Source organism: Peromyscus maniculatus, chromosome 2, assembly GCF_049852395.1.
Source record: "Peromyscus maniculatus bairdii isolate BWxNUB_F1_BW_parent chromosome 2, HU_Pman_BW_mat_3.1, whole genome shotgun sequence".
In the NCBI taxonomy this organism is placed as follows: domain Eukaryota; kingdom Metazoa; phylum Chordata; class Mammalia; order Rodentia; family Cricetidae; genus Peromyscus; species Peromyscus maniculatus.
The window spans coordinates 59033478-59105566 of record NC_134853.1 but is presented as its reverse complement, the minus strand read 5'-3'; the positions used below and the strand labels follow the sequence as shown (position 1 = coordinate 59105566).

The 72089-nt window shown below is 43.1% G+C and overlaps 1 long non-coding RNA gene and 1 other non-coding gene across 3 annotated transcripts; both read left to right on the top strand.

Annotated features, from left to right (window-relative positions):
- The first annotated feature begins 13354 nt into the window (after nucleotides 1-13354).
- On the top strand, nucleotides 13355-34689 carry LOC143271826 (uncharacterized). Of its 2 annotated transcripts, none has more exons than XR_013049047.1 (2): nucleotides 13355-13685; nucleotides 34392-34689. It is a non-coding gene; the product is annotated as an uncharacterized LOC143271826 (long non-coding RNA). The 2 variants fall into 2 exon arrangements; XR_013049048.1 differs by lacking the exon at nucleotides 13355-13685 and adding an exon at nucleotides 32621-33799.
- Nucleotides 34690-44044: 9355 nt separating this feature from the next.
- LOC121827734 (small nucleolar RNA SNORD22) lies at nucleotides 44045-44162 on the top strand. Its single transcript, XR_006070039.1, has one exon. It is a non-coding gene; the product is annotated as a small nucleolar RNA SNORD22 (small nucleolar RNA).
- Nucleotides 44163-72089: the final 27927 nt, after the last annotated feature.

Sequence of the window (72089 nt, the reverse complement as noted above, 5' to 3'; positions counted from 1 at the left end):
GTGCTCAATGGCTCATTGGTATTTAGGAAATCGTGTTGCTTGTTTCTGATGAAAAGTGAGATGTAAATATTTAGGGGAGAGAGAAGAGATAGACGGAGCAAGGGAATGGAGGGAATCGTTATCAGAGAAAAAGCCCTTTGAAAGGATCAAAGATGAAACCCCAAACCGAGTTCATGGTGCTGGATTAGAGAGAGATTCGAGAATAAACCTGAAGCCAACGACAGCTGCCTTCAGCTCGGCGGCTGTACAGCATGAAGTCAGACAGCATAAACTCAACTCAAATAGAAGACAGATGGTCCTAGAAGTCTGTAGGCATAGAGAGAAACTTGACGTGATTCATTACAGCCAAGTACAGCAAGCGTTCAGTTACCGACTTAATAAATTACTACAGCATCTTCACAGAATCAGAGGCTTGGCAAGATAGGCCTCTAATAAGTCTAGTAATTATCACAACTAAGTAAGTTATTTAATCTTCATCTTCTTCAAGCTCTATAAAAATGTTGAAATCACCATAAAAGAAATCAAAGATAAAAATCTCATAGTAATTTAGAAAGTACATATGCACATTAGGACACATGACGTTACTTGTGTGTGTGTGTGGGGGGGATCATGCTAGACAAAACTAACCTAACCAGTGCTAAAACCCACAACCTCAGTAAATGGTTGAGAGATTTAACTGGTGTTAGACCATAGATAGAGTGGAAAGCATCTTAGGTTCTCAGCCCCTCCATCTTAAAGGTTTGTAGGAAACAAGCCATTTGGATTTGGGACAAGTCAACAATGTGACATGCTGAAACTTAGTGTACCTAATGCTGGAAGTCAGCAGGAAGAGCATAAAAAGGTGATAGAAATGTTTTATCTAAGAAGAATCAAGGTGACTTTCTGTGTAGCTGACACCAGCTTTTATCCTCATCAACATTACTTTCAATATGAAATATAACATTCCTATAAAAATACACACCAACACACATGGACAGTTTAATAGATGCTCACCCTCTGCTTCCCTTCACTTCCCACTCAGAAACAACTCTCATCCTGAGTTTTATGTTCATTTTCACTGCTTAAAGCTGTTTCCTTGAGTAGCATATTTTTTAGGACAAGCTGCATATGAGGGCTCTTCTATGACTTGTATTACGGCATTGGTATTGACCAATATGTAGATTGTCACCCTTTCAGTGAGTATGAAATTAGATCCTATCAGGATTTGAATTTACAGTTACCAACTGCTATTTGGTGACGGCTCTAGGTTTTATTTGCTAATTAATTGCCTGCTGTTGCTGCTGATGTTTGAAACAAGGTACTAACATATAGGCCATGTAGGCTGGTATGTAGGAACTCACTGTGGAGCCCAGGCTATTCTAAACTTCAATTCTCATTCTTCTGCCTTCCAAGTTGAACTCAGTTATATTTTATCACACCCAGCTTCATACTAATTAACCAAAATTTACCCATTTCCTCCTATTACGATTTGAACCTGAAATGTTCCCTAAAGATTCACATGTTAGAGCCATGGTGGCCAGACGTGTGGGGAGTGGTTGGATCTTGGGTTCTTATCGAATTGATGGCTTAGTCATTTGGTGGGTTCATAATGTGGCTGAATTATTAGGAGGTGGTGGGTAAGAAATAATGAAGTCAGGTCTAATTAGGGAAGAAAGGGACAGGAGGCATAGCTTGAGAGGTTTAACTTGTCCTGTACCCTTCCCCCAACCTCTCTTGTGATCTGTTCCCATTCTTTCTTCTTCCTGGTGACCATGAGGTAAGCAGTCTCTAACACATCGTGCTCCATGACATTCTGCCTCTGCGCAGACCAGAAACAAGACAGGCCTCCGACTAGACTACAACTTCTGAAACTGAGCCAAAACAAATCTTTCCTCCGTTTAAATCGATTTTCTCAGGTGTTTTATAACAGAGAGGTGACTACCACAGCCCCTGTGGCTTCAGATTTTCTGTCTGAGCTTAGCCGGAACTCAGGTTTTATAAATGTTTCATGTGTGCTACACAGAGCATGTTGAATATGTGTTTTCAAACTGTTAAATCTATTATTTTTGAAGGCCCACTAGATCAAGCTTGATTTTTCAGTTAAAATCTTCTATAGCCTCAATAAATTTTTAATATCTGATTTATTACTATTATAGAGAATATGTAGTAGAATTATCAGTTTTCATTTGTATCTAATTTTTATTTACATATTTTTAATTATATTATTTTGTGCATAAAAGATTTGCTATATCTTTTGTACAAGTTAAAAATTATAACATGGGGTTCTCTTTATTATTGTATTATTTATTATTTTCACTTGCATCATTTAGTCCTTTTACATTTATTGTGGTTAATTATATGAAAACATCTGCTTGGTATCATTAGCTCATTCCTAAAACATCAGCAATTTTGCATGGAAAACACTAAATGGGAGATTATTTTCAGTCATATTATATGCTAACCTTATCTCATAACCAATTTTTAAACTGAATACCTAAACGTCAATAACAAAATATCATTAATATGTAAAATGCTTAAATTTTTTCCTAATTATTAAACATACAAAATCTGTGCATAAACTGTATTATTTTATAGTATGGCAAGACAGATAACAAAAATAAACACTTTTAGCCTGAACTAACCATCTTCTGTGACCAGGCAAGGCTTCCAATGGAGAGACTGGGACACCAACCCAGGCACAAAACTTTCGACCTACAATTTGTCCTGCCTGCAAGATGTGCTGGGGTAAAGGTGGCACAGATCTGTGGGAGTGGTCCAGCTTGAGATCCATGCCACGAGAGGGAATATGGTGATATTTCATTTGTACTGAAATGTGATTTTATTTGTATGTTAATAAATAAAGTTGCCTGGGGGTCAGAGCTAATAGCAAGCCATAGCAGAAGTCTGGCAGTGGTAGCACACATCCTTAATCCCGATCACATGACAGGCAGATCTCTGTGTGTACAAGGATACTGCCAGCATGGAGACACACCCCTTTAATCTCAATACCAACCATAGAAGATCTGGAGGTCTGTATAGATGGGCAGTGACAAGGAGGTCATGTGGTTGGGTTTACAACCAATGAGAAGGCAGAACAGAAAGTCTGTAAAAAGACAGAGACACAGGAAGGAGGTCTCTTGTGGAGGGAAGGACAGGAGCGGCAGTGAAGGGTAAGGTTTTTAGCGCTTAGCTATTACTCTGACCTCTTGGGCTTTCATCTCTGCATTGGCTCTGTGTTTCTTATTTAACAAGACAGTTACATCTACAAGGGAGCCCACCCCTAAGTCTGAAGACCTAGGATAGAACCAAACAGGATGAGAGAAAAAAAAACAGCCAATAATTCCTAATGATATTCTGCTACACTAGACCAGAGCCTAACATAATCGTCATCAGAGAGGTTGATGGAGGAGATGCAGAGACCCACAGACAAGCATTAGGTAGGGAATCCTGCAGAAGAGGGGGAGGAAGGATTATAGGAGGCAGAGGGATCAAGGACACCACAAAAAAAAAAAAAAAAAAAAAAAGAAAAAAAAAAAAAAAAACAGAATCAACTATGTAGGGCTCACAGGGGCTCACAGGGACTGAAACAGCAATCATGGAGCCGGTACGGGTCTGTGCTAGGTCCTTTACATCTATGATATGGTTGTGTAGCTTGTTGTTCTTGTGAGACTCCTAACAGTGGGAGTGGGGGTGTCTGACTCTTTTGCCTGCTTTTGCGACTGTTTTCTTCCTACTGGGTTGCCTCATCCAGACTTAATATGAGGTGATGGGCCTAGTCTTATTGCAACTTGATATGCCATGTTTGGTTGATATCCCTGGGAAGCCTGCCCTTTTCTGAAAGGAAACAGAGGATCTGGGGGGGGAAGGTTTGGGGGACTGAGAGTGGAGGAGGGAGGGGAAACTGGGGTCGAGATGTAATATATTTGAGAAGAATAAAAAAGAAAAAAAGGATAAATGTATTTATTAGGAAAAAATACAGTGAATTTAGGCATGGTGGGACTCACTTGTAACCCAGGTCTTGAGAGACTGAACCCATGGATTGTAAGTTCAAAGCTAGCTTGAGCTACTTAGTAGGACTCTGTCACAGGAAAGAAAAAAAGAAGAAAATACAGTGAAATTTTTCTAATAAAAATAATACAATTACCAGCAATAAAGTGTCAAAAAGTGAAGGGAAAATTGATGCTTGACAGAAACTGAGACAGGCACAGGATTGACAGGAACCAGCACATACAGAAAGCGCTAATGCGGGAGAGTGAGTTTGTAAACAGTGGTTTCAAGCAAACCATCCATGTAGAAGCTGGTAGAAGTTCTACATCCTGTCGTTGCTGAAGATGCTGCCGAACAAGAGGATGATGAGGAAGGTCCACAGGACGCCAGCAGCACAAAAAGATGAAAAGTCGTCACAAGAATTGTTTAAACTCACCTACTTGACATTTCTTTCTTTCCTTTACGTATTATTCACACTTTTCTTTGAATTTAAGTGTGTGTGTGTGTGTGTGTGTGTGTGTGTGTGTGTGTACATGTACATATTTCATCACTAGACAGACACAAGGGCTAAACAGGAAATGTGTCCAGGGGATCAACACAGAGCAAAGGATCATTCTCAGAGTATACAATTCTGTGTTTCAAAACACATCCCTGTAATTTTCACAATTTATCCATTGTATTTGGCATATAATCTGATATCTTTCCAGTGCATCATTTTGGTATTTAAAAAATGTTTTAAGCATTTGAAACATAGTTAGGTGCATATCTATTGGATGGTGAATATAATATTCAATGGGGTGTGAGTTATATTTGTTAATTAAACACAGGTGAGCCTGTACAAAGAGAAAACTCTAATATGAGTTACTTTTACATCTTTTTTAAAATACACTTTTACAAGCTTATTAGTCATATTCAGATTCATATTTTCTGGACTGGCTAGTGGCAGTGAATCATCAGGGGAAACCCAGCAAGGTGGCTCACTCCTGTGAGCCCTGCCAAGGCTGAGGCAGGAGGACCACCAAGAGTTTAAGGCCAGCCTGGTCTACATAGAGAATCCCAGGCCAATGTGGGCTACAGAACAACACCTTGTCTTTTAAAAAAGAAAAGTCAGGGGCGTGGGTGTTCTTCGGTTTTGTTTTTTGTTTTGTTGCTGGTAGTTTTGTTTTTCTCACTTTGATTGCCCTGACTTATGCATCTACAGAGGAGCCAAGCTTTGTCAGCTTCAGCTCCTCTTCCCTATGGCTGTTCCTCTGCTGAAGCCGAGCATGATGTCAGTGCTTGCCTCCCTAGGGGTCCCCCACCATATGGGGCTCTGTGGTAACTTTCTATCTCATCTCTGAAAAGACTCAAATTTTCAGGACTTTTCAACAATGAATTCAACAGTTCAATAATGAATCTGGATTTCCTTAAAGTCACTTAATGCTTAATGTATTTCCATTAAGAAGGCTACCTGAGGAGTCTAATGGCCTGGCTGCTGCCTCTACTCCTTGCTTTGTTAACACGGTGATTCCTGTGTCCAGGGGGTCAGAGGAATGTCTTCTTTGATAGTGATGCTAAATGAATCCAGAAAATAAACCAATGATTCCAGTTACCTAATGCTGTTGTGATAAATACGATGGGAAAAAAAAAAAAAAAAAAAAACCTGGGGAGGAAGGGGCTGATTACACAGTTCAGATCATCACTGAGGGAAGCCAGGCCAGGAACTGAAATCAAACAGGAACCTGGAGGCAGGAATTGAAGCAGACATGATGAGGGAACCCTGTTTCCTACGGCCTCGCTCAGCCTGCCTCCTTACAACCCCAGGACCACCAACCTAGGGTGATACCACCCACAGTGGGCTGGGCCCTCCCATATCAATCATTAATCAAGAATACCATGCTGATGGAGGAAATTCATCACTGAGGGTCCCTTCTTCCAGGTAACTCTAGTTTATGTCAAGTTGACCAAAACTAACCAGCCCACCAACAGACCGAAAATATTTTAATGTGGTGAAATGGAACCTAAATTCTAACTGTTAACATTAAATAATAGTAAAATTGAGGAGGATTGAATGCCAAACTGCCACAGGGGGCTGTGAGTTGCAGAGGCAGCTCACAGATTCAACAGGATGAAAGTTTGAACAGGACAATAACTTTTATGGATAAAGGTAAAGAAATATTGGTTTTGTTTAAAATCACATTCTAATGGGTGGGGAGTGGGAGTGAATGAAAGGAAATAGTTCTATCTTAGTGGTAGAAACTGTAACACACTGGTATCTTATTTCTGCTCCCCCCTTAAAACATATACATTAAATATGTTTTATAAAAAGAAAAATGGCAATACAGTCTTCTCGAGGCAAAAGAGTGAGGTGGAATGCAGCTTCTGGGGCCTGGAGACAGGGTCCCTTGAGGGCTCAGCTAGAGGAGACCATGCCTCTGAGCAGAAGAGACAAAAAAGATCACATGTCTCGTGGTAGTAAATGATGTGAATAAGTTCAAGTGCGACGATCATGCCAGAAAATGGGTTATAGGTTGAATACTCACAAAAGTGTGTCCCTTTAACTCTCAAAGCAGGGCATCCAGAGGCAAAATGAAAGCAATTCCTTTGAAGTCTGACAATGAAAGGAAACACTCCCTGAATATGCCTAAGATTAGAAATACATTTAAATTTTAATTAGGATGATGAATGGGCTCAATATTGCACACACCAGAAGGAACAAGGAGAAAAGCAGGCTCCTCCTGAGGGTGCCCTTACTGAGGTCCTCAGAGGAATTTCCATCGACAACCACTCACACAGTTAGTAAGTACTACTGAGTATCTACTATGTGACAGGGTGGTGTTTATTTCTCTCATTCCTATAACAAAACACCTCGCAAACCTTAATAAAGGAAAGGTTTGTTTTGGCACACAGTTCAACGGTACAATCTGTACGGTAGGGAAATCACGGTGACAGAAGTGTGGGGCAGTCGGTCACTTTACACCAACAGTCAGGAAGCAGACAGCTATGGATGCTGGGACTCGGCTGGACTTCTCCTTTTATTCAGGCTGGGATCCCAGCCCATGGAATGGTACCACCCACCTTCAGCCCAATCTAGAAACACCATCACAGGTAAGAACATAAGCTTGTCTCCTAGGTGATGCTAAGACTGGTCAGGTTCACAGTCGATATTAACCATCATAGCCATGCACTGTGGTGGAGCCTGGGATCTATCTTAACAGCCTATGGTTAATGTTGTCCTTGAAGATGTTCTTAGGAAGAAAGATTGGCATATGTGGATTATAGATGTCTGTATGTTGGGACCAAATCTCTTTATAATGGCCCCTCCACACCACAATAGAGCAGCCTCCTCTCACCAGACTAGTTTCCAATATTGTTATCTGAGTAAAGTAACTTGCTTTACTATATAGCGTTTACAGAACCAAAATGGTATGCTGTGGATGGTAGGTAAGCCAGCAATGTACCATTTCTCCCATTTTCAAAGTAGCCTGAAGACAATAGAGTAAATTAGATTGTAGTGAGACAGATCATGTATCAGCGCACAGCCGGTACTCCAGGGCCTCTTCTACAGAACCTGCCCCATCCATGGGCATTAAAAGAATGTCTTAAAGGTGACATTCTGTTGCGAAGATAAGCCAATCATATTCTCAAGAAAGGAATGTGACCCTAGAAATAGAAACTGCAGGAAAGCAGAGGTCAAGATGGAGTAGGAACTGCAGCCTTCTTGAATCAAGACACCAAGCAAAAAAAGCAGACTAGACATAAGGAAGAAAAGCAGAGGAGAGGGAAGAGAAGGGAAGAAAAAGGAAGAGGAGGGGAGGGGAAGGAAAAAGAGGGGAGGAGGACATGTTATAGCCCAGTGATACAGGCAAAGCACAGGCTCTTCCCTTTAGCTCTGAACCCATACCTATCCATGAAATGACTGTGGCGGCAGAGGTAGGGAACTCCATTCAGAGCAGCAAGATGGCTCAGTGGGTCTAGGAGCTTGCCACCAAAGTCCGGCAGCTCAAGTTCCATCCCCAGAGTCCACATGAAGATGGAGGAGCAAACCACTCCACAAAGTTGCCCTCTGCCCTCTACATGTCTCACACAGACACCACACCATGGTGCTTACATGCCACCCACACCACACAAACCATGTCTAAAATTTGCTAAGATCCCCTCTTTCTTTAGGCTACATTAGATGTGCCTGTTCCCTTTGGACTCCGAAGAGGCTTCACTGGTGCAATCAGAAGGCGGCTGAGCAGACCCACTTAATTCTTTACCATGAGTACCATTCAAATGCTTCAGTTAGTAAACAAGTTCAATTAGGGGAAATCACCAGAATGCTACAAAACAGGTTGTGAAAAGCATTCTCCTGGCTACCAAAATACACAGCATGAGAGGCCAGAGTGGATGGTATGTGACTTGGTTTCTCAGAAAACCAAGATGGACATCACAGGGGAAATTTTAAGCACCCTTCATGAATGGAAATCACAACTTAAGCACCTTGATCAACCAGTGGTCCCCCAAATATTATGAAATCAGCTGCTCCTAACAGCAGCACTACTAGTATTAATCTAGGAGTAATTTATAACTCATGACAACATGATAAGGTCCCAGAACAGGCCCTGGATTTCCCAAATAATGGTGTGGTCTGATGGACCAAGCACAAGTTTTTATCTTCCATGAGACAATGCCAGAGCAGTGTTTTGTGTCGGGGCCCTAAATGCATTTAAACCATCCTCTGATACTTACAACTCATCCATTAAATGGCAAGGATCCATCCTTCCAATAAAGACAGATCAGTTTTCCACTTAGGAGATAAACCTATAAACTGCTTTTGTGTCTACAACATTCATCCATTACAGGTTCTGCGCCTCCTGAAAGATAAATAATTACAGTCCCCGAAGAGATTTGCTATATATATTGCAGCGGTAGTCATCAGGTTGGAGGGAGGAGGGTTGATAGGTGTGGGCAACAATGATAAAACGAACGGCCCTCTTGTCTGTCAGGCAGCAGAGTAAATTGGTAAGAACAGCCCTCATTACCGTAAGTTGAGTGGGTATGTGTGGCGTCCAATTTCTGGCCGTGTATTCCTTCTCTCTGTGACAAAATAAATATGATGCCATAAAAACTTACTTATAAATCAATTCAGCTGATGAGCAAGTAAAAGGAAGATCACATGTGATTTACAGATAGATTCATTTGGGGGCCCCAATTTTGTTGTTATTGTTATTGTCCTTACAAATAGTATGTCCTTTAAAATAAAAATGGCCATATTATTTTTGCCACACCAGAAGTCTGTATTCCTTAGGGAAAATGGAAAATCAGAATATAACAAGCTGTGCATAATAATGTGTAGCATATGTTACAGCTGAGTTCATTCCTGCTGTTTGCAGGACACACATCTACCTAGAATTGCAGAAATGCTTGTTATCTTGACAACACCAGGAAGGGGTAAAGATGACATGAAGAATTCTGTATATAGCACAAGACATTGCCTCCTGGGACAATGTTAACATTCCCAGCAATAAGTCGATGGGAATAAGTGCAGTAATCACTAAGGTTTAAAATTACCATGTCCCAATTATAGATTATTTTTAGCAGCTCGAAAGGTCCTATAGATTAGTCTTATAAATTGTGTTGGTCTCTTATAATGTATATCCTTTATAAAATGCAGGCTATAAAGAACGTGGCCTCTTGCTAATTCAATACATTCTTTGGTTGATTCTGTCCTAACAATTCCTCCTGACATAGCAAATCCTCTATTTCAAAAATTCCAATTTCTTCTCTTTAAATTTTCTGCATGATTTATTACCTTATTCTTCATTCAGCAAATATTTATTGACTACCAACTATGCTTATAGCATTATGTTGGACACTAGGAGAGATGTAAAGATGTATAATACATACTCCAAGCCCTCCAGAAAATTAATCTTTCCAAGGATGATAAGACATGCACATGTGAAAAGTAAAATGTCAATAAAGAAATTAAAATCATGTAAGAATATAAAAGAGATGTCACAGGGCAGCACAGTTCAAACACCATATAACTGACACCAGCCGAATATAAAAAATGAAAATAGCGGGTGCAGTAATTTTTCAGGGTTCAGTGCTCAGCAAAAGCTTTGTAGAAAAGGAACAGATGAGGTTTGGAAGGTTTTAAAAGAGACAGTCTAGGCATGGACAAGGCCACATGTTAATATGCAGAGGTGAGCAGGCATGTCATGTTGGGAGAGAATGCATGCTCTGCAGGCTGAGGTCTGGCTGAAATGGAGTGTGAAGGGCAAGGGGGAGAGGAACTTGGAGTTATGTGCCAAACATCTGTGCTTCAGGCTTTGGCTTCACAACAGTGAGTACCCGGGGAAAGTGTTCCTATTAAAATCTTCACTGAGGTCAAACATATTCAGGCGTACACATTTTGCTGTGCCTTTCTTAATTTAATTTTTTATTGGACAACTATTCTACATCTACCATAGTGTTTTTATACTGTGTATACATTATGGAATGGCTAAATTGATATCACCGATATGTATATTACTTCACATCCTTATCATTGCTGCAGCGAGGATACTCAGAATCTGCCCTGTAGTGGTTTTTAAATGCTACTGGCTGTAGTTACCAGAACTGACTTTCTATGCATCTAATTGTGTATCCTCTGACATCCCTCCAGTCACATTCACTGACACCTACTTAAAAACTCTTGGACATATACCCAAAGGACTCTACATCTTACTACAGAGACATTTGCTTGTCTATATTCGCGGCTGCTCTATTCATAATAGCCAGATATTGGAAATAGCCTGGATGTCTCAACTGATTGATAATGAAAATGTGACGCATTTATAAATTAAATATTATTGAGCTATAAAGAAAAATGAAATTTGCAGGTAAATGGATGGAGCTAGAAACAATTTTCCTGAGAGAAGCAATCCAGACTCAAAATGATAAGTATTGCATGTTTTTTCTTATATGTGAATGTTACCTTTTAAACTTTTTGTATATGTGTTTCATTTAGAATAACCAAAGAGGTTAGATACCTAGTAAAGGACCAGGGGGAAAGAGGGAATTTTTCAAGGAAGGAACAATCGAGTATAATATTATAAAGAGATAAAGGGGAAGCCAGAACAGGAGCACTAAATGGGGAGAATGATAGCAGGGCAGGATAAAGGAGACAATATGAGGAGGGACAGCTAATACTAAAGGCCTTTTGAAAAGCCATATGGAAACCCATTATTATAGAAGCTTCCTAAAACATAAGAACACATGAAAGGAACTTAAATGGAATTACCATATAATGAGGGAAACAATGCCCCAACTAGACATCTTATGTTACCAAGTAAGAGCCACAATCTGAGGAGTGGGTTCTGTCATTGGCCAAAGGGGCCTCATAGACTTCTCAAAACATCACAGGCTATTTATTGCCTATGCTATTAGCTGCTCTCCATAACCTGATGGTAAGGCCTTGTTGCTGAAGACACCATAGAGCTGGTGTCCAACTGAAAGCTTCACCTCTACTGACTAGTTTCCATGGTGAGAAAAGTTACTGTGCACACTATTGGAAGAGAAAAGCAATCATCAGTTTCACCCATACACCAATCCTGTGACCTACAATAGTAACCTGCCTGCAGGGTATACGGCATAATAGTGGAACAAACGTTCTAGGAGTAACCAACCACTTTTTTTTTTTTTTTTTTTTTTTTTTTTGATTCAAGGGCCACTCCATGAGATGAAATTCAGACCTGACACTGATAAAGTAGCCAATAAGATGAGACTAGATAGGTTATGGACCCTAGGGGGAAAACATACCACCATTATGCTGCTAACAGAAAACAGCAATAAAATGGACTCCTAACAACATATTCCTTACCCATAGAGCAGAGCTTCATTCAGCCTTCCTGAGAGAAGCTTCCTCTTGCAACTAACACAGACATCCACAACTGGACAGTGTGCCGAGGGTTAGTGACTTCGGAGGGCTCAGCCCTGAATGGGATGTCTTTATCAAGCCCTCTCCTCCCTGGGACTTAAGTGAGAGAGGAGGGTGGAGGACTGGAAGAGCCAGCAGGGGCTGGGCGGCTCCAAGGACACATCAGGGCTGATGGATATATATCTTCTTAATTTTAAAACTAGTGAAAAGAGACCTGGAGGAAGTAAAGTGCAGAAAATGGGAAGGAATTTTCTCTTTCTAAACTAAAATACACCTAGCAAGCTAAAAGAATACGTATCGATAATAAGATAAGAATAAGATGTTTTCAAAAAAGAGTAACTAAGAATTGAAAAGTGGGAGCTGAGCGATGACTCAGCAGTTACTAACACTTGCTGCTCAAGTGTGAGGACTGAAGTTCAGATCCCAGCACCCACGGGAAAGCCAGACATGATCCTGCACACACCTGTCACCCAACACCAAGGGCAGAGGAGATGAGACGGCCACTGGGTAGTGCTGGCTGCCAGCATATTTGAAAAACACAATCTCCAGAGCCACTGAGAGACCATACCTCACAGAGAACAAGGCTGAGGGTGATAGAGAAGGCTGCTCATTGTCCTCCTCTGGCCTATGTGAATAGACATGGGTGTGCCCTCTCTGCACACACACACACACACACACACACACCTACATATCATACACACACATCACACACATACACATCATACACACACATCACGCATACATCACACACACACACACACACACACACACACACACACACACACACACACACGGGAGAGAGGGACGGGCAGGGAGAATAAGAAAATTATCTTAAAATGAAAAGAATTTAAAAAAGGGGGGCGGGCTGGAGAGATGACTCAATGGTTAAGATCACTGGTTGATTTTCCAAAGACCTGGGTTCAATTCCCAGCAACGACATGGCTGCTCAAAACCAGCTGTAACCCCAGTCCTAGGGTATCTAACTCCTTCTTCTGTCCTCCAAAGGCATCAAGCCTACACAAGATTCACAGACACACATGCATACAGACTATCTATAAACACAAAATTAAATCAAATTTTACATTTTAAAAATAGAATTAAGAAACTTTTCCAGAGGATGAAGCAAAAGGGCAAAGAAATGGGTTAGGGGAAAAACCATATTAACCATATTAAACTTTCAAACTAGGAAGTGTATCTAAGTTTCACAAAGAGAGAAAACATAAAAGGAAAAAGTTACCAAAGAAATGTTCTAAGCAAAGTATATGCATATGGCAGCCCCATAAATATCAAACATATGACTGAAAATTCCACAGCATTAAAGATTTGTTTTAAATTGGTAGTTTTAAAAGGTTCCAAGAGAAAAAAATTAAGCCACACCCATAGGCACATGAATCACAATGGCATTTGAGTTAGCCAGGAAATAATAACAGCGGTATTTTCAAACTTCACAGAGAAATAGATAACCAGGGAAACTACCTGTGAGACTAAAAGAAAGACATTTTGGGAGAGGTGAGGTCTTAAAAATTGTCTTCCTGTGTGCCCTGTCTTAGGGTAGAAATTGTCTTCCTGTGTGCCCTGTCTTAGGGAACCATGAAGAGTGTTTCCCAGGGAAGAGGGGATCTGTAGAGTAGAAGACAGAACTCAGAGAGTGTAGGAATTCAACAGGAAATTCCCAAGTTCCGTTTCCAAGGTAACGTTGAAGGGCATTCTTTGTGACAGCTGGGAAGGAAGGCAAGGAGTCCAGAGCTCCAGTGGTTCCAGGCCAGGGTCTCCAGGAAGAAAACTGACAGACCACAAGTTCTGAAGAGAACTATGGGAAGACAAAATAAGAGCAGTAAGTTCAGGCTGAATGTGTGCGGTGCAAATTAGACAGGAGATAAAACCAGCGGGTGAGAGTGCCTTTAAGTAAATACGTCTAAAATGAGCAGGGACGAGGGTTGTACAGAGTGGAGATCTGTCTGTGCACTGTGTGTAGCTGAAGTGTACTCTGGTCCTGCCCAGCCCCACGGACTCCACAGCCACTCATAAAATAATCACTCAGCAGCTTATATTAATTAAAACTGCTCAGCCATTAGCTCAGGCCTACCACTGACTGGCTCTTACACTTAAACTCAGTCCATTTCTGTTAATCTGTATGTCACCACATGTTCTGTGGCTTTACCTGTGTGCCATTACATGCTGCTCCCTGGACAGCATGCTGGCATCTTCTGACTCAGCCTTCCTCTTCCCAGAATTCTCCTTGTCTGTTTATCCCGCCTATACTTCTGCCTGGCCAATCAGCGTTTTATTTATCAACCAATCAAAGCAACACATTCACAGCATACAGAGCGGTATCCACAGCAACTGTGTGTGCATCTGCACACACTCACATGTGCCCCAGAGGAAGAAGATGTGAGGATAGAGGAAGAAGAGTTACACTGTATCCACAGGGCCTATTGCTGATAGATCTCTCACTGCTTTCTGGAAATTCAGCTCATTGCAGAATTTAGTTGTTTTTGTTTGTTCGTCCTTTGTCTGGGTAGTTAGAAGGTGAGGAATCTCTGCTAATTCTGCCAGGTAACTAGTGTGTGTTGTATCTTCCAGTGAACCACATTTCCCCAGCTTTAGTCAACCCTAGGGTTCTGAGTTGAGATCTGAGGAGTCTGATGGTGTTGAAAGTCTGTTTCCTGAGGTCCACATTATAACTAGCCTGTTGGAATTCTATTGTCACATCTACCCAGAGCTGCCCTGTGCAAAGGCGACTGGGTAGAATCTGGTTCCCATGCTGCATCCCCATGTCTCTGCATGGTGTTTCCATTCACTGTGGAAGGGCTTCAGCATGAGCTATAGGGCTTCCTGCTACCCAGGTGAGGCAGAGTCTAGCTGAAAGCCATGGTTGGAGAGCTTTTCCCTTTCTCTTGCCACTAGGTTATACGTCATGGTGATATAAGACACATACCAAAGATAAAAATCTTTAAAATAGTCTTCATTTCACAAAACTCATGGTTACTGGAGCAATAGATGACAGCAGGACAGCCGTGGGATTGCAGCCTAGCCAGAAAGAACAACCGAGGTGATGACGGCATCAGGCTGGGGAGGGCACCAAGCCAAGAGGATGCTCAAGGTTATGCCAGCTGGAGCCCGGTCTAGGAGACCTGGATTCAGGTCCTGGCTGGGAATGCAGGTAAAGGAGCTGACATGTGGATAATATTAGAGCTAATTATTCACACATTGAGATTGTTTTGAAAATATCAGTGGCCCCAGGCAGCAGTGGCGCACACCTTTAATCCCAGCACTTGGGAGGCAGAGTCAGGCAGATCTCTATGAGTTCGAGGCCAGCCTGGTCTACAATGAGAGTTCCAGGACAGGCACCAAAACACAGAGAAACCCTGTCTCAAACACACACACACACACACACACACACACACACACACACACACACACATACACACACATATATATATCGGGTATGGAAGACTGTAAATGTAAGAAATTATATCAAAGTATAATGCATTATAATCCCTATCACAATACATTATGTCATGTAAATATGATCTATGAGAGATAATTGCTACTGCAGCCAGAGTCTGTGTTGATATCTGTGGCCTGTGTCACCACTAATGGCCATGCAGATGTCCATGGTCAGTGCTGCAGCCTGAACCCAAGTTGATGTCCATGGGCTGTGCTGCCTCTGAGGGCCTTGTCTGAGTCTGTGGTCCTACTGCAGCTGGGGGGCCATGTTCGTGATGTGTGCAGCAGCCATGTGGAGGCCCACAAACAGTACTCCCACTGACGAGCATGGAGGCTACTTTTGCAGTGATATCGATAACTGCAGACACACAGTTGAAAGGGAGGGACAGGGAAGGCTTCTGTGACAACCACTCCCCCTACCCCACCTCCCCCAAATAAAAGGTAACAGCCTAGACAGGAAGCCACCGAAGAGAACTCTTAAAAAGTGTGATGGGGATGCTGAAGTGTAGCTCTCCACAATTGCTGGCTTCTGGTGAGGGTGCAGGAGGGGAAGGACTCAGATGTATTTAAGGGGCAGGCCCTTGAGAGTTTGACAATGATCCAGTGAGTATATAGATAACACAAATTAGACTCTTATTTTCTTATTTTTATTTTCACTTTTTGGGGGAGGGAGGTCACAAGGGTGGAGGGAGGGACATGGAAGGACTGGGAAATGGGTGTCACAGGGTGCATGATGGGAAATTCCCAGAGAGTCAATAAAAATTTATGTGTTTTTTTTTAAAGAAAGTATTAGGTATGGAAGGCTGTAAATGTAAGAAATTATAGCAAAGTATAACACATTGTGTCACATGAGTATGATCTATTAGAGATAATCACTATGATATATTATATCATTTTAAAATATGTAGTATTACTTTATTTTTAGATTTATTGGTTTTTGATGTGTCGATGATTAAGTTGTTGCCCATTCATAACTAGAATTACTAAGGTAACCATTGTTGTAGTTTAACCCACATTCGAAGTTAATTAAGAGGGTGGGGGACAGAAGGGACATAGAGACCAGACTCTGAAAGGAAAGTGACAGAGAGAGAGTGAGGAATGGTGGAACTTGCTTTTAAAGGGGGCTTAGCACATGTGTACAGAGGAGGCTTACTCAGCCATGCAGTGCATAGTGACATATGTCCAGAAGACCCTGGCTAAGCATTTGCTGAGTAGTGAAAATGCATGGGCAGCCATAGGACCCTGTGGCTGGCTAGGTGATGCCCAAAATGCTAACAACCATGCTTTTTTAAAAGGATTTATGTATTATTTTTATATTGATGAGTGTTTCTCTATATGTATGTATGCGTACCACACACACACTCACACACACATACACACACACAAATACACACACATACACAAATACACACACACACAGTGCCTGTGGAGGTCAGAAGAGGGTATTCTATCCCCTGGAACTGGAGTTACAGACAGTTGTGAGCTGTCATCTAGGTGCTAGGAACCAAACCCAGGTCCTCTGCAAGAGCAGCCAGTGTTCTTATCTCTGGAGCCATCTCCCCACCTCTAAGGAGAGTAATACATTTGATGCAAAGACTATACAGTAGTAAACGTCTTTGTTGTCCTTAGAATCCAGGACCAGTGCACATCTTGCTCTGCACCCTCATCGGGTCTCATTAACCTCTAACCTCATATGTACCCCACATAAGTACAGCAGAGAGGTTAGGATGATAGTCTCAGAGCTTTCCTACCTATCCAAAAATTCTGATTCTCTTACAAAGAATTTGGGTTCAGCATCCAAGTACCCAGTGGCCCTATGAGTTACCTGCTTCTGCGTGCAGCATCTACTCTCATTGCTTTTGGGTCAGAGCCCAGACTCTGCCGGGCTGACAGTCCCTGACTCAGGGACTCTTTACTGGTCTCCACCAAGCTCTCAGACAAGGCCACCACCATCACAGGATGAGCAAGGGGAGGATCTTCTAAGCTCGTGTGTGTGTGTGTGTGTGTGTGTGTGTGTGTGTGTGCGCGCGCGCACGCGTGGACTCTGAGGTAGCAAAAGAAGACTCTCGGGTCTTTATGCCCATCTACTCATTTTTTTTTCCTCAGTAAAAAGAGGACACTAACCTTCCCTGGAGCTGTTTCTCAATTCTGTGCACCTGTGAGAACTTCACACACACCATGACTCCAGTATGCTTTCCTGCTAAAAACACTAATAAGGGCGAATGAGGTGCTCGGCGGTGGATGAAGACACTCGCCACCAAGCCTAGCAACCTGAACTGAATCCCTGGAACCCACATGCTGGGAGGAGGGAACTGACTCCCTCAAGTTGTCTTCTGAATCACACACACACACACACACACACACACACACACACACACACACACACACACACACACACGGGCTGGGGGGGAAGAGAAATAATTTATTTCTGAAAAGAACTACCAATTAGACAAGCTAATTCTGATCTCTAAATACTATAGTAAAATTCGGAAACAGGGGCACTCTACAAAGATACATGTATAAATGTTGTAAGCAAGATGACATGAACAGCACACTACCTCTGCAGTCCCAAGAAGGAAGTGCTCTTGACTAAGAGTATTCTTTGAAGTCTTCCCAAAAGAAAGAAGGAATTTATGTTGGCTTTCCTTTGAAATGAATTTCTCCTGTAAAGTTTGGACAGCAGTTCCTGATGGAGAGAGGGCAACGAGATAGAAGGTAAACCCCTGTGGGACGCGCAGTGGCTAAAAACTGGAGAGAGCTGTTTATTTCCTCGGTTTTCACACCCAGAGCCTTTGGAGTTTCCTGCCTCCTTTGATCATTCTTGATGCCAAGACTCAAAGGGGCAAAAGATGTCTTCATCAAAGGCAAACTACTGTGTGCTGTGAGCCTGTCGTCAGCAATCACAAGAGGTTACGCTACAGGGCACACACATCCCCAAGTGGGTCAACGGTGTCCTCCAAAACTCCTTGCTTATTTACAAGCTCAAAATGTGACCCTATTTGGAAATAATGTCTCTGCAGATATAACCAGTTAATGATCTTATGATGTTCCTCGATTTAGGGACAGTCCTAAATCCAATGTCTAGTGCCCTTGTTTAAAAACAGAAAAAAGGGGACACAGACATAACAAAGGACACGTGGAAGCAGAGGCAAGGGTTGTGTTTGTCTACTATAAAACTGTGATTTATAGTAAGATTTATTATATGTTATATTGGCCTTTCTCTCCAGTTTCCAGCAGAAGGCTTCTAAAGTCCCTGTCCATTCCTGAGCAATAGGGACTGAGGGGGAGTATTTTTTCTAATATTTGGTCTTTGACCTTGGCTCCTAAAACAGAGTTCCCAGTCCTGGAAAATGTTCTACAACATGGAAGCATCTTTTGTCCTAGTGAAATATTCATGATAGATCCTCAGATAACAATTGTAGATTCCTAGCGGCTCTCTGGTGTTGAGCACATTCATATGCTGAGAAAATGCCACACCCCCACTCCACGGGGACAGAAACCCTGCAGTCAGACCCTGGAGACCTCATTCTGTGTATCTTTTCATGAGGCTGTAAGTCTAGGTTCTATATCATATTCCTATTGAGATAATAAACGAAGAAACAGAAAAGGTTCCCTGAGTTCTGGAGGCCTTTCTAATAAATTATTCAAATCCAAGAGGGAGTTCCTGGCAGCCTCCAATACACAGACAAGTTAGACAGAAGCTGTGAGCTATGGTTGGTGTGTGTAATTAAGAACAGTTTTATGGAATGGGAGTCATAACCTACAAGATCTGAGACTACCTTCCAAACAGAGTGAGACTAGCCACCCCACGATCATGATCACAGAGTCCTCGTATCTCTGGTCACAGAGGTTTCTGTGCTGGATGTGTTGAATACTTTGGTTTTTCCTCACAATTGCAACTTCAACAGCCAAGAAATACTGAAATCATTAGAAGCCACAAGAGGCAAAGAGAGCTCAGACCTAAGGGCCACTGAAGGATATGAGGTCCTGTGGACCAACTGGCCTCAGACCTGTGGCTTCCATAACTGTGAGAGAAGATCCTATTGTTTTGAGCCACTGAGTTGGTGGTAACTCAACAGCAAGCCAGTCCCCAGACACCCAGAACTATGTGTGAGCCCCAAACCAGCTGCATCAATAATTACATCCCCAATGTGGGTGCTTAGCCTCCAAGGCCTCCTGCACCCCAGATGATAGTTTTCTGCTTGATAAATATTGTACAGGAAGAGAAGAGAAGCACAGGAAAGTGAAGTGTGTGTGAACTGTTTGAGTTTGTAGCCCAGGAGGTCCCTGGTATTGATCGCCCTATCACTGCTCTGTCCACCAGGCTAACACACTCCAGCTATCCCAAGAATCTGAGAGAGCCGAGAGAGCCATTCCTTCACACAAATGGGAAAGCTGAAAATCCTACAGAGCAGCATCTGTTGGTGTGAAGTGGGCTCTGGCTCTTCATGTGATCACTGAGGCAGAGGGGACTAACTGTGTGCTTGAGTCAGGGTTGATGCAAGATGGGCAGCCAAGAGGCAGCTGGCTGGGGTTCTTTAGCACCAGATGGAAATGCTAGGAAGAAGGAGGAGCTCTTCAAGGGCCAGCCTGGAAGCTTTGGTTTCCCGTGTTCATCAGCAGTGAGCGGCAGCAGGAGACAAGTGGAAGCATCTGTAGTCAGAGTCCCCAAGGTTACAGGCTTTGGTATTATGGCCCTTAGAGTTACAAGGATTACAGATTACAAGGAAATTTTCACATAAGCCAGTGTTAACAGATCTTGGCTTGGGATGCTCAAGACCCTTGGCCCCAAAGACCTGACAGCTCTCTTATCTTACAGCTGACAGCCTTTTACCGATTGTCATTCTTAGAAACCTGCCATTTCCTTACTGCGGTCCTCCCCAGCCACTCCTGAACTGCTCAGCTGATGTCTCTTTAGCTGTCAAGAAGTCAAATGTCCTCCACTCTCTAAGTTTAGCCCACTGACTGCCCAGTGACCACTGCCACTCAGCTGCCTCAACCACTGCCACTCTGACAACTCTGCTTTCTTTCTTTGTGTTACCAACTTAACACACACTATGGAAAGTAGTTGTGTAAAGTAAGCTAAAGTCATCTGAGAGGAAGGAACCTCAATTAAGAAAATACCTCCATAAAATCAGATTGTTTAGGCAGGCCTGTAAAGCATTTTCATAATTAGTGATTAATGAGGGAGGACTTAGCCTATTATGGATGAGGCCATCCCTGGGCTGGTGGTCCTGGGTTCTATAAAAAAAAAAAAAAATGTAAGCTGAACAAGCCATGAGGAGCGAGTCAGTAAGCAGCTCCCCTCCATGGCCTCTGCATCAGCTCCTGCCTCCAGGATCCTGCCCTATTTGAGTTCCTGTCCTGACTTCCTTCGATGATGCACTACAATGTGGAAGTGTAAGCCAAATATACCCTTTCCTCCCCGAGTGGCTTTGGTCATGCATTTTATCACAGCAATAGTAACCATGACTAAGAAGTAAGCAAAGACTACTGGAAAGAAGTTTTTATTGGGTCTAAAGGCATGACACCAGAGGAAACAGCACAGGAGAGTCTCCCAGACTACACACCAAGCGAGCCTGAGCAGCCAAAAGGAAAGGTGTGAGGGGGTGGGGACAGTCAGTATTTACACCAATCACAGCCTTGCCTCTTTAGCACCTGTCACAGCATCGCTCTGCTAGGCCACAAGGGGAAGTGCTTCCCTTCTCACCTAGCTGCAAATAGATACAGGATGGTCTGGAGACCACCATGGCCGCTGCTCCACCAAGAGCCAGGATAATCATCTATAATCATCGCATGTTTTCCTCAAGGCATCCATGGAATGTTTGTTCCTCACAGCCAGCATTGACACAAAGATAGCCTGGCTGGCTGTTCAGTTGGCATCTTTTTGTATAAGGAAGCCAGAGCCATAAGGGAGATTCGAATAGCTGATAATTAGGGAATTAGAACAAATGCTTACAATAAGATCTTGAAAAACTGATCAACACCAGCAGTGATTTTAACTCTGTTTAATACTCATCCAACACCCCAAGGAGAAAAGTCCCCTTCCTCTGTCTCAAAGGAACAAAGGTCATGCTGTTTTAGCACCAGGATCTCGGTGCTGGGCTAGTTCCAAATGTGAACTTTTATTTTGTTTCTTGCTAGGTGACCTTGGGTGAGTCTATAGCTTTTGAATTTCCAACTGGGTTAGTTATACTAATTATGTAAGACTGTAATTCTGAAAGTTGATGCAATAATTTTCATAAAAGTGCATGATAACAAGCACTAAATTATGAATAACATATAACTTAATAATTTATTATCTCTTTAAGATGTTTATTCCAGGTATTTGTCACTGTGATGGAATTCTAGCAACTATAACCCCATTTGTTATTTTATATTAGTTCTTGAAGAGTTTCATATAATCTATATTGATGATATTTACCCCACATCCAAATTTTCCCAGATTCATCCCCCTTTTCCTACTTACCCAGCTTTTTAAAACCATCTCTCTCTCTCTCTCTCTCTCTCTTAAACCCATCAAGTCCATTTACGTTGCCCACATACTCTTGGCTATGTGGCCGTCCACTGGAGCATGGTTGACCTGTCAGGAGCGACATCATTGAAGGAAACTGACTCTCGATCTCCCAGCATCTATAAATTTCCAATGGCTCACCAGCTAGGGAGTGTCAATTCACGCCCACTCCCATGCTGGGGTTTTGTCTGGCTTGAGCAAATGCAGCACTTGCGTGTGCTGTCGTGACTGCCATGAGTTCCTCGTGTCTGGAAAGCACTTCCCTTTGTAGTTGTCCACTGCATGAGTCACTTTACTATCGCTGAAATAAGACACCATGACAAAGGCAACTTATAGAAGCGTTTATTTGTAGCTTAGAGTTTCAGAGGGTTAGAGTTCATGACCATCATGGTAAACAGCATGGCAGTGGGCAGGCATGGGTTACAGGCATAGAACTGTAACCGAGAGCTTACATCTTGAACATAAAACACAAGGCAGAGAAAGAGCTATCGGAGAATGTTTTGGAATTTGGAAATTTTGGAATGTTTTGGAATTTTGGAATTTGGAAATCTCAAAGCCCACTCCCAGGAACACACTTCCTCCAATAAGGCCACACCTTCTTATCTTTCCCAAACAATTCCAACTGAGGAACAAGTATTCTAATATGTGAAACTATGGGGTCCATTGATTCTCATCCAAACCACCACATCCACCATGGCTGGCTTTTACAATTTTCCTCTTTCTTCTATATTTACCACACTACCTCTCCCTAAGGAGTCCCCCTTTTCCCATTTGCCCAATCACATCACTTGTACAATGCTATTAGCTACTTTATTTGCACCCCAACACCCTTCCCTGGTGATGGTCCCTTTTCACTTTCCAGATCTGCAATTACTCTGGGCTGTGTAGTCACATCTGAAGTTTGGAGCTAGGAACCTCTGATGATAGAGAACATGCAGTATTTGTCTTTCTGGGTCTGAGTTACCTCACCCAATATGATATTTTCTAGTTCAATCCAGTCATCTGCAAAGTTCATTATTTCATTTTGCTTTACCACTGAATAGCATTTCATAATGTATACATGCCATATTCATATTATATATTCATCAGTTTAAAGACACTTAAGTTGTTTCCATTTCCTAGCTATTGTGAGTAGGGCAGCAATAAAAATGGTCTTTTTCACAATATTAAATCTACCAATCCATGAGCATGGGATGTCTTTCCATTTTCTAGTGTCTTCATCTCTTTCTTCAGAGCTTTAAAGTTTTTATTGTAGAATCCCTTCGCTTCCTTGGTTAGGTTTATTCCTACTAGGAAGTTGTTTTCTTTGAGGCTATTGTGAATGGAAGTATGTCCATGATCTCCTTCTCTGTATCTTTGTTGGTGGTGTCTAGAAAAACTATTGATTTGTGCAAGTTGATTCTGTATCTTGCCATATTGCTGAATTTGTTTATGTTTCTAAAAGTTTTCTGGTAGAATTTTGGATATCTCTAAAGTATAGTATCATATCACTTGCAGCTAGACATAGCTTCACTTTTTCTTTCCCTGTCTGTATGCCTTTAATTTTCTTCTCTGGACTTATTGCTCCAGCTAGTAGTTGAGAACAGTATTGACAAGACATGGACATCCTTATCAAATTCCCAACTTCAGTGAAACTGCTCCAAGCTTTTCCCCATTTAGCGTGATGTTGGCTGTGGGCTTCTCATACATAGCTTTTATTGTGTTGAGGTGTGTTCTCTCTAGCCCGACCTTCTCTTAGACTTTTTTCATGAAGTCATGTTAGAATTGTTCCATGGCTTATTCTGCCTCTCTTAAATGATCATGTGATTTTCTTTTTCTTTCTTTCTTTTTTTTTTTCTTCAAGTCCATTGATGTGGTTTATTGCACTTATTAACTTGTGTGTTGAGCCATCCTTTCAGTTCAGGGATAAAGTCAACCTAGTCAAGGTAAATAAATTTTTTTGATGTATGATTGTATTCAGTTTGCAAGCATTTTATTGAGAATTTTTGAATCTATGTTTACTAGGTAGTTTTTGTTGTTGTTGTGATTTTACTTGGTTTTGGTATAGAGTGACACTAGCTTTGTAGAAGGGGTTTGGAAGCCTTCTCTTTCTTTCATGTTTAACAGCTAAGAAGGACTGATTGTAGATTTTCTTTGAATGTGTGATGAAATCCTGCTGTGAATCTTTCTGGCTCTAAATGTTTTTTGTTTTGTTTTGTTTTGTTTTGTTTTGTTTTTCGCTGGAAGGCTTTTTATTACTATTTTAAACTCATTTGTTGTGGGTATGTTTAGGTTGCTGACTTCTTGGTTCAATTTTGGTGGTTTATGTGATCTAGAAATTAATACAACTAAATGGAGTATATTTAGTTATAATAATCTGAATTTCTTTGGTGTCTGTTGTAATGTTTCCATGTTCATTCCTGATTCTGTTAATTTAGGTACTCTATTTTTTTCTTTTAGTTAGTTGGCCCAATCAATCTTGTTTATCTTCTTAAAGAACCTACTCTTATATTCATTAAAATTTTGTATTGTTTTCTCTGTGATTCACTGATGTATACTCTGATTTATAGTATTGCTTGCTATTAGTTAGGTATGGATTTATTTTTTTCTTGTTTTTCCAACTTTTTGAGTTGCATCATTAAGCCATTTATTTGTGCTCGTTCTGACTTCTAAATGTAGGAATTCAGAGCTATACATTTCTCTTGTGAGATAGTTTTCAGTGTGTCACAAAGGTTTTGTTGTGTTGTGGTTTTTTTTTTTTTTTTTTTTCATTTGCTTTCAGGAATTTTTTTTTTCTTGATTTATCCTTGGATCTATTCATCATTCAGTAAAGAGTTCCCTAATCTCCATGAGTTCACATATTTACTAGAGTTTTATGCTGACAATTTTAAGCCAACTTTCATTGTGGTCAGATAGGATGCAAAAGGCGATTTATTATCTGGTCTATTTTAGAAAAGCTTCTTTGTATATTCTTTGAGGTTTTGTAGAATATTTTGTAGCTATCTATTAGATCTACTTAGTGTATGATGTCAGCTAACTCTGATGTTTCTCTGTTTTATTTTGATCAAATCACCTGTCTATTGGAGAAAGTGGGGTATTGAAACCATCTACTATAAATGGTTGATATTAATTTGTATCTTTAAATCCAGTAGTAATTTTTTTAATGAAATTGGTCACTGCAGAGTTTGTTTGCTGTATGTTTAGGATAGTGATGTCTTCTTGGTTAATTGTTCCCTTGATTAGAATGAAATGTCCCTCTTTAGCTCTTCTGATTAATTTTAGATTGAAATCTGTTGTATAATACTATTTTAAGATGTGTTACATTTGTTTATGTTGTGGAACATTAATGATGCAAAGATGTGTTGCATTATTTTATGTTGCATTTGTTTAACTCCATGAAGCTGTGTTACTGTGCCTGTCTAACACCTGATTGGTCTAACAAAGAGCTGAATGACTAGTAGCAAGGCAGGAGAAAGGATGGGGGGCTGGCAGGCAGAGAGAATTAATAGGAGAAGAAATCTTGGAAGAAAAGATCAAGGGGGGAGAGAAAGAGAAGGAGAGAGGACACCAGGGGCCAGCCACCCAGCTACACAGCCAGCCATGGACCAAGAAGTAAAGAAAGGTGTATGGAATAGAGAAAGATAAAAGCCCAGAGGCAAAAAGTAGATGAGGTAAAAGTTAAGAAAAACAGGCTAGAAACAAGACAAGCTAAAGCCGGGCATTCATAAATAAGAATAAGTCTCCACTTGTTTATTAGGGAGCTGGGCAGTGGGCCCCCAAAGAGCAAAGAGCCAACGAGTAAAAACGAACAACTACAGGAATCTGGTCAGACACTAGGCTAGTGATGCTGCTTACTTCCTGGTCCCCTGATTGGAACACTTCTGTCCATCCTTTTACTTTAAGGTAGCACCTGTCTTTAAAACCAGGATATGTTTCTTAAAGACAACACGCAGGTGGATCTTGTTTTTGACTCATTCTGTTACCCTGTGTCTTTTGCTATTGATATTTAAAATTATTATTGAAACGAGTGTGTTAATTGTAGCTAATTTGGAGTGTTTTTGTCTGTGTTCTCACTAATACTTTGTGTTTTAATAATTACAGCTTTGTATTCTTTTCATCCCTGTTTTCAACCTGAAATAATGATTCCTATATTTTATTTAGGTTTGGTTTGTCAAATATAAATTTTTTAGGCTGTTTAAGTCATGGAATTTCTTTTCCTCCTTCAACTATGGCAGATTTTTCTGGGTGTATTAGTCTAGGTTGACTGCCACAGTCTTTTAAAACCTGGGAAGCTCTGCTTCAGGCTGGCTATCAAATTTCCCATTGAGAAATCAGCTGTTATTCTGATGGGTTTTCCTTTTTGTGTGGCTTGCATCTGCTTTTTTCTTACAGCTTTCAATACATGTTCTTAATTGTGTATGCTTAATGTTTTGACTATGATATGCTCTGGGAGTTTTCTATTCTGGTGGTGTCTATTTGGTGTTCTGTGTGTTTCTTTTATCTGTATGGCTGTGTCTTTTCTTCATCTGGAACATTTTTTCTTCCATGATTTTGTTGAAGATTTGATATATTCCATCGACTCTGGATTCTTCTTCCTCATCTATGCCTATAATCCAAAGGTTTGGTTTCTTTTTTTTTTTTTTTTCACGGTAACCCATACATTCTATATGTGCCTTTCCTGTTTTTTTTTTTAATGTCATATTTCTTCCATATTTGGTCTAGCTCCCCAGTCGTATCTTCAAGTCCTGCTATTCTGTCCTCTGCTTGCTTTGTTCTATTTGTAATCCTTTCCTTTGACTTTCCTAGCTTAATTATTGGGTTTTTCAATTCTGTCTTCATTTCAGCTTGACTCCTCTTCAGTGTTTCTATCTCCTGTTTGAATTCTGATCTCTAGTCCTGGCCTGTCCTTGTCGATCTCACATTTGTGATTTATAAGCTTCACTGGGCATTTATTCTCCTTAAACTCTTTCTTCTTCGTTTTATTGGGGTATTTCTTTGTGCCGTCTTTAAACTCCTTGAATTCTTTGAATAAGTTCATTATTGTTCTTTTAAATTCTGTGTCCAGGGAACATTTCTACAGCACTGAAGGTTTTGGAGAGACTGCAGTGGCTTGATCTTTCATATTGTTGATATTTTTGTGCTGAGGTCTGGGTATGTGGATTTGTTTTTGTTAGTTCTAAATCTGATATGGACAGAGCAAGTTGGGGCAGAAAAGAGAAAGCATGAGCAGGTTGGTCCTAGAAGTTGGAAATGGCTTGGTTTGGATGCAGTCAAGTGGAGACGGGGGGCTGGGCTGGTGTACTGGATGTGCTTCCAGGTCCAAGCCTGGTGTTTGAGGGTAGATCTAGATGGGTGGGAAGGTTAAATGTGGTGTGGGAGGAGTCTGTGGCATGGGAAGGGAGAGGCCTGTCCAAAGCCTAGTGGATGTTCACAGTCCAGCCAGGGGAGGGTGTGGGATCAAGCCAGATCTGGTGGGTTGGGGAAGAAACATAGATCTGAGTATCAGGGAGGCTGATACTCCCTAAGCTGGACCCTTGAGAGGGGTGTGGAAAGCCTGGCTGGGCAGACAGGTTGGATGGCAATCAAAAGGGATTTATGAGTGGTAGCAGGGAGGGTGGGAGCCTAGAGGTTGGCTCCTGCTCAGGCAGCGTTGTCCAAACTAAGGCAGGGCACTGGATGTGAGGCCTGACTGGGACACTTACTTTTTTAAAATGAGTGTTAACTAGCTTATATTAGAATATAATTTCATTTTTGGATTAACAAATTTATATAAATTAAAATATACATAGAGCTCTACTGTCCAGTACACCAGCTGCTAGCCTTACAGGGTTATTGAAAACTTGAACTGAGACTCACACGAACTGAGACATAGATATAGTTACAAGGTTCATACTTCATCTTAAAGATTTATTATGAAATCTTTTAAAATGTTATTATCTCACTAATGACTTTATATTGTGTGGTGGTTTGAATGAGGATGGTTCCCATAGGTGCATATGTTTGAATACTTGATCCCCAGTTGGTGGAACTGTTTGGGAAGGGTTAGGAGGTGTGGCCTTCATGGAGAAGATGCGCCAGTGGTTTGGGCTTTGACATTTCCAAAGCCCACACCATTTCCAGTTAATTTTCTCTTTGTCTGGTGCTTATGGATCAAGATGTGATCTCCACCTGTTCCTGCTGCTGTACCTTTGCTTCACCATCATTGACTCCAGCCCTCTGAAACCACAAGTCCAAGTACATGCTTTCTTTTATAAGCTACCTTGGACATGGTATTTTGTCATAGCAGCAGAAAATTAACTAAAACACTCTTCCTTGTGGATAAAGACGTGAGCTCTCAGCTACTTCTGGCCATTTGTTGCCAAGCCTTACTTCTCCAATCAAAGACTCAAACCTTCTAGAACTATAAACCCAATCAAATTCTTTCTTTTAAAGTCACCTTAGTATAATGTTTTTGTTTGTTTGTTTTTTCACACTAATAGAAACCTGCCTAAGACATATTGACTGTGTGTTGAAATGGTATTTTTAAGATATTTAGCTGTTAATGTTAGTTATGTTTGGGTATTTTTTCCTTTTCATATGCCCTCTAGAATATTTTAAATCATGTATGTATTTGCAATGTGAAAGTATAAGTGACACTGTCTAGGGTGACGAAAGGTGCTGTGGTGGGTGGGGGAAGTGAGGAGGTGTGGGTGTGCTCAATGTATACTTACAAGAGAATTCCTTTGCGTAACTGCACCACAACCATCAATATGCACAGTGAGAATTAAGGAAGGTCCTTTTAAAAGGGAAATTTAAGTCCTAAAGGTCTTGCATTTCCCTGCATGTGCTCACTGGTCCAGCTGCACTGGGCAGTAAGAGGCAGAAGCCTCTACCCTGTGTGCATTTATGCATTAATTTATGCATTAATACAATTAAATTGTCGGCCCTTGGAATTGAGAAGGCACAGGAAAACATAACAGCCTTTCCTCCACAACAGGGCTTAGAGCTTCTTGAGTTGGAGTGAAGTGTGTGGAGAGACCATGGCTGACCAGAGTGACCCAGCCCTGCAATCCCCCCACTCCATGCCCAGAGTGACTCAGCCCTGCAATCCCCCCACTCCATGCCCAGAGTAACCCAGCCCTGCAATCCCCCCACTCCATGCCCAGAGTGACTCAGCCCTGTAATCCCCCCACTCCATGCCCAGAGTGACTCAGCCCTGCAATCCCCCCACTCCATGCCCAGAGTAACCCAGCCCTGCAATCCCCCCACTCCATGCCCAGAGTGACCCAGCCCTGCAATCCCCCCACTCCATGCCCAGAGTGACCCAGCCCTGCAATCCCCCCACTCCATGCCCAGAGCTCAGCCCTGCAATCCCCCCACTCCATGCCCAGAGTGACCCAGCCCTGCAATCCCCCCACTCCATGCCCAGAGCTCAGCCCTGCAATCCCCCCACTCCATGCCCAGAGCTCAGCCCTGCAATCCCCCCACTCCATGCCCAGAGTGACTCAGCCCTGCAATCCCCCCACTCCATGCCCAGAGTGACCCAGCCCTGTAATCCCCCCACTCCATGCCCAGAGTGACCCAGCCCTGCAATCCCCCCACTCCATGCCCAGAGCTCAGCCCTGCAATCCCCCCACTCCATGCCCAGAGCTCAGCCCTGTAATCCCCCCACTCCATGCCCAGAGTGACCCAGCCCTGCAATCCCCCCACTCCATGCCCAGAGCTCAGCCCTGCAATCCCCCCACTCCATGCCCAGAGTGACCCAGCCCTGCAATCCCCCCACTCCATGCCCAGAGCTCAGCCCTCCATCCACGCTGCTCTCTGTGCCTGGCTGCTCTTTCTGTCACAGCCATTCCTTCTTCTATCCTCCAGCCCTCTCCCTCTGCTTTCCCAGCTCCAGAAGGAACCCAGCACTCTGATCTGCACAAGCAGAAGCAAATAGAACCTTCCCTAAACCTCCTGCACAGAGCTGGTTCCCTGCGGGGAAGCCTGGGTTTCTGAATTCCTTTCTAAAGGGCAGCAGAGTCTTTGTCTTGTACTCTGAGGTTTGTTAAAAAAAAAAAAAAAAAAAAAAAAAAAAAACCTCGAACAATTTTTAGTTCTCAATAAAATTCTGCTTGCCTTTATCTCTTCCCCTCATCTCTCCCAACTTGGAAAACTCCCGGTCTATCATAGCGCAACACATGCTTGGGCCCAGCCCGTTACAGTCTAGTCCTTCTCCTTGGCTCTCACTGTGGAGAAAATCTTAACAAGTGACAGGTACTCACATAGGTTTGGCTGTGTTTGATAAAACTGCCTTTCTTTTTTCATAGCAAATGAATACATACTCTTGTGGTGCTTCCATTTGTGCTGGGTCCTGCCCCTTTGTTGTTCTGTCTAGGTTCTGAGGCAGTTAATTATTTCATGGACTCTCAGGTTCTGATTTTCTGAAGCTTGTTAATGTTTGTCTGTTTGGAGGCCTCACCTGGATGATCTTGGTGTTCCATTAAGCAAATGAAGCATCACTTTAAAGCATGAGACAAAGAACCCTTGCACACTCCTGTTCATCTTTATTTATCTTCACAAAGTATTCCTGATCAGAGGGCCAGGGCTGCCTTATTGATTCCAGTTCAGCTTGCAGCCTGTGCCCTTCTGTCACTCTTGGTTCGGTTACCCTGCAGCTTAAAATTTGCCAAAAAAAAAAAACAAAAAACAAAAAAACCCAAAAAACCTCAAAATGGTGATTTGAGGGAGTTGTAAGTGAAGTAGCATAAAACAAGAGTTCTGCCTCCCTGAGGACAAGCTTTCATGGTACCCGAAGATGCTGTGTAAGCTTCCAAAGTTTGGGAAATGACCAACAGTCCTACCTAGCTATGAACCATAAAACTGGCCAGCATGATCGTTCTAATGGTACATTAGAAGCACACATACCTTGATGTAACCAATGTCTCTCTAGTTGGACTTAAGTGCTGCTGAATAAGAGGAAAACCATGCCAAGTCTTGAAAACCTAGCCAGCTAGTGACGTCATGGACCTTAGAGGGGATCCTAAAATCTACAACCACCACTTTACTAAACTAGAATAATCCTTAACCACATTCTAAGTATTTGTCCCTCCACACATAGATAAGTGTAGTCCTCATCCCTCATCCGGAAAACGTCTTGTAGTAACAGCCACTACAGAAAACCACCCCTGATCAAAACTGGAGTTGTGGAGTCATGCCAACTGATACATCTACAACACAACTCCTGGACCTAAGGCTTAGGGATCATTGTGCAGAAAGATTGTAAGAGCCCAAGGAACAGGGCTTACTGTGAGTTTAAGACTCTGAGAAATGTCAGAAGATACACTCAGAAACACAGCTGAACATGACCTGAACAAGGATGGAACCAAGATACGCCAATGTGGAAGAGGAAAAGCTCACAAGACCTCAATCCTAGATCTACAGACAACTAAGGAATGCTGAGAGCAGGAAAGTCCTCCCCAGAGAAAAGCTGACCAATTGGTTATCAAATACTAAATGGTCAGCCCTGAAAAATATATGCATACAAGTAAGATTATACAGACTAAGTTGTATTTATATACTTAAGAATACACACACATACATACACACACACACACACACACACACACACACACACACACACACACACACGCTCGCATATGCATGCGTACACATAACAACAATAAATAGACCATGAATTTGAAAGAGAGCAAGGGGGCAGTATATGGGTGCGGATTTGGAGGGAGGAGAGAGAAGGGGGGAATGATGTAATTGTATTAATCTTAAAAAATTGGAGCACTGGTCTTTTTTATCTTTTAGCTTCTGTTATTCTCAGCAGTGAAAAATGCACCTGCTACTTAAAATCATAATGCATTTGGCAGCGGTCCCTCGGTCAGAATCAGATTTCCTTTTCCTTCCAAATAACAGATACGTCCACTGTTATTTTCTTCTGTATATTGATAGTGGGACACCACAGCATCTCCTAGCCCTGAAGATGTTTGCATCATCTAGTCCCAAAGCTTCTAGAGAACTCAGAGAGAAACATAAAAGGCTGTGAATCTGGAGTCCAGGAAAGACTTTGCATGTGTTGTTTCTATTTTTAGCTTGTCTATAAGTGGGGTTAATGTGGGGTTCACAGTATACAGTGTGTTACTGTGGCTGAAGACATAACTGATACCTAAAATAATTGTCAGTTGATAAGAGTTCTTCAGCTAAAAGCTAAAATACAGAAATATTAAAATCATACAGAAAAAGTAAGTTATTTTTTAAATGGGAAGGGAATGAAAGCCAAGGTTTTAAATAAATCTTTGGTTTGCTTTTTTTAATTTTTATTTTACATGTATGAGTGTTTTGCCTCTACATATATATGTATACCACGTGAGTGCCTGGAGCCTGTAGAGGTCAGAATGAGGTGCCAGATCCCTTGGAACTGGAGTTCCAGATGGTTGTTAGCCATCATATGGCTGCTGGGAACTGAACCCAGGTCCTGTGTAAGACCACCCACTTCTCTTAACCACCGAGCCATCTCTGCAGACCCTAGGTAAATCTTTCAGTAGTCTTTATTTGAAAGCACTGATTCTAAAAGTGAACGCATCTCTATTACAGAAAATAGGACCATGTGGGTAAGGGCATAAAGAAGAAAGGAATTAGTTTAGTTTTAATTGTATATTTTTACTTAGGAAAAATCTCTTTCTGATTGTGGGATCCTCTCACCCTTCTCACTGTCTTCCAAAGCAGTGAGATCCAGAACAAGATCTCACATCCCAAGCTGCAGTCAGGACTGTGTTCCTACAGATCCATTGAACTACACTGTGAACCTGGAGACTCCATTATTTGTCACAGAAGGTGAGGGCAGGGCCAACCTGTTTCAAAAGTCATAATTATTACCATGGCCCTCTCCCACACGATGAGCTTGTGAGGGGCCCAGAAATGTTAAAAGCTATCAGAATGCCATAAATTGAAACATGCCTGTCAGATATACTTTTTAAAATAGAAGTGTGAAATTTGACTGCTACATGAAGAAGCACACTTGAATTCAACCTCACACACTCTCTGGTCATCCTGCCCTTCTGTGTGGCACAGTTAACTGGTGCCAAAAACTCACAAGAAAATTGTCTCCTTGCCAGGTAGTCCTTTACAATTTGACCTCTAGTAGGGTTACATTAAGAACACTAAAGGTAAAGGCTCACAGTGGTGTCAACATTAAGCTCCATATCACAAAGGATTGGGAAAAAAAAAGAAATTTAAACTACACAACAAATAATTTTAGCAGAATGGCAGCAAACACCAAGATCCTGTTATTCCCTTTGAGTTAGATTTTTGTCAAACACATAAAACCATCGTGTCCTGTGGTGATATATTGTGTACCCTAAGAAAATTTGCCTGAAGATCAGGAACAGAACAAGCCACTGGATTGAACATAGAGGCCAGGCAGTGGGTGGCACACACCTTTAATCCTAGCACTAGGGAGGCAAAGATCCATCTGGATCTCTGAGTTCAAAGCCACCCTGGACTACATGAGATTGACTCAGTCTAGGAGAGAAACAAAGCCAGGCAGTGGTGGCACACACCTTTCATCCCAGTACTGGGAAGCACACAGGCCTTTAATCCCAGGAAGTGATGGCTGGGTGGAGAAAGGTATATAAGGCGTGAGGAGACAGGAACTAAAAGGTTTTTCAGGCTGAGGAGTTGGTGAAGTAAGAGGTGGTGGCTGTGGCTTGTTCCTTTGTCTCTCTGATCTTTCAGCATTTACCCCAGCATTCTGACTCCGGGTTTTTATTAAAAGACCTATGAGAGATTCATGCTGCAGTGCCCCAAACTTTCGTCAGCCCCATCTCCATACTCTCTGAAGATGGGCTGTATTATCTCACTGTGCTGCTGGCCCAATGTCCTGCTCCTCCTGAGCTCTGCTCTCATTCTGAGCTGAGCTTTGGAAGAAACTTAAAGCAAATTGTGCTTTGGTCTGGCAGATGCCAATAACAAGTTAGCAGCCCCATACGTCTGTTTTCCATTATGGATCCACCCCTTACAAACTACATCACAAAGTAAGTCACCCGGTCCGGTCTCCTTAACCCCTCAAGGAGCCCACTGTACGTGAATGATAACACTCAGTATGGAGGGCACTACCAAAGTCCCAGGACTAGGGACCTAATTAGAGTATGGTCCTCTAGTTTTTTAACTGGAGCCTTTAGAAGTCTGAAAATTCCAGAAGCTCCTTTCATGTCCAGGGCCCTGCGTGGGTCCTAAGAGGAGCACAGAACCCCCAATGGAAGCAGAATCTGCTGTGTGATCACAGCAGAACCCTGAACCACACAGAATCAAAGCCCCATAGCAGAAAAAGCACTCCTGGAGGCAGTGCTGAGGCTTAATCCCAAATCTCTGAATTCCCCAGTAGGCCTGAGAGAGTGGCTGTTTCCCTGAGCTCTGAAAGCTGTTTTAATCCCCTTCTGAAAACTATTTAAAATTGCTTCAGTCCACTGCCCAGGCTCCTCTCCCGGGCACATGAGCACTCAAGGACATCCCCTAGCTCTGAAGAGTCCAGGCTCTGGAACATGGCCAGGCAGCCTTGGCCACCAGGGATGTCACGTTACAATGAGAATCCAGGTCACCAAGGTGACATCTCACTGTTACCAACAGGAGTTTCCTACAGAAGTAACAACATCCAACCAAGTCCTAGGATTGCGGGCTTCCTCATTTTTAGTTTGACTTGCGATTTTCACTGACTATAAACCCAGCAATGTGTACCAGACTACTAAAGGAAGAGAACCAAGTACCAGGCGCAACTTAACTATGACCTTCATTAATGGCCCTTCTCCTAAGTCTCTGGCTTCAAGCAAAATTTTTGTTCAGCATCCTGTGCTATCAAACTGGGACTCTCCTACCAAGTGGAAGTTTGGTTTCAATAAATAAATAAACAAACAGGTCTCATAATTTACCTGAAGCAATATTTGAGAATTTGTCTAGATTCACACACTGAAGACAGGTGACTTCAGGGAAGTCTTCTGCTCCTCCCCTATTGTCTGGGTGAATCTGTAGGAAAGGCAAAATGAAACCCTCCCTACTGAGCTCTGAGGACCGGTCCCTGTGGTGAGACCCCTGGCAGGACTTTGTGACGTGGGCACTCTCAGATTTCCCTTCACAAAGCGTATTCATATTGTGATTACAACTCACAGCTCCCCCATCCCTCCACCCCCCAGTTTCCCTGGTCACAAAAGAACTGAAGCTATAAAGATGCAAGTGAGCAGAATCACACACCAACAGATGTTATCTGCAATGGCTTGCCTCTGCTGAGAAGGGAAGGACATCCCGTTAGTCCACAGGCCTGATGAGGCAAAGACTGGCTCCAGCACTCTAGAGACTAAAAGCAGACATGTATAATTGGAGCCTTCCTACTCACAGAAGGTATAAGCAGTAAGGTCCCAGTTTACCTGGGCAAGCATCACCAACCCCACCTCCCACCCCTTCTACCCCAGCTGCTGAGGGCCAGTGAAGAGATACAGCCCCAACTTGAGGATCTGGTCAACAGCTGTTTGCCTCCTAGAGGAAATAGATACTGCACAAATAGGAGATGGAAGGGAAACTGGGCGGGGACAAGAAACCCCAGCTGTGGGTAAACTGAGTTCAACTGATTGGTCAGATTCAGGCCTCCATGGGGGATAAGGCCTGCCAGGAGTTTTTGTGATTTCTCTCCAGATGACTAGGACTGGTGTGTTAATGGGAATATGAGTGGTTTCACATGCATACTTGTTTGGGTTTTTGTTGTTGTTGTTGTTGTTGTTTTACACATCTTGGAAACTTAAATATTTCTTTTCGTGTTCAGAACACCATTGAGATGATGAAAAGCACCCCAAACATATTCTGTGTGTGCCAACTCCCTCCCTTCCCCTGCCCCAACCTACACACCCCCAGCCATGGCAGACGCCACTTTGAGCAACCGTCCTTTAGGAATGAGGAAAGATAAGACAGGTGGCCTGTCGCCAGGCTGAAGGAACTGGCTCAGCGGCAGTGTGGAAGAGAATGCTCTTCTGCAGCTGCACCCCACCCAGGGACGCGGGAAGCACAGGCAGCCCAGAGGACAGTAGGCTCAGACATCTGTGGAGACAACAGCTACGGTGGCCGCTGGAGCACGATGGCATGAGCTTTGGCCTCCTCGCGTTCCAAGGGCGCCGATCTGCAAGTCTCTCTGCTCACAGCAGAGCTCTGATAATCTAGGCTAGCCCAAATCCCTGCTGCAGGCTGTGTGGCATTTCTACCCCGGCACCACTGGAGCTGGAAACCCAGCTAAGCAGCTTTCACACCCCAGTTCTGCTGGAGCTGGCTGTCATGAATGAGGTATGTTTTGGTCCCAGGTTTGAACACACAGAGGAACCCAAAATATCCCAAGTGACTGATGTGAGCTCAGTCCAGGGAACAGGACTTCTGGGGTAATGTGAGGAGTCATGGGCGGAGAATAGCACAGGAGAACAGGCTCTCCCACTGTCTGCAGAACCCTGGGTTGCTCTCAGGTCTGAGCTAGGCCCACAGCCTCCACTCCCAGCCCAATGTGGCCATGTTCTTGTGGTATTATTCTCTGGATGACCTCACCCTGCCCTAAGCCTCTGTTCAACATAGCCAAACTTGGTGAGTTTTTATGCAGAGCACTTTCAGATTGTTCTTAACCTCATCCAGTTAGTCCAAAATGGCCCACTGTAGCTAGAGTTTTCCTTCCTGGCCCACAGTCAGGACAAATCTCTGTCACCCGCCAGTCCCACAGCCGCTCAGACCCAACCAAGTAAACACAGAGACTTATATTGCTTCAAACTGTATGGCCATGGCAGGTTTCTTGCTAACTGTTCTTATAGCTTAAATTAATCCATTTCGACAAATCTATACCTTGCCACGTGGCTCGTGGCTTACCAGCATCTTCACATGCTGCTTGTCATGGCGGTGGCTGGCAGTGTCTCTCTCCTCCGCCTTCCACTTGCCAGAATTCTCTCAATTCTCCTCTCTGTTAGTCCCACCTATACTTCCTGCCTGGCCACGGGCCAATCAGTGTTTTATTTATTGACCAATCAGAGCATTTGACATACAGACCATCCTACAGCAGCCCACTGAATGTTCTTTGTACAGCAGAAGTGGTAACATCTACCTTCGTGCCTCTTCCTGAGCCCCTGCAGAGGAACCAGCAGTGGGCTGCACAAGAAGAAGAAAGTAGGCATGTCGACCACAGGACCTTGACACAGACCCTGAAACACCTTCATTCCCTGCCACTGATACAAGGCCATTAGCAGCATCCAGTTGGAGTAGAGTTCTCTGTCTACGGCAAAGTCCGTGGTGTTCACCAAATGTTCTGGTTGCTCTCCTCCACTTCTCGGCCATTTCCAGTATGCCCAGCTCTGTCACCAGTGTTCTAGGGGACGGTAAGAAGATGCTGTGGGTCACTGGGTAGAGAGCGGCAAGTCCTGAGTGGGTCTCATTCTCTATTTCCATGCCTCAGTTTCCAGGGTCATTCTAGCCCTCCAGAGCCGAGTGACAATGACAAGCAGAACCCCACTAACACCATCACCCCAGTTCATAGTGGATAAGTAATAGATGCAAGCAACGACCCCTTTGCCTTCCTGAGACCCCTGGTCACAGTTAGCTTCCGTTGTCAACCTCACACCTGGGAAGAAATAACCTCAATTGAGGGGTTGACTCCATCAGATTGGCCTGTGGGCATGTCTATGGGGTGTTTTCTTGGTTGCTAATTGATGCAGGAGGGCCCAGCCCACTGTGGGGTGGTGCCATCACTGGGGGAAGTGGGCCTGGACTGTATACGGAAGCTAGCTGAACAAGAACAGAGAGCAAGCTGGTGAGCAGTGCTCCCCCATGGTCTCTGCCCCTGCTCCTCCCTGAGCTCTTCCCTCGGCTTCACCGCGATGATAGACTAAAAGCAGGACAGGACAACCAAATAAACCCTTTCCTCCAGGGTGGGCTTTTGGTCCATGTCTTATCAGAACGACAGCAAGCAAGCGAGAACACACCCTGATACACTGCCTCTTCTTCTCAATCCAAACTGAGAGAATGTCCTTATTCCCACAAGTCTCAGCCACCCACCCATAAATATGAGATGACAGCCACAACAATGTGAAGGGAACATTTGACCAAAATGCAGTCTGCCTCCGTCTTCACATTGCCGCCTCCTTGCCGTGTCTGTCTCCAAGCTCCCTCTGCCTCTTTTGGATGCATACCATTATATTTAGGGTCCACCAGATAGACTCCTCCTGTGAAGAAACCTACCTAAATCACATTTTTTGGACACAGAAAGAACTCTTCACAGGTCCTACAGATTAGGATGTGGGCACATGACTCGGCTGAAGAGTAGGGCACCCTTCTGTCCTGGCACCTCACAGAAAATGGAATCTCCATTCCGTAGTATTTGTTAAATAGATCAGGAAATAGTAAGCGAATGAATGGTTCCTCAAAGGCTTGGCCTCATCTGTAACGTCTGCTGATCCTGCCCCAGGCTCACTCTCCATTCCCACTTGCTGATTGTGATTCTGATCCTAGACTTCCCTTCCCACCACAGGCCTGGGGATTCCTCAGCTACATCTTTATGACCCGTCCATCAACTCCACTGCTCGAACTGTGTGCACATCCCAACTGCTCTGCTCTCAGGCCTCCGCGAATTCTCTGGCACAAAATTAAATGTTCCTTGAGCAAATATGTGAGTTCATACTAAATTAACAGCAAGAAATAGGAAAAGCATTGAATTGCTGCAGTGCCTACCCCTGTACATTTCCCTGGATTGCAAATACTACGTTGGGTTGGTTGCAATGCTCCTCGGTGTCTAGGAAAAGGTGCACTTGGCCCGGAGCCTGCGGCCTGGCACTGGCTCAAACACGGGCAACACGAATTGTTCCCAGTCATCCTTTGGGCGCACACAGACTGAGCCAATCCCTGTGGGGTCCAAGGCCTTGCTCAGTCAGAGGGGAGGATTAATCAACACTGGTAAGGCTTCTTTCTTTCCCCAGTCAGCAGGAGCTCTGGCTCAGAGGGAAGCTTACCAGATGGAAGGAAGGCTGGAATCCAGGCACCACCCCACACAGAATCAACACTCTTAATTATTAGTCACGTTAAGAGTCAGCATAACTGAGCAGAGAGGCCAGGTATGGAGACCAGTGTGGCAGGGACAGGGTGGGGTCAGCACAGTCTCTGAGCTGACCTTACAGACGTATCCAAGATTGGTCTGCTTTTCTCTCATAGGCGACTCCAACGGAATCCATCTTCCTCTTGTAGATAAGTGAGAGCTTTGTTTGGCTAAATCTTGGGCATAATCCAAGGTCTGCATTCTCAGTCAGGCAAGTCCCTGGCTGCTGTTAATGTTAGGAGAGACTGACTTAAAGGACCATCAGCTCGCAGCTTCTGGTTGCTGCCGGCTCTCACCAGCACGAAGCCATTCGCTGAAAGGGAAGAACATTTGGTAAAGGCACAGAACTGGGAGCCCCCCACCCCACCCCTGCAGTCGTCAGTGGAGAACACAGTCGCTCCAAGTGGAGTGCTGACATCAAAAGTCCAGCCAGCACCCTCCTTATCCAGCAGGCATGACACAAATGCACATTTACTCGGAAGGTCTGGGCTCCCTCAGGAGTCCTGGGCTTGCAGATCAAAGCTAAGACCAGCACTCCTCCTGTCAGGGGAACCAGAACCACTGTGAGAGAAACAAGGACAAAATGACCTTTTAGCAAAGAGGCAGCAGCTGGAAAGAGCTGGGGCTCTTCCTGTGAAGTGTGAAGGCCAGACCTGCAGACAAAGGGATGCTCCTGCTCCTACACACTCCGGCCTCGCCGCCCCGACCCTGGCCCCTGCTGACAGGGTTAAGCCATGAAAGGGTCCCATGTTTCTAAACATGAGAGTGCACACCTCCCCCCCTCCCACACACACACACCCAACACACAGCCGTTTTACAATTCCTCTTTGCGGCTTTCACACACACTGTCATTTAAAGCTGCTGCAGCTTTCTCTGGCTAGCTGCCTCTCACTGCAGCCCTCTCAGCAGCAAGCCCGGAGATGCGGAGAGGAAGAAAGCAGCCTCCATTGACCGTGTCTTCACACTAGTCAAGTGTATTAGCCTGACATTTTAGAAACGAAGGCACGTGCCCTTCTGCATACAAATAGAAAAACTACTGGGGAGTGTACAACAAAACCTAAACCATGGTGCTCTGATCTGGAGGAGGGGGAGAAAAAAGAAAACAGACCTTGGCTACATGTTTGTTTCGTTGGATTTTTTTCTTTCTGCAGTGTTCCTATACACATTGCAGTTAGAGGAAATCAATGTGGATATTTTATATCTTAAAGGGGAGGAGAGTGAGTTTGTTTTTGCTCCTTACTTTGCCAGGGAAACGCAGGACAATGTCTGGTGTGTGTGTGTGTGTGTGTGTGTGTGTGTGTGTGTGTGTGTGTGTGTGTGTGTGTGTGTGTGTCTAGTAACAGTGAAGCGTGCATGGATGTGAGGAGAGAGGTGGCACTTGGGTTTTGCCTTCCATCTGCAACCCCCTGCTGAGTGAAGACGCCATCTGCATTCTGGCTGTGCTGAGAAATAGTCAACACCTCTTCCTCCTCTCACAGCTAGAAGAGTATCAGGAACCTGTCTGCCACTGGGGACTAGGCTCCTTCTGGTGTGCGCCAGGAGTCTTCATGGAAAAGCTGCTTCCTTCCTTCGTGGTGCTTGAGTAACTCGCCGACGACATAACTAGCAGGGACATGAACACAGTCAATTAACCAAGCAAACGAAACACATTCAAGGAAATAAACAAGAAAGCAAAGGAAAACCAGAGAGGAGGAAGTAGGAGTGTTAATATGCTGTACATTACATTGACAAAAGATTGGAAGCAAGCTAACTTTATAAAGAGAATTAGTGGGGGAGGGGGTTCCTCTCTGCTCGGGTTATTTACTTCTGGCAAGGACTTCACGGTAGATGCTGGCATAGAAAAGGAATACATGGGGAATAAGAATTCACGGGTAGGTAGGAAGCATGAGAGGCTAGGTGGATGTGGATCAATTCTGTAAGCATTAACCAGGGTCCGGGAAGAACTGCTCCAGCTCCTGCTGCAGCATTCTCCACAACCTAATACCTCCACGGGTCCTACCTCCCGAGGACCCAACGTCCACCACATGGGTGTCGGGGAGTCGACTACATCTAAACCACAGCTGTGGAAATTGCAAAGTAACTGAGGGAGAAATGGAGCTAACTAAAGGCCCTGACACCGAGAAGCATGAGCCCAGACAAGGAAAATACAATACAGAGAATCCCAGCTTAGAAACATAAACTCTCAAAGAAGAGTGCGCATTTCTCTTCTGTCTCTAAAGGAAAAGGCACAGTGGTCATATATATATAACAGGAAAAATTGCAGCAAAAAAGCAGGCTAGCAACATTTTCTGAACTTTCTGACACCCGGATTCACAAGGCAAACATCTATCCAAAAATAAAGAGAAACAAGCTACATATATGGGGAGGGGGGGGGCGGGGGCGGGGCTCGGGCCGGGGCTCGGGCCGGGGCCGGGGCCGGGGCAGCCACACCTAGGCAAATGGTGCCAAGTGCAAATCCAGTGCTAAGATTTCACTCGAGTTTTAAGAGTTAAAGGCTGGAGCATCTCAGTGAGAGTGTGAAGCTCCTACTGCCCACAGACGGGAGGGCAGGAGTCTAAAGCCTTCTTTTCGGGGAGCGTCACTCTGTAAACCCCACCAGACACTGAAAAATCAGGGGAAATCCCGAGAAAGCTTTTGTCCAGAGAACACCAGGGACATTGCAGAAACCCCCAGATCCATCTTCCTGTGTTCTACATGGAAGGGTTTTCATCATGGGGGCGGGGGGGGGGTGTTAGTACCTTCAATGAGATCTACCAGTGAGAAGGGAGCAGCATTGTTAATGCCCCACCTGCAAGGAAAGGCAGGGCCATGCTCTACGATGACCAAGGCTTCTGAAAACAGGTGCACTTGTGAGAGCCACAGCCCCAGGACCCAGGCTCCCAAGCCCTGCCTGAGACTGAAGCTACAGCGGAAATCTGAGAGCAACACGGTCATCACCCACACAGTAGCGGACATCCGTGTCAGTAGACCATGGAAGAAGAAACGACGTTGGGAGGGGCATATGGGAAGAATGGGAGCGGCGGCAGAGGGGGGGTGGGGCTGGTATGATCAAGACAAAGCATGCACATACATGAGAGTCTCAAAGAAACAGTACAAAGGACAAAGTAAAATAGTGCAAAATAGAGAAAATATGTTTGTGGAAATTTCTCTCTAGGGAGAAAGAGCAGAAATCTTCTGGAAGAGTAGTGACCACATCCTCAAACGTAGGGAATCATTGAAGAAACCCAAAGCCTGTGTTGCACCCTGGGTTACTCAGCCCAGCTCCTCCCTAGGCCTGTGATACCCCACACTCAAGCCTGGAATACAAAAGACAAATGCCAGTCTCCAAGCATTAAAAACACTACTTAAGTATCTTTTGTTGTTAAATCATTCAGACACATGCACATATTCACACTTACATATATGGCAAAAGATATGTTTTTCCCCCTCAGGGCACATTCTGAGAAGACAAAATAATCACCAGTAATGGATTTGGAACTCCTCAAAGAAGAGAACAGAACAGGATAGATGAAATTCTTCAAAGAATAATGGCTAAAATTTTTCTAAAATTAATGACACTAACCACAAATCAAAATCATAGAAAACATCTAGCAAAACAAATACAAACACCCACAAGGTACATACACATATCTAGAGTTATCATCTGAAAACTGAAGGGAAAAGGGAAGCGAAATAAACAGCCAGGCAGGTGGTAGCATTAGTGACAGAGACAGTATAAAACCACGTGAGATGTCACCATGCACCTAGCAGAGGAATTCAACAGCCTGGCAATATCGAGTGTTGGTGAAGATGTGAAAAAAAAACAGATGACAGTGTTTGATGATACAAAATGGAATGGCTACACTGGAAAACCATTTTCTGGTTACATGTGAAGATAGACTCTTACCATACGATCGAGCAATCCTAAATCTAGATGTTTATCCTAGAGAAATGGAAATGCATTTGTAGAAATGTTTGTTGTGACCCTACTCCAATTCCAAAACTTGCAAACAACTCAAGCATCCTTCAGTGGGTAAACAAGCAAACGCAATGCACTTCTCCCATGAAGTGGGATGGCTCAACCATGAGAAAGAATCAACTATTGATGCACATAGTAGAGATGCCTTTCCAAGGGTGCTGACTAAGAGACCATCTCAAAAATCCAGACGCTATTTGATGCCATTTGTATGATAATCTGTCTGAGTCAAGGCTACAGAAAGGGGCAGCACCTCCTTGCACTGGGTCTTGATGGTTAGGGATGATCAGGGGTCCAAATGGCAGCATCAAGAATTGTGGATAATAGAACAGTTTGTATTCAAAATGTGGTTTTTACACAAAGATATATGTATTTAAAATCACACAACTGTATCTTCAAAGGATCAGTTTTATACTGCGTTTATTTTTTTTTTAAAGCTTTAGAACAAAAGAGGAAATAGAGACAGAGATCGATTTTATAACCAGGAAACGTGTACTCTAGCTAATGAGCTTGCTCTTCGGTGACCTTTGAATTAATTAATTCAAGTCCTGACTTTTTAATTATGTGGGACTACCTTGATTCTTAGCAAGGTTCTGTTTACATGGCAGCGTAGTGGCCTTTGCCTAGCTACCTGGTGTCATGCAGTTTGCACTGGGTTTGTGGTTTGCTCGGCAGAAGGATGGCATTCCAGTGGTTAGAGGGATTAACAGCCGCGTGAAGAATGGATATAACATGCAGCTAACATGTTTTGGTTCATTCTGGTTTCACTGCAGATTCCCGTTGAGTTGTTAATTTATGTTTTATTCTTTTGATATTTTTTTCTCTTGCCTCCAAGCTATAGGAGGTATATAGCCTTCTGTTAGCCTTTGCTTCAGAGGACCTCGGAGGAGGGACTCAAGTCAGCTATTCTTCTTGGCTTTCCTTTATGTAAATCTGGACTAACAGAAGGTATGATGGTTAGGATTAAGAATGATGGGGCATCATTAGAAATCCTCTAGGGATAGCTCCATAACCCAGAAGCAGAGAGGATGAAACTTTCCAGGTTCTAACAACTGATCGGTGCCCTGAGAAAAGTTGGGGAAAGGGAAGCAAACTGTGCCCCAAGAGACACAGTTTTGGGCTTAAGGTCCCAGCTGTGGCTAAACTTCCAGACACTAAAAAGCCCTTATGATTGGAACAATGATGCAAAGATGGCCAGGGCTCACCAACCCATCTGCTTAGCAAGAATCCTTTGTTCCCCACGTCTTACTTCCCGTCCTAGCGCCAGAGCCTGAAAAGGTGAACCCACCGGGGCTGGCTGGAGGAGAAGAGGAAAACTTGTTCCTGAAGGAACTGTCTGAGGGATTGAGTTTCTGTATACAGACAGGGAAGAATTGTCAGTCAATGAAAAGCATAAGGTGGCTTGTCTCTAATTTAAAAAAAAAAAAAAAAAAAAAAAAAAGAATCTTCTGGAACCATGGCCCAACCTACCACAGACAAGACCAATGATGAGTGGAGTTAAATATTCTGCCAGTCCAGGCAGGTAAGGGCTTGCAATTAGATTCTCACTTATAGACAGCAAAAGTTCTATAAAATTTCTTGAATATACCCTATCAGGGCCCTATCCCTGTGCCTTCAGGACTCATCAGTTTCCAACTGCTGAAACCCCCCAGAAGGTGCCTGAGGGAGGCCAGGCTACTGGGTTGGCTCCGCCTACAGAAGGGCTATCCAAGAACTTCCTGCCATTATCTTCCTTTGATTCTGTCTCACTTCAGTGGTGACTTCCTACACTGATGTCATTTTCTGTGTTAGTTTCTCATCGCTGTGACAATCCCTAAAGTAACAACTTCAAAGAAAAAATATTTCTCTCGGCTCAGGGTTTCAGAGACATCAGCCCCTGGTGGGCTGGATCCATTGCTGTCAGCCTGAGTCAGCCTGAGCATCATGGCAGGGAGCAGATGATGAGGTAGAGCTGCTCATTCATGGTGGACAGGAAAACAGAAAGGACAAAGGGTGAGGGGCAAGATAGAATTCTTCAAGGTCCCCACCCCATACACACACTCATACACGGGGACCTGCCCAGCCCCCCCTCCTACCCTCCATCACATTTCATTAATGCCGTCATTTTATGAATCCATCAACAGATTAATTCATTGATAAGACTAGAGCCCTCAAGATTCAGTCACTTGTCAAAAGTACATCAGCTGTCAGTCAAGTTCCCCAAATACAGCCTTGACTGGAACTCTCAGATCAAACAATATATAAACCGCTATTTAAACTGCTTAGACCTACATCCCTGACCCGTGGGCTGCTTTAGAGCAGCCCAAAGTGAGCATTCCCAAGGTCTTGGCTACAAATTAGTATCTACTCCATGTTCATATTTTTAAATAATTGTGCTGATTGTTACTGGAGAGAGCATAATTCCCCCATGATTCCACTTTCCATGGAGGAAGGGATACCTCATCACTTTCAGATTTGTATTGTCCACTTACTTCTCCATGGGAAGAGTTAATTATCAGATTGGTAAGTTCAGGAAAATGAGTTGAGAACATTTTGCTCAGCTCAGTCTATCTGGGCTCATATTCACTTTAGACCCTGTCAGCCTCCAGCCCTGTGACAGGACCAAGGAGAGGTATATATGTTACTGTTCAAGTAGATTGTCTCACTCAGAGGTTCACGGTTACTCTTAATTTAATCAGAGATCTAAGGGAGTCTCCAATTCTCTAATCAACTTCATCAGTAGTAAACCTAATACTGATCTCTGTTTCTCACAGTTTATTTAACTGATATCAAATTTTGAAGAACAAGAAGGGAAAATTGGTCATTGTTGTTAGAATGTTGCTCAAGTGTTCTCAAAATCAAGCCCATGATTTATTTGTTGATTGGCTACTCACATCAGCATGGGTTCTCACTTACCACAGTGTGTTCTTTGAGTTCTTCAGCAACCTCTCTCCACCATTTTGGTTTTAAGGAGAAGATTCTGTTATTATTTTTTCTTTTGTATCTGATACATCTTCTTTTCTGTCCACTTTTAACAATTTCTTATCACTGGTTCTGAACATTTAGAATGCCTTAGATATTTTTTGTATTTTATATGCTTGGAGTTTGCTGGCTGTTTGGATCTACAGGTTTACAATTTTTCAAGTCTGAAAGCTTTTCAGCCATGATTTATTCAAATGCCTTCTGTTTTGAACCATCTCCCAGTGCTCTACTTACGCATACAATTGGCTGTTGGGTACTGTCCCATAGTGCCCAATGAACTCCAAGATTTTCCATTCTGACTTATAGACACAGTGAACTGTTTCCACTCTTACTGTGAACTTCCTTAAGTTGTTTCTTCAAATGCATGTGCTGATCATTACTCTGCTGAAGACTCAAGGACTCCTTTCTGTGCTTCTAGAATCCACCCACAACACTCCTTCACTGGGCTTTGGCTTAAGTACTCCAGACACTCTGATCCTCCTCGGCTTCAACTGGGGGATGCCTGTGGCCTCTGTTTGAGTTACACTGCCTGTGCTATGACCTACTGAGGACAGCAGGCTGGAGGGAATTATACAATAACCTAGTTTAATTCCTGTCTGTTGTCATGTCAAAACTAGGATGAAATAACTTTTTCCCCCCAGGAAAACAAAAGAGGAGTGAATTCATCATTAACAGAACTTTTATAACAAAAATATTAAAAGTTCTTCTGGCAGGAGAAAAATTATTCCAAATGGAAACTTAGATCTACACCAAAAAAATGAGGTGCAACCAAAAATGGCCAACGTAGAAAAATGGTGCTGGAGAGATGGATCAGTGATCAAGAGCACTTAGGCTTAAGTGCTCTTGCAGAGGACCCAGGCTTTGACCCCAGCACCCACATGGTGGCTCACAATGGTCTATCTGTAACTCCAGTTCCAGGGGATCAGATGCCCTCTCTAGCCTCCATGGACACTGAATACCTGTGGTACACATACATATATGCAGGTAATCAAAATAACTTTTGAAAAATATATAGAGAGAAATATCAAATCTTTTTATTTAAACAAACAGCCATGAAATACTAGTACTAGTCATGAAATACTGTCTATGAATTTTCTACTGAAATGGAATTGTACCCTTATTACTGTCTTATTTAGGTTTTTTATTGCTGTAGTTAAACACCATGACCAACAATATCAATTTGGGATGGGAAGGGTTTATTTTAGCTTATGGCTTTTAGTCCATCATCCAGGGAAGTCAGGACAGGAACCTGGAGGCAGGAGCAGAGTTTGTGGAGACGTGATGCTTACTGGCTTGCTCCCAATGCCTCATTCAGCCTGCTTTCTTACAGCATCCAGGACCATCATCAGCCCAGGGGTAGTACCAGCCACAGTGAGCTGAGCCCTCCCACATCAATCACTAATCAAGAAAATGTCCCATAGGCTTGCCTACATATCAATTTGGTAGGCATTTTCTCAACTGAGGTCCCTTCTTCCCTAATGACTCTAGCTTGTGTCAAGTTCACCAACAACTAGTCAGCACAATTACATATTAAGCTTATATAAGTATAATTGGACCTGTTTGTACATTTACTATTTTATTCCAGTGACCCATTTGCCTATAACTGCATGAAAGTGCCTTTCCAGTTTTATTTCGCTACCATATAATTTAATTTTTGTATGTAGATCTTACCATATTATTAATCTTTTAAATTTATTTCATGAGCATATTTCAACATAATAAAGTCTATAGACAAGATTATATACTAAATGGGGAAAACTCATAGCATTTCCACTAAAATAAGAAACAAGGGTGTCTATTTTCTCCACTCTTATTCAGGACAGCACTAGAAGTCTTAGCTAAAGCAGTAAGACAAGAGAAGGAGGTCAAAGGCAGAAGTCAAGTATTCTATTTGCTGGCGATATCATTCTATAGATAAGAGATGTTAAGGTCTACCAGAAAAATATTAAATATGATAAACACTTTCAACAAAGTGACAAGATATAATACTAACACGAAGAAATCATTATGTGTTTGCCAACATACCCAATAATACATGGTATGCCAATATAATTAGTAATAGAAATTAAAATAATATATACTGTAATAAACATTCTAGTGTAGAAATCAAAGAAACAAAAACATTAAAATTTCCTTTAAAAGAAGAAAGAAACTTTGTAATAACCTACCAAGGAAGTGAAGAACTTTATGAAATTAAAACTTTAAAACATTTAAGAAAAAAATTGAAGATATTACAAGATGGAAGGACTTCCCATTCTTAGAATAATAATGTTATAAAATCCCATCCCAAAATCAATCTATAACGTAATTCCCATCAAAATTTTAATGTCATTCTTCCAAATAATAAAAAAATTAAAATTCATGTGGAAGCACACAAAAATTAAAAACCAGATAGTCAAAGCAGTCTTGAGCAAAAATAATAATATTCCTGATTCTAAATTATACTATAGAGATATAGTGAAAAAAACAGCATAGTATGGCATAAATACAAACACCTAGATCATAAAATGTAATAAGAGGATCCAGAGATAAGTCTACACAGTACAGTTGCCTGATTTTGTCTTCATGCATGACCTCACTATGTATTCCTAGCTGAACTAACAATGTAGACCAGGCTGGTCTCATACCTGCCTATGCTTTATGAGTGTTAGGATTAAAGGCATAAACCACCATACCCAGCTCAGCCACCAGATTTTGACAAAGAATTGAAGAAAAGATAGCCTTTGCAACAAATGGTGCTAGGAAAACTGGATCCCTACACTTGGAAGACAGAGATATAAGGTACTTATCTCTCTCTGTCTACCAAAGTAAACTCTAAATTTATCAGACACTTTAATGTAAGGCTTAAAACTCAATGGTAATAGAGAGAGAAAAAATGGGGAAAAGACTTCAAGAAAGAGGCAAAAACATTCTGAAGAGGACATCAATAGCTCAGGAAATAAAGACAGTTAGTAAATAGGCCTTGTAAAATTACAAAGCTTTTGCAGAGCAAAGCAAACAGTTAACCAAGTAAAGAAACCACCCACAGAATGCAAGAAAATCTTTAGTAGCTGTACTTCTGACTAATAATTAATATAGAGAATAAACAAAGAACCCAAAAAAACTAAACAAGAACTCAAATAACCTAATCTGTAAATGGATTAATGAAATGAACAGACAATTTTCAAAAGGATAAAATGGCCACTAAGCCTGAAAAAAACCACACATTTAACTTCATCAGTCATTAGAGAGATGCAACTAAAACCACTATAGCAAGCTTTCTTTTGGGTCACCAACCAGCTCCTAAATCATGACACGGAGATGTATTATTAATTATGAATGTTCAGCCTTAGTTTAGGCTCCTTTCTTGCTAGCTCTTAGAACATAATTTAACCTGTTCCTCTTCATCTACATTTTGCTTCAGGGCTTTTTACATTTCTTTCACTCTGCATGTCCTACTCTGTTTCTGGCTGGATGGCAACTGGCTGGTCCTAGATATCTCCCTCTCTTTCTCCCTCATTCTCTTCTTCTCTCTCCTCTCCTTATTCTCTCTTCAGCCAGCCCTGCCTATCCCTCTACTGCCTAGCTATTGGCCATTCAGCTATTTATTAGACCAATCAGGTGCCTTAGGCAGGCAAGACATCACATCTTTACATCATTAAACAAATGCAGCATGAACAAATGTAACACACCTTTACATAGTTAAAGTAATATTCTGCAACATAAACAAATGTAACACATCTTTACATAATTAAAGTAATATCCCACAACAAATCACAATGACAGATCTCTTCCAGTCAGAATTACAGTTACTAAGAAAGCAATACTGGCTAGCCTATGCACTAAACAATGTATCCCTATACGCCGTAAATAGTGCATACACTGGTGGTGGAAGTGTAAACTAGCTCAGCCACTATGGAAGTCAGTGCAGAGGCTTCTCTTTTATACCACCCAGCTACATCAGTCCTAAGTATTTACCCAAAGGAGTCCAAAGTTGCGCGACATTTTACACACTGAAACTTCGAGACTATGTCAGTTAAATTAACCTTGGATCAGGGGGCAGAGCCAGCTATTAGCCATAGAGAGTATGGAAGACTCAGGAATACAGACAACAAAACGTACAGGAAGGAGTAGGGAGGGACTTAGAGATTTTCAGTCTTTTTTTTGTTTGGTTTGGGATGAGTGGAGAGAAGCTTCTCTTGCTGGGTCTCCTGCCGAAAAAAGAAAGTCAGCTTCTCAGCTACTCTGACCTAGCAGGTTTTCACCCCAACATCTGACTTCTGAGTCTGTATTGGTAACAAGAATGAGAGACGTCGTTAAAAACTACATTTGGCAGCTGCACAGCACAGACCGTAAATATCAGCAGACTCAGGTGCAGTCATGAAGCCAAGAGGAAGATAAACAACGGTCCAAGCCTACGTATCGTAGAGACACCTGCATATTGATGTGTGTTGCAGCACATTTCACATTTCACAAAGGAATGGATAAAAGAAATGTGCTATACAATGGATTTTTTCAGCTACCCAGAAGAAAGAAGCTACATAATTTGCAAGGGAATGGATACACCCGTAGATTATCACATTAAACAAGCCAGTCTCAGAGTCCAATGTATGCTTTCTCTTATTTTTGGTTCCTAGAGTTTAGGATTTAAATTTTATTTTATTTATGTGAATGTATGATGCATGTATATGGGTACCCATGGAGCCCAGAAGAGGATGTCAAATCCCTTGCTGGTGGTTGTAAATCACCTAGTGTACTGGAACCAAATTCAGGTCCTCTGGAAGAACAGCAAATGCTTTTAACTATTGAGCTGTCTCTGTCTCTACAGCGCCATTTAGATTTTATGAAGATATATAAAATCATGCATGTCTATATGGTATCAAGTGGGTGTCGATGGGAACACAGGGCTAACGAGAGGGGGAAGAGAAAAAAAGGGGGAGATACAGGAGGGAGTGTACTTAACATCCTAATGAACTCATGTGATAAAAATTGTCCTCTCTACAATGATACTATGTACAATGAATGTACACAATGAAAATTTTAGTACCTTTAAATTTTGTTTTAAAATATATTTGATAGGGCTAAAACCACATAATCAATATCAAGAAATGTCATAAAATTAAACAATTGCCTTATTATTAATGAAAAATAAAACGGAACATACACACGAAACAAAATTTCCTTCACGATTTCCCTATGTTTAGTCTGCACTTTACACTTAAAAGTCAATGTGTCCAACTACCTTGTGCAAAAACATAAATTCCTGTTGGGATTCTGACTAAAACTGGAACGAGATCAGAGCACTGTAAATTCTCTGTGTACCAGTTAACCAACAGCATGTTTCCATGACGCGGCTTGCTGGTCAAAGAGATGGGGGGCACGGGAGGTGCTGGGAATTGAGCTGAGGCCCTGGCAGCTCCTGGCATCGCTCAGCAAGTGCTGGGTGTTGCTCTTACGTCAGCCAAGAAGAGGGAAGGGAAGAATATATGCACAGAACAACAAATCTGATGTGCCCGGCTTGGGAATCTCTCCTGAAAAATTAGCTCCTTTTGGGGGGGATGACTTTAATCCCCAAAGGTCATCAAAGGGAGAGCTGGGAGAAGGGTTGCTGTGGCTGAGGTAGTGTGTAGCTACAGACAGCGGAGGGAAGCCCTCGGCCCTTGTCCAGGCACTAGCCCAGGGCTCTGCCACTCGCTCGTGTGTGCTACTTGGCAGTCTCAACGTAAGAGTAAAAGAAGAATGTCGTCATGCTTTTCAAAGGATGTAAAAAGACAGAAGCGTTAAATAAATCGTCAAGGAACCGGTGAAACATTACAGAATCTAAGGAATAATTTTCCTCTTCGTGCGCGGGGGGTGGGGGGCTGCTTCAGTGAGGTCCTTTGCAATAAACCCATGTGGTAGGTGACCAGCCATCTTCCCTTAAGAAACTTGGATGGATTTTTGAATTATAGACCATTTTTATGTTCAAGCTGTCTGTGTATTATTTCTCCTGCAGTTGTACATAAAATGTTTTTACATTCAAATGAGTTACTGTATAAAGTACTGCATTATGCCATAATAAAGATACTAATGCTTTATAGTTAGTTTTGTTTTCTAAAATGAAAATAGCTCGACATTTTTATTATGACAATGACTGCTATGTATAAAAGTCTAGTAAACCTGGGCTAGGTTGTGGCTCAGTTGGTAGAGGCTGCCCCCCTCCCCCCTGTGCGTATTACACTAGGGAGGTAGAAGCAGGGGATCAGGGAGAGGTTAGTAGTCGCTAAATTCCAAAAATACAGCAGTCCTATGTTAACATTTCTGTGGGCAATTTTATACAAATTCATTTCTTGAAACAAATCATCCGTTCGGTTTTGAGAATTGTTCTCTTCCTCACATTCGATGTTTACCTTTCTGTACATACAGATCCACTATGGCATATTCGCCCTTCTCCATTTGCTTGTTTTTAAGATTTAAAAAATAGTTTTACATTTATTTAATAAACTTTGTTGTTATCAAAAAAAGAAAGAAAGAAAGAAAGAAAGAAAGAAAGGAAGGAAGGAAGGAAGGAAGGAAGGAAGGAAGGAAGGAAGGAAGAAAGAAAGAAAGAAAGAAAGAAAGAAAGAAAGAAAGAAAGAAAGAAAGAAAGAAAGAAAGAAAGAAAAGAGAGAGAGAGAGAGAGAGAGAGAAAGAAAGAAAGAAAGAAAGAAAGAAAGAAAGAAAGAAAGAAAGAAAGAAAGAAAGAAAGAAAGAAAGAAAGAAAGAAAGAAAAGAAAGTTGGAGCTCACTGTGGGGGTGAGGGCTGGGTGGAAGGCAGGAGCTGCTGGGCTCTGATGGGCCCCAAGCTGCTGTCACAGTGCTCTTCACTCACTGACGGCGGGGAGACACTGAAAGGAAGCCTTCCTTATTCTTAGACTTTCTGCGGGGCCGTGGCTCTGTGCTAACATGGTTGTACTTCCCCGTTGAAGGGCTAAACTGTGAAGTCTCAGAGATAAAAGCTCGTGGCACTCAGATATCAATGTGCTCATATTTTGCCCAAACCCTTTCATATACGAATTTCAGAGCAGTGTGAAAACCATATGTCAAGTTCATACATCCTGGTCTCTCTCATGTGAGACAAGAGATGAGCAGGGAGTTCTGAGGGCTTTTGAGCGGACCTTGGAGCACCACACTGACTGCCTCAGAGAGTCACTCTAGCTCAGGACTATGCCTGCCTGGGAGGGAGTTTATTAACCACACATGTGACAGACTTAGCAATGATTTCTTGAACTAAATCCTCAGCTCTGCAGTATCTACCAGGCAGGTTCAAAGGAAGGATGAAAGAAATCTCTGATGCCAAGGGGCTATTATCTGCTCAGGGGGGAGAACACATTGACATGATGTAGGCAAAAGCACGGAGTCCTTGCACATAGTCTGATTTCATCAATGTTGTATTCCCCAGGCCTGACTTTTTTTTTGTTTTTTTAAAGCAGCTAAGCTAAACATTCCCACAGTATACAAATGGCAGTGTGGATTACCAGTACCACATAGGTCCCCAGGACAGAGAGGACTCTTGATGGGCAAAATGGAGTGGGAACAAGTGCTAGCCGAGAGACTGACCTGGATCTCCAAACTCCTGAGAATGAATGTCTAAATGACAATTGACCTCACAGATTTCTTTCTCACTCTGTTCTGAGGAACATAAAAGAAAAAAAGATTTCCCAAGCAGTTCTTGTCATTACCCAATAAGGACCAGTTCAGTCATCCCATAAATGGTTTCAGCCCATGGCAGCCTTTATAACCCAAGGGCCCAGGCTTAGAAAGATGAAGAACTTAAGTAGCCCTTGTCCTGTTACAACACCGAGTTCTGGAGGATGTCTTCCCTTGCCTCAACCTCCTGGCTGTGTCCTAAGACCTTTTCCATGGCAGAAGCCAATATGTGCTCTCCTTTCTCTTTTGACCTGAAGAACACAGGCAAAAACTGCTCTGTTTGTGCCATGGTGATGGAAAGGTTGGCAGTGACTGTGAGCAGGTTACTCCCAGGCCCTCAGGCAATCACAAATGAAAAGAATCTGTCACGCTCAAATTCTCCTGGGATGGTTGCTTTGGGATACTCCCTTGGGAAACATTGACTAGACACAACACACTTTTGTGCTAACCGTCACCCATCACTCTTGGGGAAAGAGCGAGACTGAGGATAGTTCTGGGATGCTGTAATTAGCAGCAGGGTTCTCATAGCATCAAGGAAATCAGATGGGAATCCAACCCCTGCAACCTGCCCCTGTCTCCTGCCTTCCTACTATTAAGTTTTCATTCTGTTTTTAAGGTCCCTTCTCTGGGGCAAAATATGGACTGTCTCCCACAGACCTCCACTCTAGCAGACCAGATGTGCCCTGGTGCAGTCTCTGGCATCATTGGCAGTATATCTGTTCTCTAACCTTGTCTGAGGATCTTCACTGTTTAGCAGAGATTGGGAATCCACTGCCCACATTCCCAAGCTAGCCACTACCTATTTTTGTAAATGAAGTATTCATGAGTCACAGCTCTACTCATGCACTTATATTACCACCTAAAACTGCTTTCCTAATACAACAAAAACATTGAGTAATTGTTACAGAGACCGTGCTGCCATCAAAGCCTAATATATATGCTGTCCAGTCTCTCACAGAAAGTTTGATAACTGTCAATACAGAACAAAAGGAATCCTGTGTTTTTCTGTTTTTAAGATTTGTTTTTATTTTATTTATTTGGGTGATTTGCCTGCATGTATGTCTGTGCACCGCATGCATGCAGAGCCTGCCGAAGCAAAAAGAAGGCATCGGATTCCCTGGAACTGGAGATACAAGCAGTTGTTAAGCAGCCGCCACATGTGTGCTGGGAATCAAATCTGGGTCCTCTGGAACAGCAGGCCACAGAGCCATCTTTCTAGCCCTCAATTCTGTATTTTTCATAGTACCCAACATGCAATTTCATGTGTAAATAAAATGTATTAATTCCTACCATCTTCAGATAATAGAAATTTTATATATTGATGGGTAATTTGTCTTTGCTCAAAAGAATCTAATAGGGTAGTTTCTGTGTTTCTGATTTATTGGCTGCCTGTGTGGCTATGGGCTTCAAAGCAAGGTTGATAAATACAGAAGCAAAACATTTTGGGATAGCCTTACATGAAGTTTCACAAGAGAGAATCATAAAACTAAAATTTGGTGGCATTATCTTGTTTTGACATGTGTCATTCTTCCTTGTATAAAACTATCACGTGGAAGAGAGCTGACAGAAAAATAATATTAATTTTACTTTTAGTTAGAACAAAAGGAAGTAATCTCAAAGATTTGAAAGAGATTTGGGCCTGGCTAGAAGGCAGGAGCTGCAGATACATGACAATCTTTCCCACATAAATGGTCTGAGCTTTAAGGGAAGTCCTGAGGAATTGCACACAGACAAGTGGCCATCTTGGCTGCCTGATTAGAAGCAATCTGTAGAACTATATACTCTCAGCTAGCCGACAGTTGATGGCTTCTACGTTTTCTTGAATTTGCTGGACTTTTCCCCCTTTATTAGGAGGAAAGTTTGCTCAGTTAACAAACACCTCACATACCAGCAGAGCACCTCAGGCATGCTGAATAAAATATCTGCTCCTTAGAAGTGAGACTCCACTGGGCACTGCAGAGGGTCCCAGGAGTGGATGCCACACAGGAAGCCTCAGCTAGCATTGGGTATGTGGAAAGTATGAAACTTACTTACAAGTGGTATAATTTACTTAACTACAAAAATAAGAAACTGTTAAATGTTATTAGGTGGAGCTCTGGGAACCCCACAGTAGATGGGAGGAAGGATTGTAGGAGCCAGGGGGGTCAGGAACACCACAAGAACATGGCTTGCAGAATCAATTGAGCAGGGCTCCTAGGGTCTCACAGCGACAGGAGTACCAATGATGGAGCCTGCATGGGTCTGAGCTGGGTCCTCTGCATATGTGTGATCATTGTGTAGCTTGGTGTTCATGTGGGGCTCCTAACAGTGGGACTGGGGGCTATCTCTGGCTCTTCTGTGACCCTTTTTCTCCTACTGGGTTGCCTTGTCCAGCCTTGATATGAGGGTATGTGCCTAGTCTTATTGTAACTTATGCCATGTTTGGTTGATATCCCTGGAAGGCCTGCTTTTTTCTAAAGGGAAATGAAAAATGAGTGGATCTGGGAGAGAGGGGGTAGGGAGAGGAACTAGGAAGAGAGGAGGGTGCTGTGGAATAGTCCTTTTGTCACTGTGAAGATGTGTTGCTCTCGGCTTAATAAAGAACTAACTGGCCAATAGCTAGGCAGGAAAAGATAGACAGGAGAGCCAGACAGAAAGAATGCTGGGAAGATGGAAGGTGGAGTCCCCAGAAGACTTGGAGAGAAGGAATATGAACATGCCATGTTAAAGAAAGGTGCTGAACCATGTGTAGAACGTAGATAAGAAATGAGTTAATTTAATTTGTAAGAGCTAGTTAGTAACAAGTCTAAGCTATTGACTGAGCATTTATAATTAATAAGTCTCTATGTCATTTATTGGGGAGCCAGTGGTCCAACAAAAAACCCTGCCTGCAAGAAGGAAGGGGAATTGTGATTGAGATGTAATATATTTGAGAAGAATAAACAAATAAAAATTTAAAAGAAACTTACATATTTTCAAATGAATAAAGGAACCTGTCAACAAGATTGAAGAGAAGATAATACACAAGCATGGAAGGTCTTTCTCTATACTCAAAGTATTTTACTGAAAATGGAGAGTAGCCATTCATATTTGCTATGACAATGGGGAGGGTAAGGGGTTCCTCCTCTCCAAGAGTCACAAATCTGACAGCTGCTCACTCTTCCCTGGGACTCTGAGGACTAGGCTATCCCATATGCCTGTGCTGTATTGGCTCCTATCAGCAATTTACATGGGGCAATTCAGACTGTACTGAACACAGTCTTAGTTATGTCCAGCTGTCCACTTCCCCTCTCCTCCCAAATTCTTTCACTGAGATCTTTATACTCTTAATCTGATACCAGAAAATCTGACCTCTTGACAGTTGTTCACAGAAAACGCCTCCTTTCTTAGCCCTCTGACAAACAAGCTACTTTTCCTTCCATGTATGATGCTTTCTCAGGACCAGGAAAAAAGTAAGCATTGTGATTTACCATTGCTGCTTCTGACTCAGAGACCAGTAATGGCTTCTCTTTCTTCAAAATTCTTACTCCTTGCCCCTCAGACTCCCACTTGATTATTTTATCTTACTGCCAACTGACAGAATAAAAGCAATTATTGAGGAGCTCTCCTTCCTAGTATAAATATACGGACTGATGACTCTCGGCCACGTTCTGACCCCCAGCGGATGTCTGGCTATGTCTATAGACATTTGGTGATCACATCTGAGGCAGAGGGCAGGGATGCTAGAAGCTGAACAAATATGCTCTAGAACGCCAATAGTGTTAAGCTCTAAATCAGCTTGTACAAACACATCTTTCTTCTGCTGTCTGATGGAATAACTCAGCCCCCATCAGTTATCCTGGGCCAGAGAGATAGTTAAAGGCATTCACCACACAAGCCTAGAACCCTGAGTTCGGTACCCAGAACCCACATAAAAGGGTGGAGAAAAATAACTTCACAAAGTTACCCTATGAACTCCACACACATGCCATGACATGTACATCTACACACACACACACACACACACACACACACACACACACACACACACACACACATGTGCATACACATGACTATAAATCAATTTTGGGCCAGTGAGATAGTTCAGTGGGTAGAGTCACTAGCAGCCAAGCCTGACAAGCAGAGTTTGATTCTCTCAGATCTAACCCACAGATACAAGGACCCACCCTGGCAAGTAGCTCTCTTACCTCCACAATACATTATGGCCTGCACCCACACACATGCACACAAAATAAAGAAGTGCAATAACATACTTTAATTTTTAAAATGAACCGTTTCTCACTTTCAAGGACCTTCCTCCAGGAATGATTGCTTCAGCATGTTTTCAGGTTTTCCCTGTCAGTTACTCAACGAAAATGATTCTATGGCAGATACATTTTTAATTAGTTCTTTGAGAATTTTGTATAACATATTTTGAGCATATTCACTCCCTCTCTCCCATTTCTTCTTAGACCCAATCCCATTCCCTCCCCACCAAACATTGTGTCCATTGTTTTTTATCCCCAACCAGGCAAATTTGTGCTACCCAAATATCTTTGGATGTGTGGCCTTTCACTGTAGCATGATTCATTTATCAGGGGTTATACTCCTAGAGAAAACTGACTCCCATCCTCCCAGCAGCTAATGATTGACAATAGTTCCTTTGGTAAGGAACGTCATGCACAACTCTACTCTCCCTGATGGGAATTGATCTGGTTTAGACTTCGGCTGGCCTTGTGAATGCTGTCACAACCACTGTGAGTCCATATGCACAGCTGCCCTGCTGTGTCCAGAAGACAGTTCCCTTGTAGTCATCCACTGCCTCGGGCTCCTATATTCTTTCTGACCTCTCTTCTGCAGTGATTTCTGGGACTTTGGGAGAGGTACAGTACAGATGTTCAATTTAGGGTGACCATTCTGAAGTCTCTTACTCTCTGTGCCTCGGTTGCTTGTAGGTCTCTGTGCTAATCATCATCTACTGCAAACAGAGGCTTCTCTGGTGAGAGTCAGGAGATGTATTGATCTATGGGTATAATGATAAGTCATTAGGGGTTGGTTTAGTACTACGTCCATTTAGCAGAATAAAAGTAGTTATATTCTGCTAATAAACCAATAATAATTCTCTCCTAGAATTTATGATTTGTCTAGGCACAAGTTCTTATCCTAATAATCATGCTAGGTATGGGTGTCACATTGCAAAGCAAGCCTTAAATCCAATCAGAAAGTGATTGGTTATCCCCCAACATTCATGCCACTATTGCACGTGTGGGCATCTCTTGTCAGGTAAGTCATTATGTTAGTTCACAGGGTTCACAGCAGGGTAGTAGTGTGCACATCATCTTCAAGTGCTATGAAAGCTAGTCAATAGGGATGAAGCTTCCAGTCAGTGCCAGCTTGATTTTTCCATGTCTGGATTCAAGTGCATGGTGTCTGCAGCTATATAGTCTTATTGTCGAGTTCTGGAGGGTAACCAGGAGCATTGATGATAGCCTGTCATATTTGGGGGGGGGGGTTTGGTACCTCATTGGCCAACAATTCTGAAAGAAGTAACCCACTCCTGGAAGTAGGTTTTGTATTTGTTTGCCTCTGGTGTGTAGTGGGGTATGCCGCCCCCCTATAGGATAATCCATTTGAACTCTTTTATGTATGTGTACATACTTAGTGTCAGGTCTCCATGTGACCTTTAGGGAAAAAAATCCTTAGTCTTGTTTATCCCTCTTCCACCCTGCCCTCTGCTGTCCCATCCCAATTTACCCCTTCTTTGTTCCATAATTCCTTCTGAACCCTTCAGACCGTGCATTCCAGATGCTCTTTGTGAGGAGGGTACCAGACAGATGAAAATCCCTGCCCCTGTGCAATTCACATCTTGGGAAGAAAGGGAAACCAGTGAGCACCACACCAGTGGTGGGTTAAAGGAGGAGGAAATCGGTGAGCAGACCAGAAGACACGCGGGCGTACAAGTGTGGAACCTGGAAGGAAGGTGGCCAAGGAAGGCGGACAACAATGCCAAGAGTGAAGGAGATCCAGACGGAAGTTAAAAAGACCGAGCTACACAAAATCTGGGGACGAGCATCTGAGGCAAAGGCAGCAGCAACCAGGAGAGGTCTGACACACCAAACAAAACCAAGCCTGGGAAACAAAGCGTGAGCACAGATTAGCTTGGTGGATGGAACCGACTCTGGAGAGGAGACAGGCTTTCCTATGTCATCGTCTTCTTCTTCTTCTTCTTCTTCTTCTTCTTCTTCTTCTTCTTCTTCTTCTTCTTCTTCTTCTTCCTCTTTTTTTTGAGACAGGGTTCCTCTGTGTAGTTTTGGTCCCTGTCCTGGATCTCACTCTGTAGACCAGGCTGGCCTCGAACTCACAGAGATCAGCCTGGCTCTGCCTCCCAAGTGATGGGATTAAAGGCGTGTGCCACCGCCACCCAGCTATGTCTTCTTTTTAAATATAATATATTGTAACCAAGGAGCATTATTTTGGATTTTTTTAAAGATTTATTTATTTATTATGTATACAGCATATATGACTGCAGTCCAGAAGAGGGCATCAAATCTCATTACAGATGGTTGTGAACCACCATGTGGTTGCTGGGAATTGAACTCAGGACCTCTGGAAGAGCAGTCAGTGCTCTTAACCTCTGAGCCATCTCTCCAGCCCTATTTTGGATATTTTTAATAGGCTAGTACAGAAAAAAAAAAAACCTCGCCTGGGTTGAACTGGGAGTGATGTTTCTCTTACAGTTGTTTTGGTATATTTAGCAGTGAGCTCAAAAGCACGAATGAATAGTTTCTCAGGTCACTATTGTTTTCCGTTTCTTTCTCACGTCCACACACTCTGGCCTTCAGGTGCTCCAACCCCAAGACGCAGTCCTGATGTGCCTCCTTCCAGACACAACTCAATTTAACTGCTTTCTCCCTTTACCTGGAGCATCCCACACAGGCCCTTGTCCTCATGCCTGGGAGACGTACAAGCTGCCACTCTACTAAATAGGCAGCAACAGTGCCGTGGGGAGCCATGCTGTACTTGAGGCAAAAGAAAAAGCCAGTGATGGTGGTACTGCTTTTCCTTTAAATGCTGTTATTGTATCCACATGGACTTTACATGGCTTTTGCTTTTAATATTCCATTACTGCTTCAATGTGTTCTCTGTCATTCCCCTACATTCTAACCCAAGGCATATGCCTCAGTGGTACTGAAGCCAAGCCTGCTGGGCCAAGACGGAAAGGCAAGAGACACTAAGATGAGCGGCCCCAGAGTCCCATAAACTATCTCATCCACTGACAAAGGCCACTGGACGACACTGAGCCCTCTACCCAAATAGCTACTCTACCCAATACAGCAACCCTAGCCACATGTGGCTGTGTGAACTTCACCTAATTAAGATTACAAGCACAGGAGAGGGGAGAGGAGGGAGCCCTGACACACCTGGAAACCTCTGCAAGACCCCCTCATCCTCCTCTCCCCTGTCAACCTGCCAAATCCCCCCATACTTATCAGAAAAGAATGATGTATAACGTCTTAGGAGATGTAGTAATTTGTTCCTTCATCCTTCAGTCAACAAATGTGTATAAGTGCCTACTGTGTGCTCTTCTCATCAACATGTGTAAGTGCCTACTGTGTGTTCTTCTCAACATGTGTAAGTGCCTACTGTGTGCTCTTCTCATCAACATGTGCAAGTGCCTACTGTGCGCTCTTCTCATCAACATGTATAAGTGCCTTCTGTGTGATCTTCTCATCAACATGTATAAGTGCCTACTGTGTGTTCTTCTCAATCAACCCCTTGAAACTCACATCATGTTGGCCTTCATCCTGAAGCCCTGGGTAAGTAAGTTCTCATGGATTTTCTTCATTCCTGAACAAAGTTGCATTCTGTAGAGGTGACCCACCAATGTGGAAGGTGTATCTCTAAATCTAACCATTAGCTAGGGCTCTGTTATTTAAGTTTCAATCCTTATTGTCTCCCAGTGAGTCAAAAAATATTCAAAACCCTGGTGGTAGTCTTCACAGACAAGAACCAGTAAGGCAGTGCTTAGCACCCCATCTCAGTAGACTACACAGTGACAGGTTGGCTTTGTTGTCCAGTGCCTGGAGGTCCAGGAGGTGCTGGGGAGCTGAGGTAGGGGATACTAAAAGATTAGGAAGTAACTACTTCCTAACCAGTACAGAGGTACCGAGTCTACAAGTGCCCCTGACACTCATTGCCTAGCAGCTGAACACAGGCCCTGTTTACAGCTATGTTCATAACTCTATAGAAACCACTCTGATTTCTGCCTGATCACTGGGCCTTACAGTTACAACCTTGGGTTCCTGCAGCAGGATGGTGAAAAGCAGCTAACTCTTCCTCATGTGTCAGTGAGTAAGCTCCAGCCCTCAGCATGGCCCTCACAGAAGGGGCAGGAGTCTTCCTCGAACCATTGGGCTGTAAAGGAAGATTCGTATCGATGGGATTCACCCTCCTCAAGTTGTCTGGTGATGACTAGCCTGTTGTCTGGTGACGACTAGCCTGAGTGTACCATAAACAGCTTCTCCTTTCATATCGGGCATTTAAAGCATGTTCCCAGTCACTGAACCAACAGCACGCAGACCTCCTGAGAGCTCACACACCCCGCATAATCACTTGCTCAACACAAGCTCACTTGTGACCCTGACAAGTGAAGTTGAAGCAGACCGCCTCCACATTCTCCTGCCTCGCGCTCCTCACTGTGTAGAAAACTACAGCCACTTCCTGGAAAATGCCGCTGCCCAGGCAGCTGTCACTAAATTCTTGGCCTCTGCTAAAGATTCTCTAGTTTGCTAGCGTCTAGCACAAGGCTGAGTACAGAAAGTGGTAAGAGGCGAACCTCTGCCCCCCTCAAAAAAAGAGGAGCAAAGTTGGGTTTGTGTGAGGACACCTCATGCTGCCTCTGTGAAGTTCTAGTCTACCTGCTGCCACCAGAGAATCAGTCCGCTCATCTTGCCTGGGAAGCATGGTCACTGGACATGTGTGGAGGTTTTCATCTGTCTATCATGCTACCCTGTCAGCTGAAGACGTTGGCAGAGATTCCGGACTCACAGTAGTGAAACAGGCAGGCATAGCCGCCTGCTGTGCATACAGAGGAGCCCTCTCTCCACCAAAATGTAAATATGGCATTCCCCTTTCCAGAAACCACCAGCTCTGGGCTGTAACTGGCAGAGCAAGGAGGGAGCTGAGTGCCAAGGGGCACTTAGAGAGCATGCTGGGAGAAAGGGAGGTGGGATTTGTAAATGAGGTAGCTAGTGCGATGCGATGCGGACTTAGGGGCATAAGAGTGCACAGAGGCTTGCGGCTACAGCAGCTGGTACTAAGGTATCCGGAGCTTAGCTTAGGTGTCCTGTTGTGGATTTGGTTTGGTCCAACTACTGTGCAAGTTATGAAATTACCGTCCATTTTCAAAAGAAAAATATCAACATTTATTTGTTCGCTTGTTTATTTAATGTGTGTGTGGCGGTCAGAGGACACCTGGGGGGATCAGTTCTCTCCTTCCACCTTGTAGGGATCCAACTCAGAGCATCACTCTTGGAGGTAAGCACCCTTACTGGCTGAGCTTCTACTCCCTTGGCTCCGTGGTTACTGCTTTTCAAATGTAAGGAGAAATGAGCCACATCAAGAGAGAGAGAACAGAAATGTGGATTCATCCGTGAATGAGAAATGGAAGCCAATTTCTAGAAAACAAAATGCAAATGAAAACTGCTTAATGGATGAACAGATGGAAAAGAGACAACCTAGAACATCCCGCCAGGAGAGAGTTCTAAGAAGGGCTACCTTTTGTGTGAGACCCGGCACACAGCAGTGATAGTCACTGTCCTGTCAGTGCTTCCAGGCCATCCCCTACGCACACATTTCCTGACACGATCACATTCAACATCCCCATGATGGCAGATGCTGGGTGAATGCATGAAAAACGTTTGTGATAGGGGATAGGGTGCATGGATAGGTGGGTTGATAGGCAACTCTACCATCCCAGATCCAAATGCTCCCAAAATAGCATGCCACATTGCCTCCGTGGGCTCAAAAGCAGCAGATAAGGCTGGCAGCAGGCTAGACATGGTGTCCATAAATATGAGTTAAAGCTTGTAGGGTTCGGAGACCCCAGATCACAGAAGAACAAACTCAGAGAGAGACAGAGGTGGGCATCAGAAATGTGGGGCCCGGGAGATGGCTGTCAGGCAGTGAAAGGCTCGGAAAGTGGCCGAAGCATTGAAAGAGAAGCCAATGGTGACAAGATGCCCTGACTAAAGGGACCGGCGCCAACACACTGCGAGGACAGACTCTGCTGCGGCTCTGATTGAACCAAAAAGCCAAGAGGTAGTAGAGCGTGACGTGGAGCCACGGGCTCCGTGAGCCAGGTGTGAACTATATTTATTTGTATATTTATAACCTGCTTGGCTCTAAGAAGAGCATGCGGCCCCTAACAAGGACACGAAAAGAACAAAGAAGTAAAAGCTCTGTGGGAAAAGGAAAGTCTAACAACAGGGAGAGAGCACTCCAACACACTGCACGCAAGCAGGCACACATCTGCCTCTAAGCGGTCGAGAAGCCGGCTTTTAATTAACCACACCCTGGAGAGTGTGTGCCTGCACACACACACACACACACACACACACACACACACACACACACACACACACACACACACACACACGATAGAGACACACCAATTGCTCAGGAGAAAGACCATTTTTCTGGAACTGAAGCCAGACAAAGAAAGCCTCTTTTTGTTCCTCCTCTTAGAGACGGTCTGTTCATCCTTGGAAACAGCCTTGTGAAGAAGCACTCCCCGCACACTGCTTCTATCCCAAGCCCGATTCTGGTCTCAGGCCTAGGGCTCTTTCCTGACTGCAAGAACAAAGCCTGACCCCAGGCCTTCCAGACTCAGGCTCCAGGGAAAGTCATGACCCATAGACTCCCCAGGCACAGTCCAGACTAGACCAAACTTACTTTTTTTCCCATTTATCTTTGTATGTAGTTACCTCCAACCACTGGAGAGGAGGCCAAAGGGGAAAAAATGGCGAGAGCCAGAAGAAGAAAACCAAGCCAGGCTTCGGAGAGCGTGCTCCACTCCTGTGTGTGTGCGTGGAGACACGACTGGAGCTCCTCCAGCCCCTTCCCACACTCTCCCCTCCCACTCTTCACGGCAGGGGAGCCCTGACTGGCAGGTGACACCACAGCAAAGCTCTCTGGATTAGGTGAGTATGTCTTCTAGAGACAGTGACAGGCATTGTTAGTACAGACTCCGGCTCCTTTCCATCCCTCCTTATCCCGAGCCCTCTCGGGAAAGTGCCTCTGGCTGCCCACAGCAACCTTCCCCAGGGAAGACAATTCCAAGGGCTGGACTTGCGCCAGTGGAGAGCCCGGGCCAGCCCCCTCAGCTGCAGTCTGGCCATACATGTGAGCTGGCTGTTGTCAATTGAACGGCCATGTGCCCGGTCCCCATGCCTGTATCTTCACTAACACGGCGCTTGGGAGATGAAGAAAGCAGCCGCTGTGACTCCTCCAAAGACACACGGGCCCTCTGCGTCTGAAGGAGGCTAAAAGCTGGAATGAGCCATTTGCTCTGATTGGAATGCTTGTGTCTGTGTGAAATACCAATCCTCATTGTGACAGTGACAGGCTTCTGCCCTCTCCAGTGGAAATTAATACCATTACAAGAGATTTCTGGCTGCATAGAGCTCGGTGATAGACCACGCTTAGCATGTGTGAAGCCCTGGGTTTGATATCCAAAATATGTACACACATGGGGGGACAAGGGGGAGAAGGAGTGCAGAGTTTCCTGGTTCATGTGCTGTGTAAAGGTGCAGCAAGAGATATAACATAACATGACACCAGATCTGCCAGCACCTTCCTATTGGACTTCCCAGCCTCTAGAACTGTAAGAATAAACTCTTGTTCCTAAATTATCCAGACTAAGGTAATTTGTTATAGCAGCAGGAACAGACTTAGTTATCACTCAAGGACAGGGCAAGCTGCATATTCTAGCTCTGTATCACCACTGGTTATCAAAAGCCCTTGTAACTATTGTTCATTTAAAAACCTCCTGTGACTTTTTTAAATGAAAAACGTTCAGTTTTCATCAACAAAATCTAACTTGATTATTTATTTGTTTATTTATTTTGGTAAATTTCATTCCTGAATTATCTATAGTAGAAGTGTTAGATGGGTTAGATGCAGTAGGTGATGAGGAGCTAGTCCTGAGGTCATGGTCAGAGCTTGAGCTGCAAGGCTCCTGCTACCCTGGATGTCTTTCCCTGAGGTCTGACTCAGCATTAGCGCACTTCCTAGAGCATGTGGGCCCGGTGCTTAGGATCTGCAGGGGAAGGATGCTGTAGCTCCTAAGCATGAAGGGAGTCCTCTCTCCCACTGCTTTCCTTGAGGGAACTCGGCGCTCCTCATATGACCTGAGTTTCAGTCTATTTCTGGCTCTGTGTGGAACAGCAACTCTGCTAATGGGAGCATTAGCATCATGTTATTTTTAATCTTCTTCCCTGGCTAATCAATTCTTTCCAGCTCAGCTAAGCCTTCCACCTCAGGCTGGCCTGCCTCAGACAGTTCCTCCTAACTCAGAGCCTCAGGGCCCACAGAAGCAGCAGGGGGCCGTGGGAATCTCTGAAGGAGTCTTTCAGGCCTAAGAGCTGAGCTGAATCCTGAAGGACATTTTAGGACACTTATGGACAGCTTTCTTCAAATCCATCTCTTAGCTATCACTTCTTTCAAAAGGCTTTCCAAATGAAGCTAATTTCATGAGCTTTTTATATGGGAAAACTGGCAGATGTTGACGTTCAGTCCATGCAAATAAGGAGCACGTGTGTCCATTCTGTTCAGTGGTTGTGGTAACCAGTCTTCATGGAAGAGAAGCATGAAGATAGAAATGCTTATCTCAGTAACAATGAGAAATAACCTGGTTAAAGAACCTCAGCTGATCCCTGCACACTCAGACAGCCTCAGCATTGCGGGCAGGCCTGCTCATGAGTGTTCTTGCACACTTCAGGAGAGTGGGCCGTCAACACATACAGAGTTCTGATGCAATCCAATTCCATCCTGTGAAATTTCCTAAAAGCAAAAAAACAATAATAATTATGCACAACGATGTTCACTGTGCTCTTGTTTATAGCAGTAGCAAATCCTAAATAACCTTACTCTTGGCAGCAGGAGAACGTCTGCAAATGAAGGCATGTTAGCTCAATGCTGTGTTGCTACCGATGGCCCCTTTTTAAAAATGAGTTTTCATTCAATTCATACTTAACACTATTATTGAAATGCTATTGCTTGCATGACTCATGTCTGTCTTTCCTCTGTTCCTTTCACTGTCTTTTTTGTTTTAAATAAATAAATGTGTTTTAGTGTTTAATTTTAGTCCTTCTGTTGATTTTTTTTTTAGTTATATATATTTAAAGTTATTTTCTCACAGGCTTCTGTAGGGATCACAATGTGAATATTTACTTTATCAGAATTAACTCCAGTTCAACACTGACTTAACTTCAGAAGAATACAGCAACTCGATTCCAATGTAACTCCATTCTCCGACACTGATATTACTATAGCTATCTGTATCCTGCATTATAGATCATGTTTACTTACATGATCATAGAAAAGGTAAGATTTCATATAACACACATAATATACCACGTTACATGTTATATATTTCATATGCTATACACAATAATATTGTGTCATTAACAAACATGCTTTTCGAAAAATTAAGGGGCAAAAATAAAAACATATAAACTTCCGGTGCCTTGTTTTTAATTACATGTTTTACAGTTTGTTCCTTTTCACTTCTACCTATAGATGAGTCACCATCTGCTGGGGCATCTCAGTTGAAGTAGCGATCTTGCTTCAGCACTGTCTCTAAAGCAACACATCCTCTCCGTTTCTGTTTCTCTGGGAACGTCTTTATTTCATCTTTATTTTTGAAGGACAGTTTTGTTTGATGTTGAATCTGTGGCTGACAGCCTTTTTCTTTCAGCAACTTGAGTATATCAGTCCACTGGCTTTGGGCCACCCTTTAAAAAACAAACAACAAAAAAAACAGAGCTCTCTAATTCTCTAATGCTTTCCAATAAAAAATTGTTTTGCTCTTTATTTTAATATAGCCATATTCAGAAGGGTTCATTTATTTCCATATTAGGAATTCTTCTTTGGTAGAAGGAAATTTATCTAATCCATGTATCAGACAAGCACGATGCCCTTTGCTTTCTGATTTTGCAACGCTTTGGGGCCACTGCTACTCACTTACCGTTCGAGGCCGCATGCTCATGGATGCTGGGTGACTGAGCCTGGGCTCATTTTCCTACAAAGATATGACTTGGTGTTCAGTCCCTTTTAACTGAAGATAGGGATCGATCAGAGCTGGTGCAGTGAGGATCTGCAGTAGCACCTGGGCAAGCAGATGCCCAGAGGAAGGTCCAGCAAGCGGTGACAGGGTGAGTGACAGACAGCTAAGGCAGTCGAAAGAGCAGGAAGGTATGCCATCAAGGGTGCCTGTGAAGAGGTTCACAATATCCACCCAGATGACTGGGTTCAAAGTAGGATGCAGTGTGGCTCCAGGAAGCACAGCTCGCTCCTGCTTATGTAATCTTAAGTAATGTACCACCTTCCCTGAGCCTTACTTCCTGTTTCTTAAATAAGGCTAAAGATTCTTATTATTACGAAATTAATTTGCTGGCTATAATTATTTTGCATACATTTTCCACACACTACACGGGACATGGCAGTTATAACTACCTATGTTTTTGGAAATGCAAGGGCTCATAATCTAAACAGATCATTGATCATACATGCTAGTCAAACATAGGTCCAGGCACTTGGTGAATGAGGAGATGATTCCATTTTTAGAACTAAGAAACAGGATAGCATTCAGTCTACCTGCAGGGGTGCAAAGGTCAGACCTGGGCTATGTCCAGAAGTCACCTAAATGGATTGCTCCTATTTCTATCTGAAGTATCTGGTAACACTGGTACTAAATGGGCATTGTTCAACAGTCTGTAAAGTTTCTCTTTCTACAGTGGATCCATGTGGTTCTAGTTCTCATGATTCAGTAACAAATAAGAAACTTAAAATAATGAATGCATTTAGTTTGCTTGTGCTTCTTCAGCGTGGATGGGTCTGAACAAGGTAGCTGATGTAGGTGGCCCTCGGTGGCAACTAGATGATTAGAAAGCTGGGAATTCCCATCCTTTGAGGACTTGTCACTCCCGTGATGCTGGCTGCCAGCTAAGACCTTAGCAGGGACCATGGTCTAGAATACCTAACCAGGACGTCTTCAGATGATGTGACCTGGACTGTTTCTTTGTCCTCTCACAGGACAGCAATTCTAAGAGAGAATGGTGAGGGGAGTATGGCATGAAAGAAAACCAACATTACCATTGAAAGCAGGTTTGTTGTTGTGTGATACAGTGATGGCTTCATGTTTAGAGGAAAAATCTGTAACTAAGCAGAGTTTAAGAAAGCAAACTCAAAGCCGGGCGTAGGTGGCGCATGCCTTTAATCCCAACACTCGGGAGGCAGAGCCAGGTGGATCTCTGTGAGTTCGAGGCCAGCCTGGTCTACCAAGTGAGCTCCAGGAAAGGCGCAAAGCTACACAGAGAAACCCTGTCTCGAAAAACCAAAAAAAAAAAAAAAAAAGAAAGAAAGAAAGAAAGCAAACTCAAAAGTAAAAGAAGACTCAGACTTCTCATGTCCTCCTCCAGGGTCTGACGTGGTGAATCTCCCTGACCTCCCTATCCACACACTCTTTACAACCAGCAAGATTTAGCCCTGCTCCCACATTCTATTCCCTGGCCTAATCTGATTACCCCTACCTTTACTGCAGCCAACTTCTAAGCCAACCAGGACTCATCCTTCCTGCAACCATCAACAGGTCCCTTCTGCTACACTTCCAACCACACCACCCACCCAAACTTCTCACAGCTTCCTCCAGAGTCTAGCCTAGTAAGTCTCCATGACATCTCCATATATAACTTCTTCCCAACATGTCAGGTCTAGCCTGGAGCCCAACCACAATGCCATGACCTAAACTGGCTTCCCCTACCAATACCACAAATGACCTTTAGACTGTGTCCAGGACACTCCCTACCTATCTCCCAACCCACAGACCTCTCCCTCACCTTCTCCAGTCTTTCCACCCAGCCAGATCTACCCAATACTCCAGACATGGACAGCAAACACACCCTGCACACCAACCCAGCCCTCTCTGCTCACCTAACTTCTTTCCAACCAAGCCATTTCCAACTTCTAGGCCCAAATCACCCACACACCTCTCCCCTGCCAAACCCTTCTCTGTCTATAACAGACTGAGAACTAACAAAAGAAGTCCACATTCTGAGATCTCATGACAAAAATACCAACAACATGAAAGATCAAACAAGTATATTCTTTCCAAAATCTACCAGCTCTGTAGACATGTTTGCCCATGAGAATTACCTAGATGCAGCCCAGGAAATAGAATTTAAAAGAATAATCATATGCTTCATATAAAAATTCAATGAGTTTACAGAAGACACAAACAGCTCAATGAAATTAAGAAGAATAAATACCCAAGTGTTTCCAAGGAAACACAAACGTAAGGTTGATGGAAATGATGAAGACACTCTAGGACTTGAGGACAGAATTCAATAAGGAGATAGAAACATTGAAGAGGACTCGAGCTGAAAAGAAAATGTGATTGAAAAACCCAATAACTCAACTGGAAAACCTGAAGGAAAGAAAGCCTTACAAATAGGACAAATCAAGCCAACAATAGAATACAAGGACTCAAAAATTGAGTATCTAGACCAAATAAGCAAAACACATAAACAAATTTAAAACACAGAAAAAGCACATACTGAAAATGTGGAACACGTTTCAGATAACTCCAGCTTATGTCAAGTTGACATAAACTAGCCAGCATAATATCCCATGCTCATAGATTGGTAGAATTAATATTGTGAAAAATGACCATTTTACCAAAATCTATTATAGATTCAATGCAATCCTAACCAAAATCTCCATCTCATTCTTAATAGAAATAGAAAGAAAAAAAACTGTCCTAAAATTCATATGGAACCACAAAGTCCCCAGATAGCTAAATCAATCCTGAACAAAAAAAACAATGCAGGAGAGATTGCAAGTCCAGATCTTAAGATATATTACCGAGTAATAAAAACTATATGGGACTGGCACAAAAGCAGACATGTAGACCAATGGAACAAAATCCAAGACCCAAACATGAGTACACATAATTCCAGCCTCTAATTTGACAAAGATGCCAAACATATATGGTAGATAAAAAGAAAGCATCTTCAACAAACGTTGCTGGAAAAACTGGGTGTCCACATGCAGAAGAGTGAAACTAGGTCTGTATCTATCACCGTGCACAAAACTAACTCCAAATAGATCAACAATCTAAAGTGAAAACTGAAACACTGAAAGCACTAGAAGAAAACAAAGGCAGCGCCCTACGTGATATAGGACAGGACTTTCTAAAGAGGACTCCATTTGTTCAAGAACTAAGTCCAACAACTGACAAGTGGGACTTGGTAAAACTAGATTTTCAAGGAGCTAAAGAAACAGTCAGCCTGGTGAGGAAGAAGCCCACAAATGGGAGAGATTGTAGCCGGAAGTTTCTCCAGCCCCATCCAGCCCCATGGACCCACAGCTACTTATAAAATAATCACTCAGAGGCTTAATATTAATTATAAACTGTATATCCTATGGCTCAGGCTTCTTGCTAGCTAGCTTGTATGACTTAACTCAACCCATTGCTATTAATCTATGTGTTGCCATGTGTTCCATGGCTTTACCTATGTCCCATTACATGTTGCTCCTTGGATGGTGGGCTGGTGTCTCCCCCACCTCGCCTTTCTTCTCTCACTATCTTTCTTGGATTTTCTCTCCTGGCTCCATCCTGTCCTGCCATAGGCCAATGCAGCTTTATTTATTAGCCAGTGAGAGCAATACATATTCACAGCATATAGAAAGACATCCCACAAGGGAGAATCTTTGCCAGCTATGCGTCTCACAGAAGATTAACATACAAAATACATAAAGAAACAAAGGAGTCAAAAAAAAGAGTCAAATAAATCCAAATAACCTGGGACCTAAGCAAAGAGTTCTCAAAAGAAGGGGGAAATGGCTAAGAGATGTCTCAAAAAGTTTTCATCATCCCTAGCAACTGGGGAAACACTTACCAAAACAACTTTGGTATTTCTTCTTATCCCAACCCAGTCAGAATGGCAAAGATCAGCAGAATAGCAGACAACAAATGCTGAAAGGGATGTGGGGAAAGGGAATCCTCATTCACTGTTGGTTACCAACTGATGGTGTCACCATGAAACTCAGTGTGACGAATTCTCAAAAAGTGAAACGTAAGCTGCTCCTTGGCATATGCCTAAAGGACACAACACCCCACTCCACAGTTCAGCTGTGTTCGTTGCCAGTCTATTCACAATAGCCAGGAAGTGGAAACAACCTGAATGTTCTTCAACCTGCCCTGAATGTTCTTCAACTTGCAAATGGATAATGAAAATGTGGTGCATACACATTATGGAATAGTATACAGCTTTTAAAAAATGAAATCATGGAATTTGCAGGTAAATAGATGGAACTAGGGAAGATCGTATTTAGTGAGGTAACACAGACCCCCGCTCCCCCCCCCCAAAAAAAAAAATTGCATGCTCTTATGGGAGGCTTCTAGTTCCAAATCTTCAGATGTGAG